Source organism: Staurois parvus, unplaced genomic scaffold (genome assembly GCF_062004578.1).
Source record: "Staurois parvus isolate SC_StPar_1 unplaced genomic scaffold, SC_StPar_1.0 ptg000009l, whole genome shotgun sequence".
In the NCBI taxonomy this organism is placed as follows: Eukaryota; Metazoa; Chordata; class Amphibia; order Anura; family Ranidae; genus Staurois; species Staurois parvus.
The window spans coordinates 1,639,760-1,711,848 of NW_028317805.1; the positions used below are offsets into that span (position 1 = coordinate 1,639,760).

Genomic DNA, 72,089 nt, shown 5'->3' on the forward strand with positions numbered 1-72,089 from the left:
ATTTCATATCTGAGATTAACATCCACTTTAACCACTTGCCTACAGGACACTTATACCCCCTTCATTCCCAGGCCAATTTTCAGTTTTCACTTTGAATGACAATTGCACGGTCATGCAACACTGTACCCATATGAAATTTTTATCATTTTTTTCACAGAAATAGAGCTTTCTTTTGGTGGTATTTAATCGCCACTGGGGTTTTTATTTTTTGCACTGTAAATGTAAAGAGCACAACATTTGTTTATAGCATTTTGCAAACAGGTAAATTTTCTCCTTCACTGATGTGCATTGATGAGGCTGCACTGATAGGCAGCACTGATAGGCAGCACTGATGGGCACTGATGAGGCGGCATGGAGAGGCAGCACTGATGGGCACTGATGAGGAGGCACTGGTGTGTGGCACAGGTGGGTGGCACTGACGGGCAAAGGTGAGTGGCAATGACGAGCACAGGTGGGTGGCACTGCTGGCGGCACTGATGATCAGGGCACTGACAGGTCCTTCTGACAGTTGTGTCTGCTCTCCTGAAAGTCTCTTTTCTTCATCCCCCTTTCCCACCCCACAGCTTATATACATCACCGTCCCTTCTGGCTTCTCCCTATTACTGCACCCACCAACTCCTACTAATTCTAAATCCACATGCTCCTAAAACCTCCAGGATGCTGTGTAGGATTGCCACCTCATCCCTTTAAAACCAATCATATATTGATTACACAGGTTCTGTGGCTAATTAAGGTGGTAATTAAACTCGGTGCCTTATATGCAATGACTTTGCCTCGAAACCTGTGTAATCAATGTATTTTAAAGGGATGAGGTGGCAACCCTAATGCTGAGGCATGTCCCTTCATATAAATCTCACTCCCATATTACCTCCCTCACCCTTCTGCTTCTCCTAACCTCTGGAGATATAGCCCCGAACCCTGGGCCTCCATCAACTAAGTGTGCCCAATGCTCCCATCACCCCGCACCCTCTGGCAGCAGCTGCAATCCACAGGACATAGTCTCCATTCCTGTCCAAAAGCCAGCCTTCCGTTTTTCTGTGCCCTCTGGAACACCCGCTCTGTCTGTAACAAACTCACCTCCCTCCACGACCTCTTTATCACAAATTCCTTTAACCTTCTTGCCATTACAGAAACCCGGCTTCATGATTCTGAAACTGCTTCCCTTTCCCATGGTGGCCTTCTCTGGACTCACTCTCCCAGACCCAGTGGATGGCAGGGAGGTGGAGTAGGAATCCTTGCCCCACAGAGCATCTATCAGGTACTTCACCCACCTCCCTCTCTTACACTCCCCTCTTTTGAGGCACATTGTATGCATCCATCTATTCTCTCCTGTTTCTCTAAGAATTGCTGTGATCTACCAGCCTCCTGGATCGGTATCTACCTTCCTTGATGACTTCTCTGCCTGACTACCTTACTTTCTCTCTTCTGAAATCCCCACAATCATTCTTGGCAACTTCAACATCCCTTTTAATGCTAACACTCCTGCTACTTCTAAACGTTTTCATCTAGCCACCTCTTGTGGCCTGAAGCAATGGATACAGGCTTCTACTCACTCCAATAGCAGCATTCTTGACCTTGTATTCTATCTATGCACCTCATGCAACCTCTCCAACAACCCTCTCCCTCTCTCTCATCACCACCTTATTATCTTCACTCTCTCCCTGTTTCCCACCTCCTCTCCCTTCAACCGCCTAACAGCTACCCGTAGAAACCTTCGCCACCTTAACCCTTCTCTTCTCTGCTACTGACCACCTCTATGACAAAATATCATCCCTGTCCTGCCCAGATCTAGCCACTCCTGTCTACAATAGTTCACTGTCATCCTCCCTAGACAAGCTCGCCCCCCTCACAACATACACAGTTAGGCCCCGATCCCTACAACCTTGGCAAACAGATGAAACCAGAGGTCTCAAAAAACATGGCCGTGCTCTTGAGGGTCTGTGGTGTAAGATTAAGTCTCAGAAAGACTTCAACCAATATAACTCTGCCCTCCAGAAATACTATTCCTGCCTCCACACTGCCAAGCAGACCTATTTCATTACACTCATTAACACCTTCTCATCCAGACCCCGTCAACTCTTCTCTACCTTTAACCCTCTTCTTCATCTTCAACCAACTAACTCACTCACTGCCCAGGAGATCGCCAATCACTTCAAAAACAAAGTCGATAGTATTTGTGAGGAGATCTCCGACGTGGAGATGCCTCTCCTACTTAACACTCCACATCCAGAGGGACAATCACTACTTCCTGCATTCAACCCCACTACTATAGACAAGGTTGCTAAACGTTTTTCTAACACCCACCTAACCACATGCTCCCTGGACCCTGTTCTGTCGCAAATGCTACGGTCACCCTCTGGCTCTATCCTACACTCTCTAATTCACATCTTCAATCTCTCCCTCTCTTCCAGCATCTTCCCCAATTCTCTAAAACATGCACTAGTCACCCCCATACTTAAAAAGCCCTCAGTAGACCCCACCAATCTTAACAACTTATGACCCATGTCCTTTTTCCCCTTTTCCTCCAAACTCCTTGAATGCCTGGTCTACAACCAGCTGAGCATCCACTTCACTGAGAATAACCTTCTTGATCCCTTTCAGTCTGGATTTCGCTCTCAGCACTCCACGGAAACTGCTCTCCTCAGACTTACAAATGACCTTCTAATTGCTAAAACCAATGGACACTATTCTGTACTCCTACTCCTGGACCTTTGACTTAGTGGACCACTCCTCAAAAAAACTCTACTCCTTTGGTCTCCGTGACTGTGCTCTTCATTGGTTCTCATTCTACATATCCCACCGCATCTTCAGTTTCACTTCCAATTCTACTTCCTCTTCTCCTCTTCCTTTCTCCATTGGGGTTCCCCAAGGTTCTGTTCTAGGACCTCTCCTATTCTCAATCTACACCTCCTCTCTGGATCAGCTGATTGCCTCCCATAGCTTTCTATGCTGATGACACCCATATTTATCTCTCTACCCCTCACTCCATCAGTCTCCAAACGTATCAGTAATCTACCAGCAGACATACCAGCCTGGATGTCACACCACTTCCTGAAAATTCATCTATCCAAAACTGAGCTCATATTTCCTTCCCGACGTGCCCCTTCGACTGACTTCTCTGTCAAAATCAATGGTTTAACCATCAACCTGTCCCTACGTGCCAGGGTGATAGGTGTAATCCTGGACTCTGAACTCTTCTTTTGGCCCCACATCCAATCGCTGTCCAAAGCTTGCCGCCTCAACCTCTGCAATATCTACAAGATACCCCCCTTCCTAACCAATGACACCACAAAGCTTCTAACTCACTCTGTGGTCATCTCCCTCCTTGACTACTGCAACGCCCTCCTCACTGGCTTACTTTCGCATTGGCTATCCCCCCTTCAGTCTATCATGAATGCTGCTGCCAGACTCATCCACCTTACCAACTGTTCAGTGTCTGCCACCCCTCTTTGCCAGTCCCTCCACTGGCTTCCACTCACCCAATGAATAAAAGTCAAGATACAACAACGTATAAAGCCATCCACAACTCAGCCCCTTGCTACATCACTAACCTGGTCTCAAAATACCAACCAAATCGTTCTCCTCATTCCTCCCAAGACCTCCTGCTCTCTAGCTCCCTTATCACCTCCTTCCATGCTCATCTCCAGGATTTCTCCAAAGCCGTTCCCATCCACTGGAACTCCCTTCCCCAATGTGTCTGACTTTCTCCATCTCTGCCCACTTTTAAATGATCCCTGAAAACTCCTATCCTGCCCCCACCTAAAGAACTGTACATGTATTTGTCCATCAGCCCATCCCCCACAGTTATCACCTTTTGTATCTCTCGACCCTCCCTCTTAGATTGTAAGCTCTAATGAGCAGGGCCCTCTGTATCCTCCAGTTTTAATTTGTATTGTAATTGCACTGTCTTCCCTTACGTTGTAAAGCGTTGCGTAAACTGTTGGCCTATATAAATCCTGTATAATAATAATATACAGGCAACCTTGCATATCTGTACCTATAGGGGACAGAGTTCTGTAGGCATGGCCTGAGTCTTGTGCTGTAAAACAAAAAAGGAAACCATGAGGCCTGTGTATTGTACATTGCAGAAAGCTGGTATTGGATTTGGAAAGAGCTGCTATTGGAAATGGAGACAGCCGGTATTGGAAATGGAGACAGCCGGTACTGGAAATGGAGACAGCCGGTACTGGAAATGGAGACAGCCGGTATTGGATTTGGAGAGAGCCGATAACACAAGTGGCAGAGATCTCTCCATCAGTGCACAGCTATCATCCCTGTAGTCCCTGATATTATCTAGATGACATCCACCCAAAACTGAAGCATCAGTTTCTACTAACACAATAATTTTTTCAAAGTATGCCTGAAAATGAAAGAATCTGACTTGTTACTATGGGTGAAAACCAACCTCTTCATAGCCCAGATCAGTCATATCCCTACCCTACCTATCCTTGAAAAGGGGCAGGTAAAGTAATCATTCTTTCAAATCATCAATAAAGTATGAATCTGACTGTGAGGTGTACTAATCTTTCCATCATCATGGTTCCATAACAGCATCCTTATTCCTACCTTTCCCAACGCTCCTTCAGCGTCACCTACAACACTGCCACCTCCCCCTCCCTCCCCCTCTCTGTCGGGGTCCCCCAAGGCTCTGTCCTCGGGCCCCTCCTCTTCTCCATCTATACCGCCTCCCTTGGCAAACGTATTCACTCCCACGGCTTCAATTACCACCTCTACGCCGACGACACCTAAATTTACCTCTCCACCCCCCACCTCACCTCCTCACTTTCTGCCCGCATCACCCACCTCCTAAATGACATATCAGACTGGATGTCGCTCCACTTCCTCAAACTTAACCTATCCAAAACCGAACTCCTGGTCTTCCCCCCACCCCGTGCCCCCCCCCCATCCTCTCCATCACCACTAACAACGCCACCATCTCTCCCACCCCACACGCCAAAGTCCTGGGTGTCACCCTGGACTCCGACCTCTCCTTCCTACCCCACATCCAACTGCTATCTAGATCTTGCAGGCTCCACCTCCGCAACATCTCCAAGATACGCACATTCCTCACCCCAGACACCACCAAACAACTCGTACACTCCATCATCATCTCACGCCTGGACTATTGCAATTCCCTTCTCACCGGCCTTCCCAAACGAACGCTATCCCCACTCCAGTCGATCCTAAACTCAGCGGCCAGACTCATCCACCTCACCAAGCGCTCCACATCTGCCTCCCCCCTCTGCCACTCCCTTCACTGGCTCCCGATTGCCCAACGCATCAAGTTCAAGCTGCTAACCCTGACCTACAAGGCCACTCACAATGCCACCCCGTACTACATAACTGACCTGATACCCAGATACTACCCTACCCGCGCCCTCCGCTCCCCACAGGACCTCCTGCTCTCTAGCTCCCTGGTCTCCTCCTCCCACGCCCGATTGCAGGACTTCTCTAGGACTTCCCCCATCCTCTGGAACTCCCTACCCTGATCCATCAGAATGTCACCTACCCTCCTCACCTTCAGGCGCACCCTGAAAACCCTCGTCTTCAGGGAAGCCTACCCCAACCTCTCCTAACACCCGACCTCATCTCACAACCAACCTCCTTCATTCCACCCACCATTCCATCCCCCACAGCAATCTCCTCCTGTGCCACCTTCCCCTCCCTCCTAGATTGTAAGCTGGAAAGAGCAGGGCCCTCGAACCCCTCGTGTAGTGTACTGTTACTGTCTTGTCTCATGTTATGTGCCCCCTGCTACTGTACAGCGCTGAGCAAACCCTTTGGCGCTATATAAATACTGTATAATAATAATAATATTCCTGATCCAGTAATATATGAAATTCTTCAAAGGCTTCCAAATGTCTTCATATTGCAAAATGATATTATTACTGCACCATGAAACTGAGAATTTCAGAATACGGTATAATTTATATTTCTTCAGTTATCATTTCTTCCTGAGTTGAACTGATTATATGACCGTGTGCTGTCATATATATTCTGTGCCCGTGCCATCTTTAAATTGCTTTGATCCTGGGTGTGTTTCACCCCGACCTGTCCTGATGGCTCCAGCAAGCTGAAATCGATATTCTCAGCGTGTGGCGAGCTCTGATAACAGCGCACGGCGCGGCTTGGCCTTCACAGAGGTGGTGGCCTGGATTTTGTATTAGACATCATGTACATCAGCTGGTCCTGGAGTGTGTATCTACGTGAAGAACACATCAACACCTTTCAGAATGATCAACCCCCTATCAGTCACGTTTATTTAGGAATCTTTATTTTCCCAGGACGATGAAGCTATTGCGACAAAAATGCAGTGTTAGGCGGCGCAGTTATACACTTTCCAAGGATGAACAGCTTTCCGTTGCATTCCTTTAACACATACATATGTATACAATCTCAGTCAGGGGCGGACTGACAACTCATGGGGCCCCCGGGCAATAAGAGATCATGGGGCCCCTGTGTCCTTACCCACACTCAAAGCACACTCCAAAAAAGCCTATAAAAGGTACCAGGGGCATTTCATGGGGCCCCCTATTGACCCCGGGCCCTCGGGCAGTGCCCGAGTGCTTGAATGGTCAGTCCGCCCTTGGTCTCAGTATTATAATTAGACCCTGCCACCAACCAGTTCAAGCTTTTTTTTCAAAGATGAACTCTGGGCACAGAACTTTCCAATTAAAGTGGTTCTAACGCCAGTATGTTTTTTACATTGATGCATTCCCTACAGTAAGCTAAAAAAAACGCACCACTACTTGTCCTACCTTGCTCCCCCCAATTCCCTTGTCCCTAAACACTTACCTGACTCCTCTCACCAATCCTGTGCTGTCCCGGCTGCAGTAACATTCCTCTCGCTTCCTGGTCTCACAGGAGACACTTTCATTCAAACCCCTGTGAGGAGGGTGTGGGGTGTGCCTTACTAGTGCTGTGTGTGTCTACGGACACACACAGCCTAGCTTGGGAACATGGGTGCCTCCTTATTACCTGGCTTGCTAACAGGATACCCAGAGGAAGGAGAGGTTAGCACTGGCAATATTGTTGCAAAGAGAGAAGGTGAGTATACCATCCTTTTTATTAAAAAGACAAAAAAATAACCATGAATTTCACTTTAAACATATTCCTTAAAGCGGAGTTCCACCAAAAAGAGAAAGTTCCGCTTTAAAGAATGGATCCCCGCTCCCCATTAAGGATTGGCACCTTTGGGGAGCGGGTACCCGAAATTGACAGGTACCAGCTCTCACTAGGCGATCGGAAGTTGTCCTCCTACCCTCCCTCCCCGTAGTCTTGTGGGACAAGATTAATCAGTCGATTTTCGCACTGTTACTGGGTTAATTCGTCGGCCGGTTTTGGCGTTTTTTCCACTTTTGGATTATCGGTCATGTTGGAAAATTTGTGGAAAACGACTGATTTTTGCGTCAATGATGGTCAAATCGTACATTCACATTTACAAAAAAAATATGCGCATCAGCCTTGACCAGGAAGGATGTTATATGGGGTGAACTTTATGACTTGGTCGGCCGATTTCGTAATAATTGGTGGTTACATCGGTTTAACGAACGACCAATGTTTCATTTATCAGGCGAAAAAACAGCTGGTTTTCGAGCCGTCTATGGCCTGCATTAGACTGGGAGGATTAATTACCCCCCTTGAGACAACACAGATAAGTGAATATAGGACACAGGACAGCTCTGAATTTCTGATGATTTTTGCACTTATTGAATAGATATAACAAAACTCTCCCAATGGTATCTTCACTGATGAAAAGGGAGCAATTAAGAGAAGTTTGTTGTTAGGGGTATATGTAATTTATAGGATAAGTTAATCTTTTGCTACAAAATAATAAATGCACATTTTTTTTGCAAGTAAAAAAAATGTGCATTTATTATTTTTTGTTGCAGGAGCCTGTAAACCATTGCACCAGCGATCATCAGATCGCTAGTGTAATGCAGGTCTCCTGCAGTCCTGTCAGTATATCTGCTTGCTCGTATGGGATGTACAGATATACTGACAGAAAGAATCACTGAACTACCACGGCGTGTCACAGCACCATGGTAGAAGTACCACAGAAAAACCCCTGCTAACTATCAAAGTGGGAGAATGGAGGGAAGCAGAGGGCGGTCTGTTCATAACATGTTACACCCTGAATATGGCTGGAACCTGTAATATGTTATGAAAGGTGAACTTATCCTTATTTTTCCAAAATAAAAAACATGTTATACTTAATCGCTCTGCACAATGATAATGCACAGGGAGACCCTGAACCTACTCTTTTGGAGTCCTCCACCGGTGCTGTACCCTGCTTCTTACTTTGGATGCCCCCATAGCAAATTGTGTGCTATGGGGCCACCGGTGCAGGTGCACACATAGCCCAGCTTGGGCTCGGGCACGGACACCCCCACTACCTGCACTGACAGCAGCAGGAGCCTCTGTGAGACCAGGAATTAAAGGGAGAAGAGCTGCAGCTGGGACAGCGCTGGATCATAAGAGGACTCAGGTAAGGCTAGGTTCACACCTATGCAGTTTGCATTTGATCTGTTTCTGCAGTGCTTTTTGTGGTGCGTTTTTGCATATGCGTTTTGATTTTTTTTTTTACTTGTTGCGGGGCAGAATAAAACGCAAAACGCATCAAAAACGCACTACATTATTATTATTATAATACAGGACTTATATAACGCCGACAGTTTGCTGAGCGCTTTACATTATGGAGGGAGACAATACAGTAACAATACAGTTCAATACAAGAGGAATTAGAGGGCCCTGATCCTTGGAGCTTACAATCTAGGAGGAATCCCTCTTGTATTGAACTGTATTGTTGCTGTACTGTCTCCCTCCATAATGTACAGCCCTGAGCAAACTGTCAGTGCTATATAAGTCCTGTATAATAATCTAGGACTACATTCTTTTCTGCAGTGTCTCCATGGAAATCTATAGAACCAAAAACGTCACGTTTTGCGTTTTAAAAAATCCCTGGCCCTTTCCAAAAAATGCACCAGGTGAAAACGCGGAGATGTGAATCTGTTTCATAGGAAATCATCTTAAATGGACTGCTGTGCGTTTCTGCAAAACGCAATGGAAAACGCATAGGTGTGAACCTAGATTAAGTGTTTAGGAATGGGGGGGGGGTGGAAAATGTATTGGAAGGATTTTTTTTTCCTTAATGCAGAGAATGCATTACCATAAAGAAAAAAAAACTTTTTGAGTTTAGAACCACTTAAAACTAACCCTTAGGGCTGGTTCACACTATAGAAACGCAGTTCAATGCATTCCAGATGCGTTTCCACATGTGCGTTTTTGACACATTCTGGTGTGTTTTTTCAGCATTCCAGTTCCTTTTTTCCCCTCTCTTTATCTTCAATTTAAATAGGGACATGTGCGCTCCAGTGCATTTTTTATATGTTTTGGAGCGTTCCAATGTGTTTTTGATGCATTTTATTGCATTCAGTTCTGTGCAGAAAAAATGCAGCCTGTTCTACTTTTTTTTCTGCAACAGGAACTGCACGCACTGATGTGAATTATGACATTGACCACCATATAACCTACTTTCTGTGCATTTTGGATGCAGAAAAAAAGCAACTGCAACCCATGTAGTATGAACTGGCCCTTTATACAGCCATGGCTTCTATGAACTATTTTATCTCTGCCTCCATAGCCTATAAAATGTACTCCCGACATATTCCTCTGCAAATGAGAATAAATGGCAACAAGAGCCGTGTTAATCACTGCATGGTAGCACCAAGGTGACTCATTAGTATCGACAATCAAACAGATTGAGCTTATTACCTACTAACTCAATTATATCGAGCAGTAAAAATAAATCCTAATGAGGAAATACCCTGCAAAAACATATAAACATAATGGGAGTTATTTACTAAAACTGCATGGTGCAAAACCTGGTGCAACTCTGCATAGAAACGAAAGACTTTGGGGGGGATTTAAGAAAAGTGGTGCTCACAGAATCTGCTGTAGCTGTGCATAATAACCAATCAGCTTCCAGATTTTATTGTCAAAGCTTAATTGAACGAGCTGAAGTTAGAAGCTGATTGGCTGTCATGCACAGCTGCATCAGATTCTGGGTGCTCCGGTTTTAGTAAATCTCCCCTAATACATCCAAATTTAATCAGAAAATAAATCAATATGTCTGTAAAGTTTTATTCGTGAGCAATAGTAGAAATCACATAAAAGCCACTGTGTCGCATTGAGGAAGGGCCCCTGCGCACCCCCAAAACGTTGGCTTTGTTTGACCCACATGTTACATGAATAAATATGTGTTGGTGTTCTTCTACAGTGCAGTGCTGGTGACCTTCTTCCTTGTACTGAGGGTTTGCACAGTGCTATCTGATATGGTCACCTGTGACTAAGCCCTGTGGTTGGGACGAAACGCGTTGAAGGTATGATCTGGGAGGAGTCGGGCTGAAGCTTCTTTTATTCTTCCTTACACCTGAGTTGTTGCTTTGGAGTGTGACGTTCCATCCTCCCTCCTGGGATACGTCACATAAATATCCTAGGGGGCTGCAGAAGAGGAAGACGTCATTCTAGCCTAGGCAAGAATCCTGGGAGAAAGAAGCGCATGGTTTCTGTGCTGAGAGTGCTCCCAGGAAAGGACAGCTCCCACTCTCTGATAATGACCAAAGGCTTGCAGGATTGGCTCATCATCTGACAGTGGTCATGTGACCAGGCATGCCTTCCATTCCTGCCCATAAAGACCCAGTTATAAGGCCTGGTTCACACCTATGTGCTTTTTAGTGCATTTTGCATAAACTCTCTATGGTACACTCTGTGGTTCCCTATGGGTCATGTTCACATCGATGCTTTTTTTCACTGCTGCATTTTGGAAAGGGTCGGCAACTTTTTAAAATGCAATTTATAGTGCATTTATGGTTTAATAGACTTCAGGGGACAGAAACGTGTGTAGTGTGTTTTTGATGCGTTTTGCATTTTTTTTTGCCCATAGGAAAGTATTGACTTTTATTCCACTTTCATGCAGCTTCGGATGGTTGCGACTTTGATGCAACTTCGGATGGGTGCGACTTGGTGCAACTTCGGATGGGTGCGACTTTGATGCAACTTCGGATGGGTGCGACTTTGATGCAACTTCGGATGGGTGCGACTTTGATGCAGCTTCGGATGGGTGCGACTTCGATGCAGCTTCAGATGGGTGCGACTTTGATGCAGCTTCGGATGGATGCGACTTTGATGCAACTTTGGATGGGTGGACTTTGATGCAGCTTTGGATGGGTGCGACTTTGATGCAACTTCGGATGGGTGCGACTTTGATGCAACTTTGGATGGGTGCGACTTTGATACAACTTCCGATGGTTGCGACTTTGATGCAACTTCGGATGGGTGCGACTTTGATGCAGCTTTGGAAGGGTACGACTTTGATGCAACTTCGGATGGGTGCCACTTTGATGCAGCTTTTGATGGGTGCGACTTTGATGCAACTTTGGATGGGTGCAACTTTGATGCAACTTCGGATGGGTGTGACTTTGATGCAACTTCGGATGGGTGCGACTTTGATGCAACTTTTTTTTTCTAATAGCAAAGTATGACAGTTCTGTTCATGTAGTGCCACTTTACACTCTCTGGCACTCAAAGTGACATCCAAGTCATACTCATCCAAAGTCACATCACAGTCAATAACATTCCTACTGGCAAAATCAAAAGTGTGTGTTCAAAAACGCAAAATGCGTCAGAAAAATGCATCAGCAAAAGCAACATGCAGAGCTGTAAACCTCTGGACGCCAGAGTTGGGTGGAAAGGGGTCATTTTTTTATCTGATGGATCAAATGATAACTAGGCAATGTTCTAGTTTTGGACACCTGTCAGGTTTTTATTGGTGCCTGAGCCCGTTGGGGAGATCCGCTTTCCCTATTTGTCCCTTTGACCAATATCAGAGAGGGAACCCTACATTTGAAGTGGTCATCAGAAAAGGAATAGAGAAGAACTCTTCCAATGGGGACACTAGTTCTTTGGAGGGATTTCCTCTCACTTCCTGTTTTGGCAATGGGACAGGAAGTGAGGATAAATCTCAATGGGATACGGGTGGCAAAACCCACTGGAGGTTATATCCCTCTCTTACTTATCCTAACAAAGGAAGTTCTGCTTTGAGTTTCGCTTTCGAAGAAATGTGTGTCGCGAGCTGTAGTTCTGTTATAACCTGGAAGAACAATCCACACTACTACCAAACATCTGCTTCTGCCCGCCCCCTGGGTGCCTCTCTAAGACTACATGTCCCATCATGCACCAGCGTCTTATGTCATCGGAGGCGTGGCCGCTCCCAGTCGCAGTGTATAGTAGAGCTGGCCGGTCATGGCGTCCTGGGCTGGAGGGGTTCGGGCGGTGCTGCTGGACGTGAGCGGTGTTCTGTATGACAGCGGGGGTCCGGAAGGGGGCGCCGCCATCCCCGGCTCTGTGCAGGCGGTCAACAGGTGAGGCGCACGAGACCAGAAAGGTGGGGCGTGGTTAGGACATAATGGGCGGGGTTTTGTATTAATTTATAGGCGTGGCGTACTGTGAGGTGAGTGGGATTGGCCGGCGTACGGGGGCGGGTCCGGACACGTGCTGTGTTGTGATTACAGATGGGATCACTGATTGGGGTGGAGCAATGTACGGAAAGGAAGAACCAATTATCATTCCTAGAGCATTTTACACGTCACATCACAGGGAAGTCTGATTGGTTGAGGTGATAGGCTCCAGTACATAATCTCTGCTGTGGGGATGTATGAACTTTACTAGGAAGCTTTTTATACCAGAGTATGGGGGAGGAGATTTACTAAAACTGGAGAGGGCAACATCTGGTGCAGCTGTGCATGGGAGCCAATCAGCTTCTAATTTCAGCTTCTTCATTTCTTTGACAATTAAAGCCAGAAGCTGATTGGTTCTTCTGCAGAGCTGCACCAGATGTTGCCGTCTCCAGTTTAAGTAAATCACCCCCTATATGTCACCAAACCCTACTGAAGGCAAATGGTCACACGGGTAGCATTGCTGAGCCTGCTTGTTCCTCAGGGGTTGGTGCCAGCTCTGGGGTGGAGCAGTATCAGTTGTCATGACATGTCTGTAGATGGCTTCTGACAATGGCAGCCTCCAGCGCTGGGGGAATCTCTAGCTGTGACAGGAGGCCGCCACCCTGACCGTTTCCCTTTAACCACTTGCCTACCAGGCACTTATACCCCCTTCCTTACCAGGCCAATTTTCAGCTTTCAGCGCTGCCGCACTTTGACAATTGCGCGGTCATGCAACATTGTACCCATATGAAATTTTGATCATTTTTTTCTCACAAATAGAGCTTTCTTTTGGTGGTATTTAATCGCCACTGGGCGTTTTACTTTTTGCGCTATAAATTAAAAAAAGTGCAAAAAATTTGAAAAAAAAAAAAGTTTATTTGTTTCTTTTATAAAATTTTTCAAACAGGTATTTTTTCTCCTTCACTGATTTGCGTTGATGAGGCGGCACTGATGGGCACTGATAGGCGGCACTGATGGGCACTGATAGGCAGCACTAAAGGGCACTGATAGGCAGTACTAATGAGGTGGCACGGATAGGCGGCACTGATATGCAGCACTGATAGGCGGCACTGATAGGTGACACTGATGATGGGTACTGATAGACGGCACTGACTGGCATCACTTCTGGGCACTGACTGGCGGCACTGACTGGCACAACCCCTGGGCACTGACTGGTGGCACTGACTGGCAGCACTGCTGGGCTGCACTGGTGGGTGGGCACAGGTGGGTGGCACTGGTGGGCACAGGTGGGTGGCACTGGTGGGCACAGGTGGGTGGCACTGCTGGGCACATGTAGGTGGCACTTCTGGGCACAGGTAGGTGGCACTGCAGAGTGGCACAGGTGGGTGCACTGCTGGGCACAGGTGGGTGCACTGCTGGGCACAGGTGGGGGCACTGCTGGGAACGGGTGGGCGGGGCTAGTGGGCGCACTGCTGGGCGGAACTTGCGGGTGTCACTGCTGGGCACCGATCATCAGGGCACTGATCATCAGTGCCCTGATGATCGGTGCCGATCCCCGCTCTGACAACTGCCGGTTCTCGTGAGGTACTTTCCTCACGATCTGACAGCGTGAGGAAAGTGCAGCCGAGAACCGGCACTTGCATTTCCCTGTGATCAGCGTGTCATTGGACACCGCTGATCACGTGGTAAAAGGCCGGTGGGATCGGCCTTTCACCACATCACGTGATCAGCTGTGTCCGTAGGACACAGCGATCACGGAGATCGCCGGGTGCGCGCCCCCTGGGGCGCACAGGAGAGCGCGTTCTGGGAGGACGTCATATGATGTCCACTCAGAACTGGCCGGCCGCGGTGAAGCCGTCATTCGGCTATGCGCAGTCGGCAAGAGGTTAAATACCCCTTGTCTGGAGTCATGTTCATTAGAATGGGAAACGGAGACATTGTGCATATCATTGGTACCTGGCCATGTGGATTCCTGCTGTGTAAGTCGTATTAAACCCAAAACTAATATTGCAGCTTACCAATCATTAAATGTGGTGACTGCATTAGTTTTCTATTTTAAGCTTTTTCCTCTGTTTTCACCTGGTGATCTGGACAGAAACACACCTTCTGTATTAGAGTGCCTGCACTCTGGATGAAGGAGCACAGGGGCACCTTTGGACAGCAACATTGTCAGCCTGGGGGGAAGGACTGTTAAATATACTAGCAGATTTAGTCCATCCTTGACATTTCCTTGCCACTAAATATTCCACAGTCAACTGTTAGTGGTATTATAACAAAGTGGGAACAACAGCAACTCAGCCATGAAGTGGTAGGCCACGGAAAATGACAGAGCGGGGTCAAATGACACAGTGCGTAGAAGTCGCCAACTGTCTGCAGAGTCAATAGCTAAAGATCTCCAAACTTCATGTGGCCTTCAGATTAGCACAACAACAGTGTGTATAGAGCTTCATGGAATGGTTTTACATGGCTGAGCAGCTGCATCCAAGCCTTACATCATCAAGTGCAATACAAAGCTTTGGATGCAGTGGTGTAAAGTATGCTGCCACTGGACTCTAGAGCAATGGAGACGTGTTCCCTGGAGTGACTAATCACGCTTCTCTGTCTGGCAATCCAATGGACATGTCTGGGATTGGCAGTTTCCAGGAGAATGGTACTTGCCTGACTGCATTGTGCCAAATGTAAAGTTTGGTGGAGGGGGGATTATGGTGTGGGGTTGGCTTGGCCCCTTAGTTGCAGTGAAGGGAACTCTTAAAGCTGAGCTCCTCCCAAAAGGGGAATTTCCTCTTTAAGCCTTTATCCCCCGCTCCCCATTAACGATTGGCACCTTTGGGAAGCAGGGTTGGGGGGAGCAGGTACCTTAATTTGACAGGTACCCGCTCCCACTTCTGCTGCGATCGCCTAGGCTTATTTTAATTCAGGTGGAACTCGACTTTAAGGTGTCAGCATACCAAGACATTTTGGACAATTTCATGCTCCCAACTTTGTGGAAACAGTTTGGGGATGGCCACTTCCTGTTCCAACATGACTGCACACCAGTGCACAAAGCAAGGTCCATAAAGACATGGATGAGCGAGTTTGGGGTGGAAGAACTTGACTGGCCTGGAGAGAGTCCCAACCTCAACCTGATAGAACAGCTTTGGGATGAATTAGAGCAGAGACTGCAAGCCAGGCCTTCTCATCCGACATCAGTGCCTGACCTCACAAATGCGCTTCTGGGAGAACAGTCAAACATTCCCATAGACACCCTTCTAAACCTTGTGGACAGCCTTCCCAGAAGAGTTGAAGCTGTTATAACTGCAAAGGATGGGCCAACTCAATATTGAACCCTACGGAGAAAGACTGGGATGCCATTAAAGTTCATGTGCGTGTAAAGGCAGACGGCCCAACATGTTTGGCAATATAGTGTACATAGGAAAGTATATCATATTTACTTGTTCTATACTTTTTTTTTTACATTTCTTTAGTTCCTTCTTAGTTTCCAGGCCTAGGCAAATTATGTCATACAGCCCAGGAGTCTTCAGGAGCTGAGGAGGGGTTTTCTCAGCGAAGCTTATATGCCTGAGCTAAGGAGGCATAGATTTCAGGGAGTAAATGCTACATGAATCATATGCATCTACTCAAGATGGCCATGGCCAGAAAAGCTAGGGGGTGTTTTTCAACGTGAAAAATAATATTATAGCATGGAGCAAAATAAAGCACAGAGACACGGATTGATGGGTGAGTGTGCTTTGAATTTAAAAATGAATTAAATAGTGTTTTTGGTATGTGGTGCTCAGATAATATAGTTCTGCTTTAACCTCTTTCCTTCCACCCTATAGCAGAAATACTGGGCAGGAGGGCTGTGCGAAGTCCCATATATATATATATATATATATATATATATATATATATATATATATATATACGTGATTTGAGTTTCCAGGTAGGGGGTGCGCCCACGCACATGCCGCCCTACCTCCACCACCATTGGCGGCTACGAAAGTCAATCACCAGATCCAGGCCAGAGATTCTCCGCCAACACCAGGCGAAGTAACATTGACAGGGGAGAGACCTATGCATACACAACACAGGACTCTCTCCTGCCAGCAATAACATGCTGCTGTGTATTTCTCTGCACAGCAGAGAAATACACAGCAGCATGTTTCCTTAGTAAAACTCACACAGCACATGATGTAAAACAGCACACAGTTAGCCCTTTGATCGCCCCACGTGTTAACCCCTTCCTGCCCAGTGTCATTAGTACAGTGTCAATGCTTTTTATTAGCACTGATCACTGTATTGGTGCCACTGGGGATGTCAGTGGCAGTTAGTCAGTTCCCCCAGTGTCAGAATGCCCGCTGCAGTCCCGCTATAAGTCGCTGATTGCCGCCATTACTAGTATGAAAACAATAATTCCAGTATATAAACCGCCATTTGTAGATGCTATAACTTTCACATAAACCAATTTACATGTATTAGGATTTTTTATTTTTAGCAAAGACATGTCGCAGAATACATTTTGGCCTAAATTTATGATGAAATTTTGATTTTTTAAAATGTTTTTTTACTGGACATGTTTATAACAAAAAGTCAAAAATATTTTTTTTTTTCAGAATTGGTGGTCTTTTTTTGTTTATAGCGCAAAAAATAAAAAACACACAGGCGATCAAATACCACAGAAATAAAGCTCTATTTGTGCGGAAAAAAGGACATAAATTTCATTTGGGTGCAGCATTGCATGACCGCACAATTGTCAGTTAAAGCGACGCAGCGCCGTATCGCAAAAAATGGCCTGGTCAGGAAGGGGGGTAAATCCTCTTGAGGGCAAGTCATTAATGTCAACAAAATCGCTCATCAAACACTAACCAAGACCATTCTGTTCTTTGTGTTACAGTAATTATTCCAGTAGCCAAATCCTTGTTGTGCCTGGAAACTGGAAGTACTGTAACTGGGCTGCGATGGCTTGGTGTCATCTGTCACTGGCCGACCTCTGGTTAAATATAAGTGGGATGACTCGGGCTAAATATAGTGGACATGAGACTCTAGTGCAGGGAAGGCTAACGTTACTACAGAGATGTCAATGTACAGAAGCAATGTAACACAACCATCTACTACCACACTACAGTCACAAGTTCAGCATATCAGTCCTGTTCATTACAACTAAAACGCAGAATACCTCCAACCCTAAAAATACCCGTTCAACACACCGTGCAATCTAATAATCTACAGTATATCCACTTCAGCTCCAGCAACGTACTCGCTGGAGTTTCAGCTGTTATACCGGGATGATGGTACTGTCGACGGGCTGCTAATTAGTCGTTCGATCGCTATTGCCAGCAACAGGAGGGGATCCCCCACTGCCTTCCACGGCCTTATGAGGATCTCCTGTCCCACCAGGAGTCCCGATCAACCAGTCAGCACTTCCGCCAGCTGATCACAAAGCCAAACAAAGACTGGAATGGCTTTGTTCGGCTTTATGATATAGTAACCTGGGAGCAATAACCTTACATCACTGCTGGTTTGCTTGGAAATAAAAGGCGCCATTTGAAAACAAAACAAAAAACAATCATGCCAATATTGGTGTGGTTAAATGCTTTTCGGGACAGAGGAGGGATGTGGGGTCTTATTGACTCCAGATCTCTCCATAAAGAGCACCTATCACATGCCTATTGCTGTCTCAAGGGATGTTTACAGTAATTGTGACAGCAATAAAAGTGAAAACAAAAAAAACGCATTGAAGCGACAGTGGAAAAATGAAATAAATGATTTTTAAAAAAAAAATGAAAGTGCCCCCGTCCTTCTGTGCACACAGAGGAGAACCCACGCGTTGGTCCCGCACGCACACAAACAGCAATCGGCCTGCGTGTGAGGTATCGCCGAGAACATCAGATCATGGGAAGTAATTCTAGCACCAGACTTGTAAATCTAAAGTGGTCACCTGTAAAGGCTTTTAAAGCATCACCTATGGATACTAAAATGTATGTTGTTTGTGGTCGTTGCACAGGAGTGCATAATTTTAAAGCGTGACATGTTTGGTATCTCTTTACTCGGCGTAACATCATCTTTTATATTTTACAGAAAAAAGGGTTATGTATTGTGTTTTTTAGCATTAACATTTTTTAAAAAGTGTATTTTTTTTACCAAACAAATTGCCTTTGAATAACTGCTGTGCAAATACTGTGTGACATAAAAAATTGAAAAATCCACCAATTTATTCTTGAGGGCCTCTGCTTTCAAAAATATATGTTTGGGGGTTCTAATAAATTTTCTAGCAAAAATACTGACTGTAACATGTAAACAAAAAGTGCCGAAAAGGCTGGGTCTTCAATTGGATGTTAGTTGCAGAGTTCCATCTGAATCTCTTTAGACAGCAAGTTCTGTTTTCTTGCATAATCTCTAGACTGAGGCATGTAGTGGCATTCTTAGATTGTAAGCTCTTATGGGCAGGACCCTCCTAACCTTCCTGTATTGAACTGAATTGTATTGTAACTGTGCTATCTCCCTTTATTTTGTAAAGAGCGGCACAGACTGTTGGCACAGTATAAATCCTGTATAATAATTTTAGGACTCTCAAATGTGACTGGAAGTCAAAATTTGCATATAGCGTTACCCCAATTCCAAAGACGCACAAAAGTATAATATTAATGCCATTTATATAGCACCAACTTTTTATGCAACTCTTTACATAATGTAAATTTACATCATTATCTGCCCTCAAGGAGCTTTCTATCTAAGGTCTTTAAAGCAGAGTTCCAGTTGATTTAAAAAAAAAAAAAATTCATCAGCTTCAAAAACTGTAGCTACTGACTTTTCAGATACAGACACTTACATGTCCTTCAGTCCATCGGTGTCCTCACCATGGCTGGTTTCTCTCCCTGGCACCGGCATCTTCAGTGTGGCACCCAGCTGTGACTGCTTCACAGCCGGGTGCTCACTGCACTACACTTTGTGAATGGCCCCGTAGTCTTCTGGGATCTGTCACGTGTCCCAGAAGACTACAGGGAGGGAGTGGGGGGGGGGACAACTTCCGCTTACAATCGCCTTAGCGGAACTGGGAGTAAGTACCTGTCAAATTCGGGTACCCACTCCCCCCTGCTCCCCAAAGGTGCCAATCCATAATGGGGAGCGGGGGACAATGCGTTAAAGCTGAACTTCCACTTTTGGAGGGAGCTCCGCTTTAACTCAACATTCATACATACACTAATTTAGACACGCCATTTAACCCTCCAGCATGTATTTGGAGTTTGGGAGGAAACCAGAATACCCTGGGGAAAATCATGCAATCATAGGGAGAACATGCAAACTCCATGCAGCTAGTGTCCTGGTTGGCATTTAAACCTAGGACCTTAGGCAAGGCGGAAGGGCTAACCATTAAGCCACTGTGCCACCTATGTGACTTTTGTATTGCTGTCCATGTTCTCATCAGAGAGATTCTCTGCAATACCTCTCCCAGCAACCACACAAGAAGGGAGGGTAAATCTTCTCAGTGTGGAGACCAGACCACAATAGAAGGCTGGCAGAGGTTCTTACCCTTCCATACAGTATCAGAAACCAGAAATAAAGCCTGTGAGATTTCGTTACACTTATCCTTTAAAATTGATATGGAACAACTGATACAGTATCAGTGCTTTCCGACTAAATAATTGTGTGTACTGCTACATAGGAAGTGATATACCCCAAAAATGTGTTGGGACAAGCCTGCCAAGTACAGTTACTACATAACAATGCCTCAGTTTGGAGCACAATGGGGGATAGAGGGGCAAAGAATAGCCTGGGGCATTGTGTGAAGATGGCCATAAACTAAAAGAAATGCATGTGAAAACTTTAGTTTCAGGAACATTTGTTCAACTTTCTAATGGTTGGTGGGGTCTAATCAATAATTGATTTAAATTTTAGTGACAAGGAAATTTGAAGGAGCAGCATATTAAACTTTTAAGTGAATGTGGTTTTCGTTCAGAAAATGACATTCATTCCAAGAACGAATGTTAAATGCAAACAAAATTTTGAAGTACTTTAGAACAATATTTGTCAAATCATTGAATTTCCATGTTTGTTCTAAAATCTACTGATGTATGGTCAATTGAAGTACTTTTACTATCTTTGTCTATTTGGGTATGGTATAATAGCTTATCATGCTTCCAAATACATCTCAAACAACTCCAAAGTGAGCCTTAAGGTTTTGTACCTTAATGTAGTCTATGCATTAAGGTTAAAAACCTTCTGTGTCACAGGATCCGCCTGAGCCCTCCCTTAAGCTGACCATGCAAGGATCGAAATCCGGCTGGATCAGCAGGAACCCCCCTGAGATTCAATGCATATATGAGCAAGCTGATTTTACCCAGTTAGCTTGTTGGATTTTATACATTTGATTGTTGCTGGCGGATATAGCCGCTAGCAATAATCATTGTGTTCTGCTGGCTGGGAATACTCCCTGTGCCAACATATCCCCCGGCAGCAGAACACCATAGCACTATGGGAGGCATTCCTCCATCAATACTGACTGTGTTGATGGGGGAATCAAGCAATTTTCTTTCCTTCCTCCTGTTGTGGAAGGAAGAAAAATCAAGTTATCTTTGGGCTGCTTTGTACTTACTGGAGCCCGATCTTGATCCAGTGCTGTGAACAAGAGCAGCAGCTCTCTTGGCTCTCTCCATCCTCACTGGGCAGATTGATAGCAACAGGAGCCATTGGCTCCCAATGCTGTCAATCAAATTCTGTGATGCTGAGGTCAGGGCCGAGCCACACTGTCTGTGTCTATTATTATTATTATTATTATTATTACACAGTATTTATATAGCGCCAACAGTTTGCTCAGCGCTGTACATTACAATGGGAGACAATACATGAGACAGTACAATAACAATACAATAAAATACACGAGGGGTTCGAGGGCCCTGCTCCTTGGAGTTTACAATCTAGGAGGGAGGGGATAGTGGTACAGGAGGAAATAGTTGTGGGGGATGGAGTGGTGGGGGGAGCGGAGGAGATCGACAATTAGGTGAGGGCAGGGTAGGCTTCTCTGAAGAGATGGGTTTTCAGGGTGCGCCTAAAGGTGAGGAGGGTAGGTGACAGTGTGATGGATTGGGGTAGTGAGTTCCAGAGGATGGGGGAAGCCCTGGAGAAGTCCTGGGGACAGGCATAGAGGAGGAGACCAGGGAACTGGAGAGTAGGAGGTCTTGTGAGGAGCGGAGAGTGCGTTTTGGGTGGTAGATGGATTTCAGATCGGTGATGTAGTTTGGGGCAGTGTTATGAACAGCTTTGTATGTCAATGTTAGTATTTTTAATTTAATGCGTTGGGCAATCGGAAGCCAGTGGAGGGATTGGCAGAGGGGGGTGGCGGATACGGAGCGGTTGGTAAGGTGGATGAGTCTGGCCGCAGAATTCAGGATAGACTGGGTTGGAGTGAGTGTCTAGTGGGAGTAAGTCCGCATGAGTGCCCCCATAGAAACGGCTTGCAATAGTTTTCAGTTGCTGAAGAGGGGGACCTCAGAAAAGGAGGATTGAGGCTGCTCTATATGATACCAGTGCACAGAGCAGGTAAGTATGGCATGTTTATTATTTTATTTAAAACAAAAAATGAAAGCTTTACTATCACTTTAATTTTTTGAAAGAGACTAATGGCTCTGGCAATCAACATTATAGTGATTGTGAAACCTCAACCCAATCAGTTTAAAATATAAATGAAAGGCAAAATATTTGCTTATAGATATAAAAAATATATATATAAATACCTCGTTTCCTTTTTTATAAGTGATCACATACCCTCTGGTCTTAGCTGCATTCGAGCTGGAGGAGAAACAGCAGCTCACTGAACTTCCCAGTGAATGTCTCTTCAGGGGGGGAGGTGTTAGGTCTGACAAGTATGATCATTAGAGGGGAGCTGGCTGAGTTCCCAGCATAGCCAGAGAACTGAGCACAGTTAGTTTTCCTGCCTAGTGTGGTCAGTTTTTAATGGGAAACAGAGGGACTGGCAGGAACACCAGAGATTTCACACAAAGGAAGCAATACAAAGAGAACAGGATATTTTTTCATACAAGTACACGGTACAGCAGGCACATATCAGTAAAATTAAATGTTGGATTTAAATATTATTTAATGTTAGGGACACGCTGAAACAAGGCTTTTTCTGTGAATGGCTGAGCAGCACTTCAGCCCAACACTGTTGTGTTCCAGGGACGGAATGGGAAGTCCCTGTGCCACTGCCCAAACGCAGTGCTGTATACTGATTGTAGCTGATGTTAAATCCAGTTTATACTAATTAAAGTGATGCAAAACCCCTGTAGTGGATGACAAAAAAAAAAGGATATGACAGAGGTTCTGATATGACCTAAGTATACCTGACCTGAGGGTCAACAAGCTAACATTTTTCTTGGACCTGTCAGTAGGTTACAGGTAGCTCTGAATCTTCAGTCTATTGTTCTGTAGAAGAAGGTTAAATAAAACATAATCTGCAAATGATTAAACAAATACCATGACATTGTAAATGATGTATGTTAGAAGTGAATACAAACATCCATTGTATGAGCAGAGACAGATAAGACAGGGGTGGAGTCGGCTGGGTCCTGTCAATGGAGTGACAAGTATAGGGCTTGTTTGTCATTTGCATTTGTAAGTGTGCCAGGGCAATAGGGAGCAGAAGGTGGTGACACACTTACAAGAGCTCTACAAGGCTCCTCTGAACATATGAATGAGCTAGTTGGATATTTACAGCGTATTGTTGGGAGCCTACAGTAAAGCCACGGCACAAGTGAGCATCTGCTGGCTGGTGTCCATCTTTGTGTCCCACCAGGCCAAACATGCCAGCAATTGTGAGGAAGGCCACCAGACAGCCCGTAAACCTCAGCCACCCTCGGAGCTCCTCTACTGGGATGTGCTGAACCCAGAATTTAAAAGCCATAACGAGGCCTTCAAAGTGTGATTGAGGCTGTACTGCTAAAACTCCATGGGGGTTCTTTTAAATGAAAATCTGAGGTTAAGTGGTAGTAAACTAGTTATATGCTTTTATTTTTTTTCCTTTTTGAATTTCTGTCAGTCTGGCATTGTCCTAGCAACTCCACATATAGTGGTTGCAGATTAAATAGATTTAATGTCTACTTCAGTGTACCCCAAAAATAGATTCCAGTAGGGCCAGCAGCATTACTATTAATTAAAGGTTGGGTTGGATAAGGGCAGGACATCATAGTCTAACCCCATTTGAAAAAGAGTGTTGCTTGCTTTTCAGGGTCAAACATATTATGTGAGTAGGGGACAGGTATTGAATATGCACCACATCCCTATTTACAAGTTACAATAGGAAGTGAAGAATATGGGATTTTGAGGGTGCAAGAAACAAAACTCAAAAGAAAAATGTCTATAAGAATGTTATAGCAATTTTAATCATTTTACTTTTAGGCTCCATTCACACTTGCGCGACTCCAAAGTCACACGATTTCCAGTGTGACTTTAGAGCGTAACTTTGATCATATTTTACATTCTCTGGATCAAAGTTGCATCAAAGTAGTAAAGGCACCTTTTCAAAGTCACACTGGTTTGAGTGCTACTGAAAAGAATAGGGTGCGATTTGTCATTCGACTTTGATATCCAAAGTCGCAGGACAAGTCACAGAAGTGTAAATGGACCCTAAAAAAACATTGTTAAAAACATATATTCACAAAAAACAGTCTCTGTGTCATAATTTTGTAGCTGCAACAGTTATATTATTTTCCCACATATTTCACCTATAAGTGGCTTCTTCAGGAGCCCACTGAAGAAGCCACTTATAGGCGAAACATGTCAGGAAATAACATTATTGTTGCCATGGGGTCGCCACTATGCTATTGAATCCAATGTCCCCCACTATTGAAGTGGGATGAGTACTGGTAGTTTGATGCTCCCTGGTGTTGATATATTTCTATAGCTTTTATCTTAGTTCTCTGTCCCACCTGCGGTCACAAAATGACCACCCACTAGGCCACCACCTTTGGCACCTCATCGTTCATATCCTTAAAGGGCTTAATATAATACAATATTGCCTTCTTGTTTGTACAAGTTAGGTTTTAAGGAAATGGCCGAAGCTTTTGAGCAGTATATTTCCCGAAGAAGCCACTTATAGGCAAAACACGTTGGGAAATAACTAATAATTGTTGACACTAAGAAATGATGATACAGAGACTTTTTGTTGTGAATATATGTTTTTAATGATGTTTTTAGAAGTAAAATGAATAAAATTGTAACAACATTTTTATGTAATTTTTTCTTTTTGAGTTTTGTTTCTTGCTTCTTCCAAATCCCATTATCTTCTTTTCCAATTGTAATTTGCTTTTCAGAGATGCTAAATGGGGGTCAAAATTTGGATTTGCCTGCCACGTAGCACAAGAAACAACAGCAGTTTTGGGCCCAGAGTTACAGTCTTGTGATCAACTCCTGATGACCACAGTAAACAAAAACGTACGCAGATAGACGGTAGATTTTCCAAGTGGATTATATGGGGATCGGATCATTTTTGGGGTTAATGAGATGACTCTGAATAGGCACCAGAGCTGGCAATGCTTTCTACATTAGTTTAGTTTTATAGCTGATCGTGTCTCTATTATAGTATTTATCTCTAAAATATTATTGTATCTATCACATTTACAGTATAAACTTCCCCTGAGGTTTAGGATTTGTGTTGTGGTTAGAATAAGAGGAAAGGCCTGCTGGCTGAACAAGAGAAAATCCATTGGTTCCCTTTATAGATACCAGACTCCACTGCCGTCTATTGTATTCAGGTATCAACGATACCTGCAACTGTATGAATACTCCAACAGTGACTGCATCTAATAGGCTGCAGTCACTTTTCAGGCAATAAGTTTCCACCCTACTAATTTTAATACCAACTTTTGTCAAGCCAGATGGTGGTTGTAGGACCAGCCATGGCGCAAATTGTGGCCAATTTAGCCGGGATCCGCTAAAATTCTAGCCATCTACGGGGATTTTAAAGTAATTCTAAAGGTTGTAATTTGAAAAAAAATTACAAACATGTTAAACGTACTTTCTGTGTGCTCTGGTTTTGCACAAAGCAGCCCTGATCCTCTTCTTTTTGGGTCCCCTGCCAGCGGTCCTGTCTCCTCCCTCCAGCCGAGTCCCCGAATAGCAAGCTTCTTGCTATGGGGTGCACTCGAGCAGGCTCGTTCGCAAGCCGCAGCCCTGTGATTGGACATTGTCTATTTACACACAGGACTTAGCTTGGCACTGCCCCCCACTCCCTCATTGGCTCACTGGCTTTTATTGACAGCAGCAGGAGCCAATTCCTCTCGCTGCTGTGTGAGCCAGTGAGGAGAGAGAGAGACCCAGGAGAGCTGCGGCTTTCATGCATATCTGTGGATCAAGATGGGACTCAGGTAAGTATGGGGGGGGCTAGGGGCGGAGCTGCACCCAGAAGGTTCTTTACCTAAATGCATAGAATAAATTAAGGTAAAAAATTCTTCTGCCTTTAGAACCAGTTTAAGGGATACGGGGCTTCCTCTCTTTGTTCCTAGTGGCTGGATATAGCGTCCAGGGAGTGAAGGGGAGTAAAAGCTACTAATGGCTCCACTATAAAGTGAACCTGCTGCTTTGCCCTGCATATGTAAAGCTCAGTCTTACTTTTGGAAAGGTTTAGCAGTTGTGTTAAGGTTATGGGCTAGTAAATGATCAATACCTTTTCATAGTTGAAACATGTATAACATGTACTGAAAGCCAATATTTAGATTCAGAAAACGTAAGTACCCACATGAGAGGGCTGTGCAGGAGGGTACATCTCACAGCTTTGCCCTGCAAGGAGGTAGTAGTGCCAGGAGTGAGAGTTGCAGGACATATATGTAAATCAGGGAACTGTGACATACCACATCAAGGCAATCTTTTTTACCAGCTGTGTTTGAAATTTTCAGCGGCTCGTTAAAATCACAATAGGCAAACTTTGGAATATAATTATAACTCCAGGTATGATCTTTATTGTATTCTTATCTAGCTTGGACCAATGTAAGTATGCATATCTCATACCTGAGGGACCACTGGGAAAGACAACAATCACTGTAGTAGGTGGCACTACTAAAGTGATAGCTGCAATATTTAATGTCCTTTGCCAAGCAGTTGCCCAACTGTTTGCTGGCAGCAAGGGGTCACTTGCTTGGAACTGCTGCTATTCACAGGACACTTTCTATTTTTTTTTTCAGTGAATACAAGGCATCTTTCTGATTGGACAAGACAGAGAAAGTCTTGTGTTCACTGGGAAAAATACAAGGTGTTCTATGACTGACAGCAGTGCCGAGCAAGCAAGCCACTGTGGTCAATGTGCAGAGGTGAAGCAGCTCACATAGAATCGGAGTGGGACCCAGAAGATCGTGGCTGTCCCTGTAGCAGTGTCAAGTAGTGTTTTAGAATCTGAGTGGGACAAAGAAGATCGTGGCTGTCCCTGTAGTAGTGTCAAGTAGTGTTTTAGAATCTGAGTGGGACCCAGAAGATCATGGCTGTGCCTATAGTAGTATCAACTACTACAGTGATTGTCAGCTTCCTTGAAAGCCTCACCAAGTATGAGATGTGCATACTTACTTGCCAAGCTGAACCAATCTAAGGCTCCATGCACACTAGGAAGTGAAAAAAAAATGCTGGATAAAAAAACACTCATATGAGCATTTTTATCCCGAATTTTTGTTTTTTGTTCCGATGTTAAGCAGTGTATAACTGGTTGTTAAGGAGTGGGAGGCAAGCCAGCCGGCCACTTGCATCCTTAACAACCAATGACCCATCAGCTGAAGCTGAATGTAAACAAAATAATTGCCAGCAATTAAAATTTTATTTAAAAAAATAGTGTGGGGGTCCCCCCCCCCAATTCACATCAGGCTTTTTGGGTCTGGTATGGTTTTTTTAGGGGAACCCCATGCCAAAATGAAAAAGAAATGGCATGGGGTCCCCCCAAAATCCATACCAGACCCTTATGCAAGCATGCAGCCTTGCAGCACCCTCCAGAACCATACCAGGCCACATGCCGTCAACATGGGGGGGTGGGGGGCTTCCCCCCAAAGCACACTGTCTCCATGTTGATGGGGACAAGGGCATCTTCCCCATAACCCTGCACGGTGATTGTGGGGGTCTGTGGGCAGGGGGCTTATCAGAATCTGGAAGCTTCTTTTAAGAAGGGGGCCCCCAGATCCCGGCCCCCTCCTATGTGAATGAGTATTTAGTACATTGTACACCTACTCATTCACCAAAAAAAACATAAACAAAAACACAGTTTTTGACAAGTCCTTTATTTAGAAAAACAAAACAAAAACAATGCCCCCCAAAGTAAATCCAGGGTCAATTACGATGACCACCACCGCTGAACATCTGTTGTTAAGGACCTGGTGGCCGGCTAGCTGGCCCACTCCTTGACAACCAGCTTGGTTGTTCAGGAAATAGGTGGCTGCCGCAATGAAGAAAAAAAACCCCGCTGGAAACCACCTCTTAGTAGCGGTTAATAGCATTTAGGAGTGTTTGGCATTTTGTTTTTCTGCCAGAAAATCGCTCCCAAAAACGCAAAAAAAGCATTTTTTTATTTGCTACTAGAAGCTGAAACTTCAAAAACACTTCTAGACTACGATAGTGTGCATGGACACATAGGAAAACACCTATTTGCTTCTAGGGACATAACAAAAATGCTCATAAGTAGCTGCTATGAGCTTTATTTTTAAAGTTCACCTTTCATAACATGTTACATCCATATTCAGGGTGTAACATGGTATGAATGCACCAGCCACTGCTCCCCCTGCTCACCAACTTTGACAGCTAGCGGGGGCCGTGCAGGGTTCTGTCCGTTTTGGCCTTGTCACTCATTCACAGTCCTCTGTGAATGAGAAACTACAAGTCCCGATGGCCTTAGCAGCTGTCGGCTTGTAGTTCTCAATACACCATAGTAGTTCAGTAACGTTTCCTGTCAGTATATCTTCTTGCTCATACATTCTGTATCGGTAAGCAGATATACTGACAGAGCTGCATGGCACTAGCAATCGACTGATCTCTAGTGCAATGGTTTCCAGGCTTCTGCAACCAAAAAGAATAGATTCAGGGGTTTTTTTTACCTACAAAAAAATGTGCATTTATTATTTTTGCTAAAAAGGTGAACACTGAGCCTAAGGCTGGCTGTACACTATAAAATTTTCTGTCCAATTTTTGCCCAATTTCTGCTCAATTTCCTTTAGATTTACCTTCAACTATGTAGTGCAAGAGCCTGCCTAATTGGATACAATTGAAAGTGTTGTTAGGTTTGACCTCATATTATATGGTTTTTGGTAAATCTAAACCAAAAATCTCAAGAAAATTGTATAATGTATGGCCAGTTTTAGTTTGCAATAAAGATCATACTGGGAGTTTAGCTTTAAGAACTTGTTAAAAAAAAAAAAAAGAAGAAAAATATTTCAGATCATGATCCAGCGGTCATCTAGGGGTTTATTTACTAAAGCTGGAGAGTCCAAAATCAGACTCCCTTCTGCATAGAAACCAATCAGCTTCTAACCTCAACTTGTTCAATGAAGCTTTGGCAATGAAACCTGGAAGCTGATTGGTTTCTATGCAGAAGGGAGTCTGATTTTGGACTCTCCAGCTTTAGTAAATAAACCCCCTACTGTCTATGGCCAGTCTAAGCTGAGATCACAGTTTAATGCAGGAGCTGACCCGAAGAATGTATACATTGGCATAGTGAATGATAAAAAAAAAGTTACCTTGATGACAATTGTAACTTGTAATATAGGAGGAAAATAAAATAATATAGCAGGAAATAATAGCACATTTTATTTTGTTTACTTTTGTTGAGTGGTCCTCAAACATCCCACTTTTTACTGCTCCAATAAAAGTAAATGTTGCTGATTAGGCTTTTGTGTCTCTTTAATGAGCTAGCAGATGCCTCCATCACAATTCAGATTCCTATCAGCAGCCAATTAATGATTAAACAGCACACGAGCATATCCACAGCTAATTGTTTTATCAACACAGATGTTTTGTGGAAGTCATAAAAGATCAGAAGAGCTGATTGTTTGCTGGAATTGGGATCACATTAACCTCCTGCCATTCAAACACTCCTCTCCAAGATGAGCGGGAAGGAGCATAGGAGACATTACTGGACTCACTGACTTACAGAAATGTGACCTTATAACTAACAGAGCTAAGCATGAGGGGCCCCAAAGAAACCCAGAAAAGCTGGTTCATGGCAAAGATATGGCCTACTATATACTGTAGAGTCAGTTAGCTGACGTGTATACAGCTGTTTCTGGCTTATTAAGTCTTATCAGTGTAGGTTACAGAATGGCTTCTATCTGGTTGGGCTTTTGCAAGAAGTCCGCATAACCTGTCAGGCTTATTGTGTTGGGCAAAAGGGACCAACATCACTCATTTTATATATAGTGTGGACTACTGTATTACCAACAGGTTTTTTTTTTTTTTTAAATAATGCATTCTGTTTTTGTATTGTCCATTTAAAGCCTAAGTGTAGGTAAAAAAAATGTTTTTTAAAAATCAATACAAGGGAAGGTACTTACATTTACTGAGAAGTATCCCTTGCGCTAGTGCTGGTTTTCCTAGTTGAAATCCAAAGTCTTCTGCCACCCCTTCCTAAAAAAGGCCCCTTGGCCATAATCTTCTAGTGTTGCAGGGGTTAAAGTAAAATTCTGGGCTAAACCTAGTCTTAAAAATGTTCTCTCCCCTCCTAACACCTATGCTGACTAACCTGTGTAAGATGTATATACTTACCTATTTTCAGCCCAGCCTGGTCACTTGATCCGGCTCCACTGTGTCAGTCAAAGCCAGTGTTTCTCAACCTTTTTTCAGTCAAGGCACCCTTTAAAATTGTGGACAGTCTTGAGGCACCCCAGTCTAAAATGGGGTACCTCAAGACTGTCGATCATTTTAAAAGGGCACCCCATTCTAAAATGTGAAAAACTATTCTAATAGTTGTATATAACGCAGCAACATCCACACATGTAGGGCACCCAACATTAGAGGTGATTTTTTCTTCCAAAGCAAATACACTTTTGCACACTGGTACTGACTAGTATTCCAGTGTTTCTCTTCTCCATCGGTTTTTCTCCATCACTGAACTGATGTGACCCCAGCACTGATGGAGAAGGGCAGGGGAAAGTCAAACTAGGATGCTGTGCAGGCAGCTGACATCCTCCTTATCAACTGATGATGTGATTGGTTCTCAGGACGCCAGTTGCTAGAACAGCAATGGGCAAACTACGGCCCGCGGGCTGTATACGGCCCGGCGGACCTTTTAATCCGGCCCGCGGAGCTAGGCTGCCGCTAGGCTCCTCTCACAGTCCGCCCTGAAGACCGGTGTAGCATGAAAATCTGTCTCCTATGAGGATCTGTCCCCCTCGACGTATCTGCGCATGTGCCGGAGATCGCCGATCGGCTGCTAATGCCTGAAACTGGCACATGCGCAGATACGTCGAGGGGGACAGATCCTCATAGGAGACAGATTTTCATGCTACACTGGAACGGCGCGGGAACACGGCGAGAGGAACGCGCGGAGCAAAGGTAAGTGAATTGACACAGGGGGGACTTGGGGACTTAATATGGGGGATGAATTAATATGGGGAATGAATTACTATATGGGGGATGAATTACTATATGGGGGATGAATTACTATATGGGGGATGAATTACTATAGGGGGATGAATTACTATATGGGGGATGAATTACTATATGGGGGATGAATTACTATATGGGGGATGAAATACTATGGGGGATGAATTACTATATGGGGGATTAATTACTATGCTTACTATGGGGGAATATTACTATACTTACTATGGATGACACATACACATCATTCATCTACTCTTGGTCCGGCCCCCGGGTCCAATATATGAACCCATTGCGGCCCTCAAGTCAAAAAGTTTGCCCACCCCTGGGCTAGAAGGTCGTAATGGTGCACAATGAAAACCTGTGGCTTTGTTTAACTAAAAGGTAGTCCTGTTCCACTCGCTGGCTTTTAGACAAGTTTTGGGCAAATTTTAGACATTTTGCCAGGGCACCCCTGAAGGAACCTCAAGGCACCCCAGGGTGCCTGGGCACCCTTGTTGAGAAAGGCTGGTCAAAGCAGCTGCAGGGGAGAGGAGGGTGCATCAACAACGGATGGGCCATAGGAGCCTATGAGTGATATCACTGCTCCCAAACGTTGCTAGCTGTTGTTGAGCGCTCTGTCCTCTCCATTGCAGCCGCCTTTGGCTGACACGGGATCACATGACCGGACCAGAGCTGGCTGAAAGTAGGTCCGAACTGTAAATACACCTTTCTTACACAGGTTAGTCAGCATATGTGTTAAGAAGAGGGAGAGAGCTTTTTAAGACTAGATTTAGCCTGGAATTCTACTTTAATACACGTGATGGGCCTGTCACAGGCACTATGCCCACCCTTTCTGCCCTCTCCTCCATTCATATGAGCTATGCTATAGTTTTCATTAAACAAAAGCACTCAATGGATAGAGGAGGAGGACTTTTCATTCATCTGTGCATCTATCATTCATAGATCACTTTTTATCAATCAAAGGTGTGGTACAGGTTCTATGAATGGAGGAAGTGGGTGGTTTGATGCAAGTCCTGATTTGTAGACAGACCAAACTTGTATGAGCCCTGGGTGGTAAAAGCGTATGTTTGAATAATTCTCCCATGTTTATTTCTGGTGTAAGACTACAGCGTGGATAAAATCGGCAATTAAAAGATAAGCCTACCCAAGAAAAACAGAATGTCCCAAACCTGGTCCCCCATAGAATGGCTACAGTAATAGAAGAAGCTTCTCCCAACTCCTTTTGGGGATGTACTACTGCGGGGACACTCCTGTATATTTGGTGAGACTGTCCAAAAATGTAGAGTTTTTGGATCAGGGTTTATCAACTTTTCTACATAGTTTTGAGCAGAAGTATTTAGAAAAATCCCTGAGAAGCCTTACTAAACCTTGATAGTTGTACTGCAGCTCAGCTTAAACATTTATATTTAGGGCATCCAAAAAAACTTTGGCTAAGGTTCAGAGATCAGCTATCCCAACTGTTCCACAAGTTAAATGGAGATGTCGTGGAACCTAATGAAAGAGCTGTTAGCAGCAATACTCATGACCCCCCTTCTCTTTCTGTATGTGGATAATGACACTGTAATTATTTTAATAAAAAAAAATCTAAGTACCTTTTTCCTAATGGCTATACAGCTGTCACATGACCCAGCTCTTTCCCAGCCTGTCTGCAGGGAAACAATGGCAGGAGGATGCTTCTAGTCCTCTGTTGCTGGTCAGAAAATAAAAAAAAACAGCCTTTGTGATACAGAGTAAAAATATATAATCCATGTCAATAAACTGTTTTAAATCATCATACAAATATATATTTGAAAACAAATCTTTATTATTTTTTTGGCAATACCATGGCGTGGGCAGATTTCTGCCACACATAGTTAAGTTTGACACCTTTTCTGAGAAAAATGACTGGCTCTTACTCTTGATCTCTTTCCTATTAATAACATTGATCACAATGTCCCATTTTTACTGGCCAGGTCAGTAAATTACTGGCCAGATGGCAACCCTTTGTGCATTCTGTCCTCTCTGCCTTTCATGTTTCCAAACCCTTAATTGCAGGGGAAAAAAGGGGGCCTTTTGGACCATGTGGTGGACTGCTCCACATCACTTTCTGACTTCAGGTCTTTTTTTGAAGGAACCTGTCAGAATAGAAACTTGGGAACTATCTATACTTACTTGTATTTAAAGAAGCAAGTTCTGGGATTGTCTTTTTAAATCCTTCTTTAGTTGCTGATCTAAAGTAGATACTTGACTAGCAAGAGAACCTGTCACTGTGCCCTGAATGATCAAAGCAACAGGTCCTCTTTAACGTACTTTGTAATTTGCCAAACAAAATAAATTGAATGCTGCTACATCTAGTTTTGTGAAATGTGTATATTATTCCTGAGACAATATGGTCTGTGAAGTTCTACAAGGCTGCAGTTATGGTCCAGACCATATTGTATTTATGCCCCATTTACGATGTACCTTTCCCTGTGTTCAGTCAGTGTGGGAGGACCCTTGTTGAGAATTTTACTGTTACATGGAAGAACAGATGTTGTTTCGGGTCTCATCCTCCTCGTCACACCCGCTGCTCACTGTTCTGAGAAGGTCGCATACTCATTTATTAGGTATAATTGGTCCCTCATCTACGTTGCTCACCTGCATCATTACCCTCCAAGTGCGCCACGCTTCGCTGGCATATTAGTGGCGTACTTTGGGACCTCGTTATCTCTTTATCCAAATGGCCTCATTTAAAAGAGAAAAGCTCATGTTATGAAGGGCAATTACACATTAAGTGCTATGTATAATTTTCATCTGTCTGATGTCTGGAGATACAAGTCACAGGGCTGTATTTAACCTCGGGATGTGGAGTCCAACCTGCTACAAGTGCTGAGCCACCGTGCAGTGATTTCCCACTCTGCCCAAAGTGTGGACTTTTCCCAATTCCTGGGAACTCTTTTGTATCCCGAAAACAAATATCTGATGGCCTGCTTCAAACCTAGCTCTAAGGGTTTTATCACACCAAACCCTTGTCAGGTTCAGCAAAAGGACACATAGAAGACAGTTCTCCTTTGTGCGCCCTGTCTACACCATAACGCTGCCTTGCGGTGTGCTGCGTAAAATGCAGCATGTCTTAAGAAGCACAGTGTATAGGGCACTGCATGTCGCCTCAGCACGGCTCATAACCTAGTGGTGCATAGAGTCAATACATTAAAAAAAAAAAAATACATAACACCGTGCCTTGTAACAAATCATTCCACAGCCTTTTACATTGAACACCAGAGCACAGGCCTAATATGGAGCATAACGCCTGTGGGTTGGTGTGATCGAACTCCTTTACATAAATAAACCTTTTAATATAATAAGGTAGAGCCTCTCAACGTGTGTAATAGCTAAAGGCTATTTTATCTAAATTACTTAAAAACACTGCTTCTGTCTTGTGTGTGTGTATATATATATATACACAGTGGGGATCGAAAGTTTGGGCACCCCAGCTAAAAATTTGTATTAATGTGCATAAAGAAGCCAAGGAAAGATGGAAAAATCTCCAAAAGGCATCAAATTACAGATTAGACATTCTTATAATATGTCAACAAAAGTTAGATTTTATTTCCATCATTTACACTTTCAACATAACAGAAAACAAAAAAATGGCGTCTGCAAAAGTTTGGGCACCCTGCAGAGTTAATAGCATGCACTGCCCCCTTTGCCAAGCTGAGACCTGCCAGTGTCATGGATTGTTCTCAATCATCATCTGGGAAGACCAGGTGATGTCAATCTCAAAGGTTTTAAATGCCCAGACTCATCTGACCTTGCACCAACAATCAGCACCATGGGTTCTTCTAAGACGTTGTCTAGAAAACTGAAACTGAAAATAGTTGACGCTCACAAAGCTGGAGAAGGCTATAAGAAGATAGCAAAGCGTTTTCAGATGTCAATATCCTCTGTTCGGAATGTAATTAAGAAATGGCAGTCATCAGGAACAGTGGAAGTTAAAGCAAGATCTGGAAGACCAAGAAAAATATCAGACAGAACAGCTCGCAGGATTGTGAGAAAAACAATTCAAAACCCACGTTTGACTGCACGATCCCTCCAGAAAGATCTGGCAGACACTGGAGTTGTAGTACACTATTCCACTATAAAGAGATACTTGTACAAATATGGTCTTCATGGAAGAGTCATCAGAAGAAAACCTCTTCTACGTCCTCACCACAAAAATCATCGTTTGAACTTTGCAAATGAACATATAGACGAGCCTGATGCATTTTGGAAACAAGTTCTGTGGACCGATGAGGTTAAAATTGAACTTTTTGGCCGGAATGAGCAAAGGTACGTTTGGAGAAGAAGGGGCACAGAATTTAATCAAAAGAACCTCTGTCCAACTGTTAAGCATGGGGTTGGATCAATCATGCTTTGGGGTTGTGTTGCAGCCAGTGGCACAGGGAACATCTCACGAGTAGAAGGAAAAATGGATTCAATAAAATTTCAGCAAATTTTGGATGGTAACTTGATGCCATCTGTGAAAAAGCTGAAGTTAAAGAGAGGATGGCTTCTACAAATGGATAATGACCCTAAACACACCTCGAAATCCACGGGGGATTACATCTAGAGGCGTAAACTGAAGGTTTTGCCATGGCCTTCACAATCTCCTGACCTCAACATCATTGAAAATCTATGGATAGACCTTAAAAGAGCAGTGCGTGACAGACAGCCCAGAAATCTCAAAGAACTGGAAGACTTTTGTAAGGAAGAATGGGCAAAGATACCTCAAACAAGAATTGAAAGACTCTTGGCTGGCTACAAAAAGCGTTTACAAGCTGTGATACTTGCCAAAGGGGGCAGTACAAGATATTAACTCTGCAGGGTGCCCAAACTTTTGCAGACGCCATTTTTTTGTTTTCTGTTATTTTGAAAGTGTAAATGATGGAAATAAAATCTAACTTTTGTTGACATATTATAAGAATGTCTAATCTGTAATTTGATGCCTTTTGGAGATTTTTCCATCTTTCCTTGGCTTCTTTATGCACATTAATACAAATTTTTAGCTGGGGTGCCCAAACTTTCGATCCCCACTGTGTGTATATATATATATATATATATATATATATATATATATATATATATATATATATATATACACACACACACACACTCACACATTAGATTGCCAAAAGTAGTGGGACCCCTGCCTTTATCTGCAAGGTTCAATATTGAGTTGGCCCTTCCTTTGCAGCTATAACAGCTTCAACTCTTCTGGGAAGGCTGTCCACAAGGTTTAGGAGGGTGTCTATGGGAAGGTTTGACCATTCTTCCAGAAGCACATTTGTGAGGTCAGGCACTGATGTCGGACGAGAAGGCCTGGCTCACAGTCTCCGCTCTAATTCATCCCAAAGGTATTCTATCGGGTTGAGGTCAGGACTCTGTGCAGGCCAGTCACGTTCCTCCACCCCAAACTGGCTCATCCATGTCCTTATGGGCATTGCTTTGTGCATTGGTGCGCAGTCATGGAACAGGAAGGGGCCATCCCCAAACTGTTCCCACAAAGTTGGAAATTGTTCAAAATGTCTTGGTATGCTGACGCCTTTAGAGTTCCCTTCACTGGAACTAAGGGGCCAAGCCCAAACCCTGAAAAACAACCCCACACCATAATCCCCCCTCCACCAAACTTTACACTTGGCACAATGCAGTCAGGAAAGTACCATTCTCAAGGCAACTGCCTAACCCAGACACATCCATCGGATTGCCAAACAGAGAAGCATGATTCGTCTCTCCAGAGAACACGTCTCCACTGCTCTAGAGTCCAGTGGCAGCATGCTTTACACCACTGCATCCGACACTTTGCATTGCACTAGGTGATGTAAGGCTTGGATGCAGTTGCTCGGACATGGAAACCCATTCCATGAAGCTCTCTATGCACTGTTGTTGTACTAATCTGAAGGCCACACAAAGTCTTTAGCTATTGACTCTGCAGACAGCTGGAGACTTCTGCGCACTGTGCTCTTCAGCATGCACTGACCCCGCTCTGTCATTTTATGTGACCTACCACTTTGTGGCTGAGTTGCTGTTGTTCCCAGTTGCTTCCACTTTGTTATAGTACCACTAACAGTTGACCGTGGAATATTTAGTAGCAAGGAAATTTCACGGATGGACTTATTGCACAGGTGGCAACCTATCACGGGACCACACTTGGAGCCACTGAGCTCCTGAGAGCGACCCATTCTTTCACAAGTGTTTGTAGAAGCAGTCTGCATGCCTAGGTGCTTGATTTTATACACCTGTGGCCATGGAGGTGATTGGAACACCTGAATCCAATGATTTGGAGGGGTGTCTTAATACTTTTGGCAATATAGTGTGTGTGTGTGGTTTTTTTTTTTTTTGTTACTGTTTTAAATCATCATACAAATATATATTTGAAAACAAATCTTTATTTTTTGGCAATAACATGGCGTGGGCGAATTTCTGCCACATGTAGTTAAGTTTGACACCTTTTCTGAGAAAAATGACTGGCTCTTACTCTTGATCTCTTTCCTATTAATAACATTGATCACAATGTCCCATTTTTACTGGCCAGGTCAGTACATTACTGGCCAGATGGCAACCCTTTGTGCATTCTGTCCTCTCTGCCTTTCATGTTTCCAATCCCTTAATTGCAGGGAAAAAAAGGGGGCCTTTTGGACCATGTGGTGGCTAAAGGGGGTTACCACAAGTCCTCCTGTATGGGGCTCAGGCCAGCAGAGGCCATACAGGGGATCGGTTCCAGTAATTGCACCACCCTCCCTTCCCCGCCACACTGATCACCATTCCTGCAGTGTTGCTGGTTTCCCTCCTCTCCTTTTCACCTTCAAGATAGAGAGTGGGGGAAGGGTCCAGGAAATATGTCACATTTATCGACCCCTTCCTTTCCTGAATGAACACAATAAGTAATCGGCACCGATCACTCACTGTGTTCATTCATAACTGCGGAATAATAAACTGTGTTTATTTGGGGGGGGGGCCCTGTTAGGCCAGCTGTATAGGGCCCCGTGGTTTCTAACAGCACCTCTGATGACAAGTCAGGGGACGCAACCATGAAAGAAAAGTGGCTTTGTTAGACCGGTTATCACTACGGAACTGGTGAGGAGGAACCTTGTGAGACCCTGGAGTAAGATAAGTAATTCTTTCTGTTGTATCCTCTCGAGATTTATAGGTCAATATTATAGTGGGCACACCAATATACAATTTTTTCTAAGCTGACTGGAGTTCAGCTTTTCATTTTGATTGGGTGTTTGAAGGGAACACCCGGTAGGTCAGCAAGCATAGGATCAGTTAAAAATCTTGTGCTTTTGGTGTTCTATGAGGGTATCCGCATTGGCAGTCCCCATTTCCTTCTCTGTTTGTTTCCAAAAGCCAATCTTGAGGCAAACCACTAAATGCACAGTTTAAACTGATGTATTATTGTTTTCCTTGGCATAGGTTTTGAAATCTGCTTTAGCCAGGTTTGAGCGCCAGCTTTTCTCTACTGTAGTTGAGCAGTATAGCATGGTCAACAACCTAACGCTCAGTCTGCTTATTGAAGAATGAAGGAACAACAGCACACTGGTCATCTTAGTGCTGTCCCTCCTGTAAGTATGTTCACAGCGTTAGATTGACAGCATTTAGAAAAGCAGTAAAGCCTCTTTGGCTGTCTATCCATTCCCCAAGCTGAATCCAGGGCATTACAAAATGCAGATAGTTATACAATATAAATAAGTTTATTAAAATGTTAATTTTTTTTTTTAATAAGCACATTTTTTTGACATTTCATCTTAAATTTTAGGATTCGGCAGGCTGGCCTGAAGTTGCGCTTTTGCACAAATGAGTCGCAGGCCACACGGAGTCAATTTGTTTGTAAACTGCAGAGATTTGGCTTCAGCATTTCTGAAGAAGAGGTTACTGCTCCTGGCCCTGCAGCGAAAAGGCTAGCGCAAGAACGGGGACTGAGGCCACATTTGCTGGTCCATAATGGTAATATACTTCTCTGTCCTCAAACAAGCTTTCTAAACACACATTTACTTACTGTATATTCACTCTATGAAATGTTAGATACTAAGGATCTGGCCTCCAAATGTATTTGTCTTACTTTGAACAGGAACATCAACATGTGTGCTCCTTTATTAAGCTGGCCATACACGTAAAGATTTCTCTCTTTCAGCCCAATTGGCTGCATAGATTCACAGAAATCTGCCAAAATTTGAGCCATGTATGGCCATCTTTATAAGTGTGCTTATCTCTGCACTGTGAGTGTAGAGCAATGGAGGATTAGCAGACAATTTTCTACCTCACCAATCCAAATTTAATCTGAGAACAGAGCTTCAGGAAAGTCTGTGATGGTCATTCTTGACAAGGTAGAGCTGAATTCCAGCTTTATTAAAGCATATTTCCTCTGGTACTTGGGAAAACCCCACTACATGTTTGTTATATGTTCCCATGCTCACAGCATGCCAGCTTATTGAGTTTTTTAATCAAAATTAAGTCACAGTGCTTATCACCCTCTGAAAAGCAATCCACTTTTAATGGGGCAGTAGCACAACGGCTCACAGCCATTTGGAAGGCACTGCTGCTTTCTCCTAACTCCTGTTCTTTTTTTTTTCTGAGACGATGCTGCAACTGTGAGCCAAGCATTTGGCTTGTGGTTGCAGTGTGGCTCCACTGATCTCAATGGGGGAGTTTGACAGTCAGTGCTGTCTGTCAAACTCTGCAGCCCGAGTTAAAAATGCCACAACCACAGCAGGTATACAGCCCTGTCAGGCTGTAATGTTAGAATTCGGGTGGGTGGCCAAAGGAAGGGGTGGAGGGTCGATAAAGCCTCAGCTCAGCTGCCTATTTTTACCACTCCCATGGCCATCTGTGTGAAAGAGCCCTTAGAGTGAGCCTGTCCCAAATCTGCCTGCATTAACATCAATTGCATGAAGACCAGCCTCCAAGCCTTTGACCCTTTGTTAGGACAGACGATGTTCAAACTGAGTTATAATTGATCATGAAGATCTGCCTGCACAGTACAGATAGGGTTAATTATGACTAACACAACTGCCCAGCCCCCTCATAAACAAGAAGAGTTACCTAGGATTTTCCTTGCTGGAGGGTTCAAAATAAAGCATTTACAAAAAGGTAAACTGCAATTTTTAAACTTTTTTTTTTTTTTTAAGCTATGCTATGTTAGTGGGAACACATAACAAATACAAAGTAGGTGTTCTCTGAATTGGTCTGAAGAAAAGCAGAAATGAACTTTAAACCACTTTATTTTATCAGCTGTGTTGTATATCACACATCTGTCCATCTTTGGGTGCTTTAGCAGTGACTTCCTCCCTTCTCACAGATCTGCTCCCGGAGTTTGACTCCATTGATATGTCTGAGCCTAACTGTGTTGTGATTGGAGATGCAGCTGAAAACTTTTCCTATCAGAATGTGAATGCAGCGTTTAATGTGCTGATCGGCCTAGAGAAGCCGGTTCTCATATCTCTGGGAAAGGGGTGAGTGCTTTGTATTTTGCTTTCTCACAGTTGTAGGACTTGCACAAATAAATATGCAGTGCTTAACTTGTACCAAGAACACTCTCTTGTAACAAAGAACTCTTGTATAAAATCAACTGTATATCAAGTGATGTTAAGGCCCTTTCATATGAGTGTTCAGTGTGGATCCATCCAAGACCAGATTTATACCTTGGGGGGCCCCTTATACACATTGTTGGTTTACATTATCCACTTTCGGATGGCAATGTACTGCGGGTGGGTGGGCGGCCTGTACAGATGCAGTGATGTACCTGCACATCGCTAGCCTCATCCAGGTAAAAGGCACGCATGCACATGCTCCCGCCCACTTACTCCCACTGTGATTGCACACAGCGGGTTTTTGTTAGCAGTTCCCTGCCAATGATTCATGGCTGGGACCTGCTGATCAGCTGTGTCCATTCACAGCCCAGAGCCCTGTGTTGACAATCACCACAGGGTTCTGTACAGAGGGAACAATATGTCTGTTTCTTCTCCCTGCAAAGCAGGGAGAAGAAACAAAGATTTTTAGTAACAATCAGCACACATTACACAAATTAACATTTGTTATGCACACACTTAATCTCTCCATTACCTCAGATGGTGACCCCTCCATAGTCAGTGTCATTAGTACAGTGACAATGTATAGTAGTATCACTGTATTAGTGTCACTGGTGATATCAGTAAGTCAGTTCCCACCCAGTGTCAGTTGGTGCTTGCCAGTTTGGTTGATTGCCAGCCACACTATCACAATCCCACTATAAGTCGCTGATCACCAGCATTAGTAGTATAAAAAATAAAAATTCCAGTACATATAACATAATTTGTAGACATTAACCTTCACGCAAAACAATCAATGTATACTTATTGGAATTTTTTTTGTTACCAAAGACATGTAGCAGAATACATTTTGGCCTAAATTTATGAAGAATTTTTTTTTTTTTTCTATTGGACATGTTTTATAGCAGAAAGTAAAAAAATACAGTTTTTCTTTAAATTTCCAGTCTTTTTTTGTTTATATAATAAAAAATAAAAGCCTAAAAGCAAGTTCTATTTGTGTGAAAAGATTATATAAATTTAGTTTGGGTACAGCATTGCATGACCGCGCAATTACCAGTTAAAGTTGTGCAGTGCTAAATAGCAAAAAATCGCCTAGTCATGAAAGGGGTAAAACCTGACACTTTGCTACAATGTAAAGTAGTGAGTGTACAGCTTGTATAACAGTGTAAATTTGCTGTCCCCTCAAAATAACTCAACACAGCCATTAATGTCTAAACCGCTGGTAACAAACGTGAGTACACCCCTAAGTGAAAATGTCTAAATTGGGCCCAAGTAGCCATTTTCCCTCCCCGGTGGCATGTGACTCATTAGTGTTACAAGGTCTCGGGTGTGAATGGGGAGCAGGTGTGTTAAATTTGATATCACTCTTACTGTCCCATACTGGTCACTGGAAGTTCAACATGGCACCACATGGCAAAGAACTCTCTGAGGATCTGAAAAAAAGAATTGTTGCTCTATATAATGATGGCCTAGGCTATAAGAAGATTGCCAAGACCCTGAAACTGAGCTGTAGCATGGTGGCCAAGACCATACAGTGGTTTAACAGGACAGGTTCTACTCAGAACAGGCCTCACCATGGTCGACCAAAGAAGTTGAGTGCACGTGCTCAGCGTCATATCCAGAGGTTGTCTTTGGGAAATAGACGTATGAGTGCTGCCAACATTGCTGCAGAAGTTGAAGGGGTGGGGGGCAACCTGTCAGTGCCCAGACCATACACCGCACACTGCATCAAATTGGCCTGCATGGCTGTTGTCCCAGAAGGAAGCCTCTTATAAAGATGATGCACAAGAAAGTTCGCAAACAGTTTGCTGAAGACAAGCAGACTAAGGACATGGATTACTGGAACCATGTCCTGTGGTCTGATGACACCAAGATAAACTTATTTGGTTCAGATGGTGTCAAGCGTGTGTGGTGGCAACCAGGTGAGGAGTACAAAGACAAGTGTGTCTTGCCCACAGTCAAGCATGGTGGTGGGAGTGTCATGGTCTGGGGCTGCATGAGTGCTGCCGGCACTGGGGAGCTACAGGTCATTGAGGGAACCATTAATGCCAACATGTACTGTGACATACTAAAGCAGAGCATAATCTCCTCTCTTCAGAGACTGGGCCGCAGGGCAGTATTCCAACATAACAACCCCAAACACACCTCCAAGACGACCACTGCCTTGCTAAAGAAGCTGAGGGTAAAGGTGATGGACTGGCCAAGCATGTCTCCAGACCTAAAACCCTATTGAGCATCTGTGGGGCATCCTCAACCGGAAGGTGGAAGAGTCTTTAACATCCACCAGCTCCGTGATGTCATCTTGGAGGAGTGGAAGAGGACTCCAGTGGCAACCTGAGAAGCTCTGGTGAACTCCATGCCCAAGAGGCTTAAGGCAGTGCTGGAAAATAATGGTGGCCACACAAAATATTGACACTTCGGGCCCAATTTGGATATTTTTACTTAGGGGTGTACTCACTTTTGTTGCCAGCGGTTTAGAGAGTAATGGCTGTGTGTTGAGTTATTTTGAGGGGACAGCAAATTTACACTGTTATACAAGCTGTACACTCACTACTTTACATTGTAGCAAAGTGTCATTTCTTCAGTGTTGTCACATGAAAAGATATAATAAAATATTTAAAAAAATGTGAGGGGTGTACTTACTTCTGGGAGATGCTGTATTTTTGAATTGCTTTATATTATTTTTGTATAGGGGGGCCCTTCTGTCAAGGGGGCTCAGGACAGTTGCTCTTTTTGCCCCTTTATAAATCTGTGACTGGATCTGTCTTTCAATTTCCCAGATGGATTCAGACTGAACCACTATGTACTGTATATCTATTGGTGGGCGCACGTCTGTTTACTTCCACTTACATCCAAGTTAGTTTATGTTTGTAGAAAAAACAGAAAAGGTCTGCTTGCTCCTTTGTTTTCCTTTTTTTTTATTTTTATTTTTAGATATAAACTGATGTAACTGGACATCTCTTCCATTTACTTTTTTATCACCGATGACTTGTTTTTCACCAACAATTAAAGCCTAAGTTTACCTAAAAACAACCAAAAAAATCAGCAAAGGGGACATTACTTATCTTCAGTGAGATATGTTCATTGTGCTGTTGTGTCTTCCTTAGGTCAAAATCTTCCCCTTCCAAAGCCCTCCACCCACCTCCACCACTTCAACCTTTTGGTGTTGCAGGGGTTAATAACACTAAGGGGCTATTACAGGCACTCATTAAGAGTTCAGAGGAGCCATACTACAGCTTCCAATGAATGAAACAGAATCATGGAATGGAGAGCGGAGGATGATTGATAGCTCTGCCCTCTCCATTCACCCACGATCCATCGATCACCGTTTCAATGCTTTGCAGACACCTATGCAAAAAAATTATAAATGCACATTTTCCCTCAAATATGGGTGTATTTATTTATTTATTTTGCAGATGGTGGACTTAGCCTTTAATCAGAGCACCCTGTATCCATTACAGATAAGGGTGCTCTGACAATGCACAAAGGTGCTCACGTTCTAAAACACAATACCACTCAGCACTATACCTACGACAGGAAAGCTTGCATCCAGCTATCATTCCCTTTGGAACCAACACATCTGTCTCTTCAATTCATTCCAATGCATGACTTTAGCAGGAGTGTACTTTTAAAGCCTAAGTTTAGTTGAAATGTAAAAAAAATCAGCATTAATGTGAATTGTCCCTTGTGCTGCTGGCTGGTCTCTTAGTTTAAATTCAAATTCCTCTGAACCCCCCCTCCCACCCTCTACCTCCTCATATGCCTACAGCCATGACCCTCTCGTGCTGTGGGGGGTACTGGGCAGTGGGCCTGTTACAGGCCCTTATTAGGAGTGCTGGCTATGCCCACCCTTTCCGCCCCTCATCCATTCATAGAACTATATAATAATAATAATAATTGAAATGCAATCTGTGAGTGGAGGATGGATGGATGAATGAAAAGTCTGCCTCCTCCATTCATAACTACTTTTCATTGATGAAAGTTATAGTACAGCTTCTATAAGTGAAGCTCAGAGGAAGGGGGTGGAAAGAGTGGGCATAAACAAAACTCTTGACAGGTGCCTATGACAGGTCCAGGCGATCAAATTCACCCTCACAGCATGTTGGGATGGCAATTGTGGGGATATGCAAGTAGGGCAAAGGACTTCCACCTTCAGCTTAGAGACTTGCCAGCAGTAGAGGGAACACTTCTCACTTAAAAAAAAAAACTTAGACTTAGTTTTTTTGTGGGTGTAGAGATGTTTGGATGACCTAATATTTACTTTGGTAACCCATCCTTTATGTTCAGTGCTTTTGTGATCCACCAGTCAGTTGTCGGGCATACTGGTGTCAGTAAAGAATCTTCCACCTAAAGACTTGTGAAAGTAGCATTTTGAAGTCACAACACTTTAGAGCAATGAACATAAGCAGCAGGGATGCTGGAAGGTACTGTATATAACTTCCTCTCATCACCCACTCCCAAAAAAAAGTGTTCATTAAGTGAACCCTCCTTTGGATAATGAAAATATGTGCATCTGTCATCAATTCCCGTGCAAAGACGTCCTCCATCATATATCTGCTCACCTCATGCAGTGTGACCTCACTTTATACAATGTTATGGTCTAACTGCACTTTGGGTCCCATATGGACTCAGAAGATCAGCTTGCTGAATGAAGACTCCAAAGTAAGCTCCCTCCTGATGAGCATCTTTGTATCAGCCGTATTCCTCATTAAAAAGAACTCAACATAGTGCTTTATCCTTATAAACTTTTATTCATCAATTTAAACATAAGAAATACACTCGCGTTCCGGAGGTGTATTTTGCACCAGGTATGATGAAGATCCAGTGATGTACTGATCAAACACAAGATGGCAGTATCATCTCAGCAGCAGAGTCCTGTACAAGCTCAAAACAGACACCATCCGTAATATAATGCAAGGCAAAGCACGGGCCACTTAATGAATGCTATTGCCTGCTGTAATGTCGTTCCAAGAGCCATTTGTAGAGTACTATAGGCCACTATCCTGATCAATGGCAACGTCGTGACGTCATCTGCACACTCCCTCTGACGCATTTCGTCACTAGTCACATGACTTTATCAAGGGGATACAATTAGACCGACAATCAATCAATCAATTTATATAGTAAACCGGCGCCATTTTGTTGTGGACCAGCCTAGAACATGGTGGAAAAGCCGATCGGCGCCATTTTAATGAGGAGCATACAAGGAAAAAAGAACAAACGCTGTTCATTAATAAATATCATGGGATATATATTGCATGAGCTATGGAGACGTCACCCATTAACCATCCGCAGCCCTCAGTACAATTCATATGGAATACTCCTCAAACAAGCTGCAAAGTCACCCACTAATAAAAATATAGAAATAATAAAACAAAAAAAGAAACATTAACATAAAATTATAATTATTTTAAAATACTGTAAAAATAAAAAAAATAAAAATTATACATATTTATATAATAATAATTAAAAATTACAAATATAAAATAATATATGTAAATATATAACACGGATATGTATAAATAAATAAATATATATATATATATATATATATATAAACCTTAATTGAAAATCACTAATGAAGCAGTTAAAATCAAATTCTCCATTTATCCCCTTGGGTCTGATCTGATATGACCTGCCTGTTACAAAACTACTAAAACTCTACCTTCTTTTTTCCGAACACTTCACCCTTGTGCAGCTATAACACTGTCCACAGGCATAAAAACCTTTTCCATTAAAAAATTTAAAACCCTGCTTCTTGGGAGGGTCCACCACATTATGAACTAACTTATCCCTTAATGTTGGGGCTTTTTTATAAATTAACCTAGGGGTGTTCATAAGAAGTGGACCAAGTTGTTTATCCATACTAATATTGGTCAAAACAATATTAGCCTATACTAAAATTGGATAAACAACTAACTTTTTTGTTACAGGCAGCTCATATCAGATCAAAGAATTTATATTGTGCAACACAGCTGGAGTTGTATATGGTTTATCCTGCCCTTGTAGGCTTCAATACGTTGGACGCACCAAAAGAATGCTTAAAGATAGAATGCAAGAACATGTCTGCAATATTACCAAAGGATTTCCTAAACATTATGTTTCCAGGCATTTTCTGGATGTGCACAACAAGGATTGCTCAGATTTGACCTTTTGGGGCATTGAAGTATATAAAAAGAATTGGAGGGTTAGTAATAAGATAAGAGAGCTTAGTAAAAGGGAGTCCTATTGGATCCATGAGCTTCAAACTTTGTTTCCCAAGGGGATAAATAGAGAATTTGATCTTAACTGCTTCATTAGTAAATTTTAATTAGGTTTATGCATATTTATTAATACATATCAGTGTTACACATTTACATCTATTATTTTATATTTGTAATTATTATAATATAAATATGTATCATTTTTATTATATATATATATATATATATTTTAAAATAACAATTTTATGTTAATGTTTCTTTTTTTGCTTTATTATTGCTATATTTTTTATTAGTGAGTGGCTTTGCAGCTTGTTTGACAAGCATCCCATATGAATTGTACTGAGGGCTGCAGATGGTTAACCACTTCAAGTCCGGACACTTTTACCCCCTTCCTGTCCAGGCTAGTTCTCAGCTTTCATCGCTGTCATACTTTGAATGACAATTGCGCGGTCATGCAACACTCTACCCATATTAATTTCTTCACATTTTTTTTTAGACAGATAAAACTTTATTTTGGTGGTATTTATTCACCACTGGGATTTTTATTTTTTTGCTATATAAATGAAAATGTCTAAAAATTTTGAAAAAAAAGTGTTTTTCTTATAACATTTTGCAAATAGATAATCTTTCGTCATAAATCTTAGCCAAAATGTATTCAGCTATCTTTTTAGTAAAAAAAATAACCCAAATTAATTTTTTTTTATATTATTATTTGGGTTTTTGTTTTTTTTTTTTAACATACTGTCATCCTAGTAGTACAGTGTCACCATATTTACACTGTACTACTTGTGGGGGGTGATGAAGATTTTATTTATTTTTTTACATTGATTGCTTTTACACCCATAAAGGCTGTAAAAGCAATAATTTCTCCTTCTCTCTGGCTGCATTCTTGCAGCCATTAAGAGATACTGTGAGCGCTGTCACAGCTTGTCACATGGTACAAGGCTGTTGTGCATAGCCTTGTACCATGTGATCTCTGTGATCATTCACAGATTTCACAAGTAGTAAGCAATGATGTCAGAAGTGACATCTTGCTTACTACTATTCATGTGATCACTGACTGGCCTGCCCTTGTGGCCAGTGGACACAGCGGGCACTGGATCCTGGTGCCACGCGCTCCCAGGGAGTGCGCACAGGCTGAAAATGCGAACGGCAACCCGCTCCTGCACTGCTCCCCTCCGGCCATTTATACACATGGGTCAATGGGTGACGTCTCCACAGCTCATGCAATATAGATCCCATGTTATTTATTAATGAATGGAGTTTGTTCTTTTTTCCTTGTTTGTTTTTCATTAAAATGGTGCCGATTGGCTTTTCCACCATGTCCAAGGCTGGTCCACAACAAAATGGCGCCAGTTTACTATATAAATTGATTGATTGTCAGACGGTCCAATCGTATCCCCTTGATAAAGTCACGTGACTAGTGATGAAACGCATCGGGGAGGAGTGTGCGGATGACGTCACAACATTGCCATTCATCGGGATAGCGGCTTGTAGTACTCTACAAACGGCTCTTGAAACGGTATTACAGCAGGCAATAGCATTCATTAAGTGGCCCGTGCTTTGCCTTGCAATTTATTAGGGATGGTGTCTGTTTTGAGCTTGTACAGGACTCTGCTGCTGAGATGATACTGCCATCTTGTGTTTAATCAGTACATCACTGGATCTTCATCATACCTGGTGCAAAATACACCTCCGGAACGTGAGTGTATATTATATGTTTTAATTGATGAATAAAAGTTTATAAGGATAAAGCACTATGTTGAGTTCTTTTTAATGAGGAATACGGCTGATACAAAGACACTTATCAGGAGGGAGCTTACTTTGGAGTTTCCATTCAGCAGGCTGATCTTCTGAGTCCATATGGGAGCAAAAGTGCAGTTAGACTGTAACATTGTATAATGTGAGGTCACACTGCGTGAGGTGAGCAGGTATATGGTGGAGGATGTCTTTACATGGGAATTGATGACAGATGCACATATTTTCATTATCCAAAGGAGGGTTCACTCAATGAACACTTTATTGATTGAACTTGATTTTTGATTGACTTTCATTTGATTCATACTTAAAATATCCTTATTTTTATTTAATTTTTGTGTGATTATTATATATATATAATATATTTCTATTTCAATATTCATATTTTTTTCTACTATTTTTTCTTCTAGTAATTATTTATTTATTTTTTCACTTTGTTTTTTGGTAATATAATGGTTTGTACCATTGGTTTATGTAGCGCAGCATTTTTTCATCCCACTTTTTGATTGGCAATTCTTTTACATACATCTGTCAGTGGAGAACCCCGCTGACAGCTGAGACATTAATACATGGTTGTCACTACTAAAATGCTGCATGACTTGATAAAATAACTCATGTGGTATTTTAGTAGCGTTTACTTTTTTCTGACCTCAGGAACGGATTAATTGGTTTTCAGTGCATTCCTATGGGAAACAGCGTTTCGGTTTACAAATTTTTTTCAATACGAAAAGTCAAGCAGAACTAATTAAATTCGTAAACCGAGGTATGCCTGTACTTTCTAAGATTAGGTTTGAACTTTCCTCCAGTTAGTCTAAGGTCATGTCCCCGTGTTCTTGATCTTGGTTTCATATTGAAAATACTGCCTTCTTGACCCTTGATTTATATAAAGGCTTCAGTCATTTCCTTTCTTTCCTCCAGACTGTACATATTAAGTTCCTGAAGTCTCTCCTGATATGTTTTATCCCCCAGACCTTTCATCATTTTTGTTACCATCTCTGGACTTGCTCTATCTTATCAATATCTTTTGTGAGAGTTACAAAACAAAATGTAGCGCTTAATCTCTCATAATTGGCATAAATGTTATTAAATCAAAAGAAAGTCTTAAAAAGAAAAAGTCCTTTAAAGTTGTGGTTAAATCTTCCATATATCACATTGGAAAAGGGGTGATGAGTTGTCCCAAAGAGAAAAGAAATCCTCCACCAGCACCATAAACAGCCTCTTACCAGAAGGTAAGACCACAGGTCATGCGGTCTTACACAGCATATACGGACGGTCAAATGGAAGGATAGAACCATATATCTTCTACACCTGAAGGCAGCTCCACAGCTTACACCAAAAAGGTTGTACTTCAAAATGATGGTTACAAAATAGGGATGGAAATATAGGACCATAGAGCTTCTCCACCAATAGCCAACTCCACAATTTATACCGTAAAGGTTATACTTCATTAAACCATCTCAGGATGTTAAGATACCTGTAAAAGAGAAACAGAAGCTCCTCATGGCATAGTATTAAGGAAATGCAATGTTTGACAGAAGATGCACTTACAAAATGGCCGCAGTACGTGGTGTGATGACGTCAGAGGGCGTAGCTCCATCCTACGCGTTTCATCATCAATGGCATAGTCAGGGGCCCCTTTTGTGGAGAAGCTCTATGGTCCTATATTTCCATTCCTATTTTGTAACTATCATTTTGAAGTACAACCTTTGTGGTGTGAGCTGTGAAGGTGCTTTCAGGTGGAGAAGATATATGGTCCTATCCTTCCATTTGACCGTCCGTATATGCTGTGTAAGGCCGCATGAGCTGTGGTCTTACAGTCAGGTCCATAAATATTGGGACATCAACACAATTCTAACATTGTTGGCTCTATACACCACCACAATCGATTTGAAATAAAACGAACAAGATGTGTTTTAACTGCAGACTGTCAGCTTTAATTTGAGGGTATTCACATCCAAATCAGGTGAACGGTGTAGGAATTACAACAGTTTGCATATGTGCCTCCCACTTGTTAAGGGACCAAAAGTAATAGGACAGAATAATAATCATAAATCAAACTTTCACTTTTTAATAGTTGGTTGCAAATTCTTTGCAGTCAATTACAGCCTGAAGTCTGGAACGCATAGACATCACCAGACGCTGGGTTTCATCCCTGCTGATGCTCTGCCAGGCCTCTACTGCCACTGTCTTCAGTTCCTGCTTGTTCTTGGGGCATTTTCCCTTCAGTTTTGTCTTCAGCAAGTAAAATGCATGCTCAATTGGATTCAGGTCAGGTGATTGACTTGGCCATTGCATAACATTCCACTTCTTTCCCTTAAAAAACTCTTTGGTTGCTTTTGCAGTATGCTTTGGGTCATTGTCCATCTGCACTGTGAAGCGGCGTCCAATGAGTTGTGAAGCATTTGGCTGAATATGAGCAGATAATATTGCCCGAAACACTTCAGAATTCATCCTGCTGCTTTTGTCAGCAGTCACATCATCAATACAAGAGAACCAGTTCCATTGGCAGCCATATATGCCCACGCCATGACACTACCACCACCATGCTTCACTGATGAGGTGGTATGCTTAGGATCATGAGCAGTTCCTTTCCTTCTCCATACTATTCTCTTCCCATCACTCTGGTACAAGTTGATCTCGGTCTCATCTGTCCATAGGATGTTGTTCCAGAACTGTGAAAGGCTTTTTTAGATGTCGTTTGGCAAACTCTAATCTGGCCTTCCTGTTTTTGAGGCTCACCAATGGTTTCCATCTTGTGGTAAACCCTCTGTATTCACTCTGTGAAGTCTTCTCTTGATTGTTGACTTTGACACACATACACCTACCTCCTGGAGAGTGTTCTTGATCTGGCCAACTGTTGTGAAGGGTGTTTTCTTCATCAGGGAAAGAATTCTTCGGTCATCCACCACAGTTGTTTTCCATGGTCTTCCGGGTCTTTTGGTGTTGCTGAGCTTACCGGTGCGTTCCTTCTTTTTAAGAATGTTCCAAACAGTTGTTTTGGCCACGACTAATGTTTTTGCTATCTCTCTGATGGGTTTGTTTTGTTTTTTTCAGCCTAATGATGGCTTGCTTCACTGATAGTGACAGCTCTTTGGATCTCATCTTGAGAGTTGACAGCAACAGATTCCAAATGCAAATAGCACACTTGAAATGAACTCTGGACCTTTTATCTGCTCATTGTAATCGGGATAATGAGGGAATAACACACACACCTGGCCATGGAACAGCTGAGAAGCCAATTGTCCCATTACTTTTGGTCCCTTAAAAGGTGGGAGACACATATGCAAACTGTTGTAATTCCTACACCGTTCACCTGATTTGGATGTAAATACCCTTAAATTAAAGCTGACAGTCTGCAGTTAAAGCACATCTTGTTTGTTTCATTTCAAATCCATTGTGGTGGTGTATAGAGCCAAAAATGTTAGAATTGTGTCGATGTCCCAATATTTATGGACCTGACTGTACCTTCTGGTAAGAGGCTGTTTATGGTGTTGGTGGAAGATTTCTTTTCTCCCTCTTTGGGACAACTCATCACCCCTTTTCCAATGTGATATATGGAAGATTTAACCACAACTTTAAGGACTTTTTCTTTTTAAGACTTTCTTTAGATTTTGTAACGTTTATGCCAATTATGAGAGATTAAGCGCTACATTCTAGTTTGTAATTCTTCCCAATGACCGCAAGTGTAAGGAGCATTCTTACTTCTGACTATCACACTAATGTATCACGAATTGTAGATAAATAATTTTAGCAGGGGTTCCCTGAGACCGGAAAGTTATGTCAAGGGTTCCCCTGCATTGAAAAGGTTGAGAAAGGCTGATCTAGCACAATATCCCAGTGCTCGTGCACATACAATGTACCTCTGTCAGTGTTCTCTTTTATTTCCTGCAGCTCCATCTGTCAGGCTCAGCCTTTGTTTGTCCTGTCCTGGACAGCACCGTGCAGACATGCCCTCTCTGCTCCCTTACACACACATTGACTCCCAGGAGGGTGGGACCCGGAACTCTAATCCTGACTCTCCTACGAACCTAGCACACGCTTGAACCATCAGTGAGTCCGTCCTCTACAAAACCTGGCACGGACTGCCTTTCACACTGTGACAGAGCCACTGCACTGTCACATCCTGTAAATATATTGACAGTGTTAGAAGGACAGCACTGTGCAGAGCAATACAGCCATCATCTGATTGGCTCAGAACTGCCCCTCCCTCTCCAATGTGAATGCTGCTGTGCAAGGAAAGAGGCTCATATGAAAACAGATTCAGGTATTTAGGCTTGTTGCATTTAAAAAAACATTGATATTCTATATAACTGAACTGAGGAGTGGTTTCTGCCTAGATTTCAGCTTGATGTCAACTTCGTACATCACTTATTGCCTTATTTAGTTACGTCTTATTTTATTTTTTTTACTGTTAAGCTTGTCTAAATGCTATAAGTGGAATTAATATTTGCCTCTTTTCCATTACAGACGTTATTATAAAGAAACCGATGGATTGAAGATAGACGTAGGTGCCTACATGAAAGCTCTGGAGGTAAATATTCTTTTTACTTCTCTGGTGAATATGGTTGACTCATTACATCTCAGTAACCTCTCCACTCTTTTTATCAGTATGCCTGTGATGTCACGGCGGAGGTTGTGGGAAAACCATCAAAGAATTTTTTCATGTCTGCGCTGGATGAGATGGGAGTGAAGCCAGATGAGGTAACATGTGGCTGTATATGGGCAGATATATTGCATCTTCAAGTATAATGGCAAGGAGACCTGCAACTGCTTAGTGGTGCACAGACATTACTTGAAACCCTCTAGTTGGAGGAATGAAAGACTGGGCTCACTTGTAGGGAAATTTTCTAAGGAGCTGTAAAATCTTCCTTGAGTCTGGATCACCTATGATCAGCGGTGTATTTACCACAAGGGAAACAAGGTGTTTGCCTAGGGCAGCAATTTGTAGAGGGGTAGCACTGCCCCCTGGAAAAAGGGACCTGGTGACCCATACAGGGCCACCATCAGAGGGGCACCACTGGTACTCCTATAGGTGGCCCGGACAGCAGGAGGATCGGTGTGGTGGGGGAGGGCAGTTGTAGAACAATGCACTGTGTATCTCTCAGTGTACCTCCAGCAGCTGAAATCCAGTTTCTCCCCCTCTCCCTCCTGCCGGCTTTCTGTTGCTGGAGGGAGAGACAGACCTGGCCGGATCGAGGGGTTGCCCTGGTGTTCCTAAGTGGCCGCTGAGCTCCTTTCCCCACCCGCACTCAGAGCCAGGACAAGGGGACACCCTGGAGCAGGGAGAGAAGTTGTGGAGAGGAAAGCCGGCAGGAGGTGCGCTGTGTTTTGTTCTCCGAGCTCTCCCTCCTGTCAGAACAGTGCTCATCCATGCAGCATATGAGACAGGATCGTTGATAGATCATATGGGACTACACACACACACCCCTCTCTGTCATTGGGGGGGGGGCACATGATTTTTGTGTTGCCTAGGCCAGCCAAAACCTAAATACACCATTACCTGTGATTGCTAAATGCAATCAATATTGTCCCCAGGAGGTCAGGATCCTTCAGGTTATCACAAGTGATGCTTGAAGTGGTGATCATGTTTGCTATAACTAGGCTGGTTATGACCACCATCATTTAATAGGATAAGTTGGAATAATATTTTTTAATTGTAACATTAGGGACCATTTAAAGCTTAATTGAAACTTCAGTTTAAATCATCTAAATACATTCAGCTTTACCTAAATAAAAGGTGTTCAAAATCTTATTCATTTTCTTTCTGAAGCAGTCACAGCAGTAGAAGAGCCTGTCCCATTCCACCATGTTGCAGAGTGTTGTTTTCTGTAGGAATACAGTAGTCTAAAGCTGGTCATAGAAGGATTGAATCTTGGTCAGTTCAGCAGGGACCGTCTCAGATTTGATCCATCTATGGGCAGGCTGATCGTACGCAAGCCTATCCATCGATCGACTTGGGTAAACCTAGCATGTTGTATTTTTACAATGTGATTATTGCCAGTGGCTATAGCTGCTAGCAGTAATTACTGTGTTCTCCTGGCAAGTACGACTCCTAGCTCCCCCCTCGCTGGAATAACACAATAGCTGTGAGAGAGGGAACTGTGGTTGGTGGAAAAAAAAACACATCATCTATGGCCTTCCTTATTAGAGGTCCAACATACCCTCACAGAATCAGACCTGCAGCATAGCCTTATTGTTAGCAAAGCTCATGGTGCCCACTGATTGGAGATCTCTGGCTCTGACCAGACCTTTTGTATGATACTTGTTGTAGTTGAGGGCTTACTTACTGGAAGGTCCTTAAATAAACTCTGTATAAATGTAGTTAAGGTTGCACCTTGGTAGTCTTGAACACAGTTTCTATTATCTTTCACATAACAGGCTATCATGATCGGGGACGATGTGGTTAATGACATTGGTGGTGCTCAGAACTGTGGAATACGCGCAGTACTTGTCAGAACTGGAAAGTACAGGTTGGATTTCTGTGGGTGTGTGTGGGACTGCTTCTCAGTGTATGTATATGTATGAGAACACAGCCTGATCTTCCTCTTTTCTAGGCCTAGTGATGAAACCCATCCTCAAGTGAAGGCTGATGGATATGTGGACAACTTGGCCCAGGCTGTGGACTTCCTGCTGGCTTCTGGAGGAGCTGGTCACTGACCCACTGGCACCTTATGTTCTAGTATTAGTGCCTCCATATGACTTCAGACATCACCTATGGAGGATGATAGGACTAATCATTTTATACTTGAATAAACAAAGGCATGTATGTCACAAAACTAATAGGATACTTGACTGGAAGTGTAGCACAATTAAAGGTAATGGCTAGTCACTTTGGCCATTTAGGAAGATAAGATGTTTTTGGAGAAGACTTCAGATGTTATAAATGTGAAACGTTCATTCATCCAGTCATGTGCAAGGAAAAAACTTGCTGATGATTGGGTATTTAAAGTGAACACCACTTCATCTTAACTTAACTTTGCAAAGCAAACATGATTTGTTTCCTTTAGTGAATGAGCCCCATTGTCTTGATTGACTAGGTGGGAGTAGAAAAAGGACATCAGAAGCTGCAAATCTGAACTAAGATATAGTGTTACCACCTGCCCAGCTGTGCAGTGTGACAGGTTATGTGAATCACAAGCATAGCTGAACAGATTTACAAATCATTTGGCAAGTTAAAGGATAAGTTCACCTTTGGGAATATGTTACATGTTCCACCTGTTTTTATGTAACATGATGTTCCCATAGCCGCAACGGCCGCCCGCCACCCCCCCCCCCCCCCCCCTTACAGATAGTACCGGGAGAAGTCTTGTCAAATTTGAAAACCGCATGGTCATCTGGGGCCCTGCCCGCACGGCCACATCATTCATTCACGGACTTCTATGAATGAATGAACTGCAAGTCCTGACATCCTTAGTGGCTGTTGGCTTGCAGTTTTCAATGAACTGCAACAGCGCTCTGGAGCGCCGTGGTAGTTCATTGAACCTTCCTGTCAGTATATCTGTTTGCTCGAACATCAAGTACAGCAAGCAGATATTCTGACAGGTCTGCAGGAGACCTGCATGGCATCAGCGATCTACTGATCACTGGTGCAATGCTTTCCAGACAAAAATATGTGCACTTTTTTTTACCTACAAAACAATGTGCATTTATTATTTTTGTCTAAAAGGCTGTCTCTTCACTTGCATTGATTTTTCTAAATAAAATTGGCACCTTATGCTCCCCGCTGACATCACCATGTACCTGCCCGCCCTTTGTTTGTGGGATCTAGTTTTTAATCTTGCAACCTATGGCAGAGATTTCTCCAATTATTATTTCCGTTGTCTCTCTTCTGTAAAATTGACCAGACAAGCACTTGTCTTACTGAGACTTTATCTACCTTTCCTTAAACCACTTGCCCTCCAGAGAATTTACCCCCCTTCCTGACCAGGCCATTTTTTGTGTTACGGCGCTGCGTTACTTTAACAAATAGAGATTTTTTTTGGTGGTATTTGATCGCCTGTGCGTTTTTTAACTTTTTTATGGCTATAAAAAAAAAATTTTTTTGCTATTAAACACGTCCAGTAAAAATTTTAAAAAATCACATTTTGTTATAAATTTATGCCAAAATGTATTCTGCTACATGTCTTTGCTAACAAAAAATCCCAATATGTGTAAATTAATTGGTCTACGTGAAAGTTAAAGCATTTACAAATGGTGGTAAATATACTGGGCTTTTTGTTTATTTATTTATTTTTTTACTAGTAATGGCGGTGATCAGCGACTTATAGAGGGACTGCGGTGGGCATTCTGACACTGGGGGGAACTGACTTGGTGTCACTGACACCCTAGTGACACCAATACAGTGATCAGTGCTAATAAAAAGCACTGACACTGTACTAATGGCACTGCGCAGAAGGGGTTAACATGTGGCATGATCAAAGGGTCAACTGTGTGCTGTTTTACATGATGTTCTGTGTTTGTGCTTCACTGCAAGAGCACTGCTTTGCATGGCTGTGCTGTGCACAGCCATGCAAAGCAGTGTGCAGGAGTTGACAGGGGGGAGAACTGTTTTGTTTACTTGTTCTCTCCCGTCGGAGATCCTCGGCAATCACTAGGCGCCGGTGAGTAATCACCAGCCGAGACCCAGTAATTGACAGCCGCAGTTGCGTATGGCGGCATGGGTAGGACTGTGCCCCCTACCCGGAAATGCAAAATCACATATATATGTGATTTTGCGCACTGCTGCCGTCCTGTAGCAGTATTTCTGCTATGGGGCTGCGCTAAAGCGGTTAATTACATCACTGCACCATTTAGACCTGCAGTGGTGTTCTTCTTAACTCGATCCACAGGATATTACAGGGTATACATTATGCAGTGTTTTTTTTATGGAAAAGGGATGGGAGAGTTAAAAAAAAAATAACAATGGTGTTATAACTTTTGCCAACATGAGCTCTATGGTGCCTTATACATAGAAATGATTGGGTGCTATCCTAGCCATGTGACAGGACAACAGTGATTAGCATTTATCTATAGCACTAAAGATGCTGGTCTAAAATGCTGCATGTAGTGTTTTTCCATTGTATGATCCACTGGCTCCATTAACATTGTGTTGGTAAACTACACTGCAGCAAACATAACATCCAATTTTATATTTAATTACTATTGCTATCTCTTCAGTTATATCAGATTAAATCATCTGCCATACATTAGACTTATTTGTGGTATATTAAATGCAATGGGTTTATCAAATTTCTGTAGCAAAAATGGCAATTTTTCCATCTTTTTTTGGGGGGGGATGAACATTGAATTAAATCTTATAACATGAATACTATTTTGAGTATTCTATTTGTTGCCGATTCTGAAATTAAAATGATGTATCCTTAAGGTAAATAAACTTTATTTTAACCATAATTAAATGCAGTTGCTGGCGTTTCTTCAGTAATGCTGTCACAGGTCGTTAAAAACCTCAGTTCACACCCAGTGATATTTCAGTGAGGAAACAAAAAAGTCAAGATCAACGGTCTCTGTGATTGGGCCTTTGAGCTTTAGAGAGTTACCAAATCCACAACAGTATAATCAATCTGTATGCAGTAAAGCATGCTTGTTATACTGTCTGTGGAACTTAAGGGGTTATTCCTCTGCATTGTGTAAAAAGGATGTTTAATCCTTTGTTCTCTGATTCTCCCCTACTTCCACTGTCCCCTCATCTTCTGATAGAACAGAGCCTTGGGGAAAAGCTGCACATGCTCAGTTTGGTGTGTATTGCTATAGTTTTTTTTTTTTCTTGGGAGAGTGCATGTGATCAGCACAGTACCAATCAGCACCATCCAGAAAAAGGGTCAGGGTCCTGCAGTCTCATAGGACAGTGAAAGGAGAATGAAAACTCCTCCTACAAGATTTAACCAGTGCTTTGCTGGACACAGATAAAAGTCACAAAACTGCTCTAACTGTTGATGAGAAAAGGTATTTAGCAGTTTTTATTTACTAAAATAGTTGCATTCCCATGTTGTATGTACTGTGGGAGACCAGATAGAGCGAATGCAGGGTCCTCAAAGGAGCACAGGTCACTCTATTCCCAATTATGGCAGATTTAATAAATTCAGCAGAACATTTTTTTTCATCCATCGGATCTTAAGTAAAGAACCTCACAGTGCAAATATGACTATTAAAGGTAGACTAAAAAATTGAACTTGAATGTAGATTTAGTTGGTTATGAAAAGGTGACATTTGGACTTTGGAGCCTGGGAAATAGGGGACAGCTGGCAGCTATGGCAGCCCTATTGATTTGTAATAGTGGCCGTATTCATAGCAATTTTCAGGCAATAAAGTTTTTATTAATGCCTTTGAAGTAGTTTTTGCTTACTTGAACTTGCTGTCACATTATCTGCCACAGTGCCTTTTCTGGGACTGTGATCTACCATTGCCCACCGCTGGCTGTCTTGTTGATGCACCTTTTCTTGATGTCATCACACCACTGCTGGAGTCTTCAGGGCCTTCAAGACCCTTGCTAATGGACAACTAATGGGAAGTGTTCACTTTTGTAGGCAGCTGAGTGTTCTCCCAATGCAGGATCCTCCCACTCAGCAATGCAGAACAAAGACTCATAAGCTGGTGCATCAGGTAGGTACAGTATATTAAATTAGTATCTTTACAAATAGAATTTAAAGTAGAAGCCTAACTGTAACAATTTTTAAAAATGTTTCCAACCCACCTACTCTTACCTATCTCATGCCTAACCTGTACAAAAAAAAGATTTGTGTCCTTCCCTCATTCACAAAAAAAACCAATTTGCTCTCAGTTTGATAACTTATACCCAGAGCTGCACCTATTTCACATTTGAATACAAAGCAAACAAAATATATACAGTATACACATAGAACAAGTGCACTACCAGAAAAATAGTTTTAAAAATAGTAAAAAAACAAATTAATGTGAGCAATCAAAATAGAATACATATAAAGTGCACTACCAACTAAGCAGTTTGATATGTGCTAATAATCGAATGTATGTGAACAGATTTAAAGTCCAATATAAGCTGCATATGGAAGCAATCCAAATATCAAAAAAAGTCCTGCACCAAATCTTAAAGTAGTGTGCCGGTTCTTAGGTTCACCCACAGCAACGTGAATAATGGTGTAAGAAACACTTCAAACAATCTCATGCCTTCCACCACAAATGAGGCCCTTACCAAATAGTCCATGGTGATTCTCATCCAATTAACAAACTAAGCAGCTCAAGAAAAACAAACCCAAGGAAGGCCATTTACATCAACCACATTGGGAAAAGAAAACGGAGGCTGTATATAGTGTGAAAACCGCTATCTATATATTTATTAAAAACAGACAGGTACTCATATAATAAAAGCAGATCGCATACACAAAAACACAGATGCCTCGCTGGCAAGCCTCCTCAGCAGGCGTGATGATGTCACAAGTTCAAGTCTCTCCCAACACATTTTGCATCAGAGCTGGGCTTTTGAACTGTTCACATACACATTTTATTATTAGCACTTATCAAATTGCTTAGCTGATAGTGCACTTTATACAGTATATAGCAAATAGTGCAGCGCTATACATGATGTAAAACCATAAACTAAAATATACAAAATGATGTATAAAAAGTCACAACAAATAAAAATAAAAGAAAATAAAGTGGTAAGTAAAGTTCAAGGTGTGTCAACACTGTGATGATAATCTAAGAGTCCAATTCCAAGGAATCACCATGATGGTCTTGGCTTAGCAACATATTGCAACAGCAATCTTTTTCCATTCTTCGAGAACAACCTTTTTCACCCTGTTCTTCTTCAGAAATGCAACAGTGGCCTTAGTTGTGTGTTTTGGATCATTTTCAAGTTGGAAAAGTGCACGACGACCAAGGGCACAGGGTGATGGTAGCATCTTCTCTTTAAATATAGAACAGTACATCTGTGAATTCATGATACCATCAATGAAATGCAGCTCCCCAACACCGGCAGCACTCATGCAGCCCCACAAAAGGACACTGCCACCACCATGTTTCACTGTAGGCACCATGCATTTTTCTTTGAACTCCTCGCCTTTGCAATGCCACATAGTTTTGAAGCCAACAGTTCCAAAAACATTTATCTTGATCTCATCACTACAGAGTCCCAGTAGTCTTCTCCTTTTTAAGCATGGGCCCTAGCAAATTCTAGGCAGGCTTTTTTTTTTTTTACAAGGGCTTTATGAGAGGCTTCCTTCGTGGATGACACCCATGCATGCCATTCCTCTGCAGTGTATGCCATACTGTGCCACGGGAAGCAATCAATCTAGTTTGGCTTTCTACTTCTTTAGCTAACTGCAGTGAACTTGCAAGGCGATTTTCTTCAACCCTTCTCATCAAAAGACGCTCCTGTTGAGGTGTTAACTTCCGTGAACGGCCTGGACATCTCTGTGAGATGGTTGCAATTCCATCTTTGTTAAGTTTTTGTATCACTTTTGCTACAGTATTCTGACTGATAAGTAAAGCTTTGCTGATCTTCTTGTAGCCTTCACCTTTCTCGTGTCAAGAAATTCTTTTCTTTCTCAGGCCTTGTGACATTTCTCTTCCATGTGGTGACATTGCTGCCAGAACGAAATGGGAAGGGGTTTTCTTTGTTAAGTAATGCCCTTTTACTGCTGGACACCTGTTTAATGAATAATCAGCCACACTCAGTGTGTCCCTTGGACACACAGAGCTGGCTCGGAAGCGGGCATTCAGCAAGGGGATCCAAGAAGAGGAGGATCGCGGGTGCTCTGTGCAAAACCATTGCACAGAGCAGGTAAGTATGACATGATTGTTATTTTAAAGGAAAAAAAAAAAACCTTTAGAACCACTTTAATGTCAATTCACTAAAGCAGGGGTCTCCAAGCCCCGGGCTGCTAGCCAGCAGAACCTTCACTGCCAGCCTCCAACCACCAGAAGGGTGCCTGCTCCCCTTCTTCTAACATTCTCTTCCCTCTCTGTGGTCACCTTACCTATGAAGAGGAAGGGGTAGAAGAAGGGGAATAAGGGGTGGGAGGAGAGCTGGGCCAGCCTGGAGGTGACAGGCAGCATACACAAGAAAGATGACAGGCCTCACACTTCCCCAACCTCCGGAGGTGACAGGTTGCACAACATGCGCCCCCCCCCCCCCAGGTGACAGGCGATGCACCCCGCCCTTACAGAGGTGACAGTCAGCACTAACACACCCCTGCTCCTCCTTCCAGGTCTGTGGAGGATTTGTCATTGAGTTCACTCCCTGATGCAGGGGAGGTGAGGGACCGCTGCACTAAAGATCACACATTTGGTATTTATCACCAGCCAGTAGGAAGCCATTGTTTTAGCAATGTACAAAGTAACAAAGAGGGGAACTCTGAACTGGCCAGTAAGTGAAAAGTATACAATGTATCCATGTGAAAATGTTCCTGAGCTCAGGAATGAAAATAAAATTGTAATGTTTTACCAGAGGGAGATCATTCTGTGAATGAACGCACGCTACAATGTTTTCATGGTTTCATAATATTTTTGTATGCATTAATTTACAGAACTATCTTCCGCTGGTGCTGTTAGCATGTGAGAAAACAATGCCAAAAATAATGCTAAATTTAAGAGATAAGGGGATCAATTCACTAAATGTTACCGCATGCAATAACACTGGTCACGTGACTCGTTTGCATAAATTATCGCATGAGATATTAAAAGTCAATTCATCAAAGTAAAATATCGAATGTGAGGTAAATAGCGCGCATTTGTTAAAATAGTGAGATAGATACTGCAAAAAAAAATTAGATAAATCATTAACCACTTATCATCCGCCCTATAGCAGAAATACTGCTACAGGGCGGCATGGGTGCACTAAATCACGTATATATTATAGATTTTGCATTTACGGGTAGGGGGCTCGCACAAGCCCTACCCGTGAAGCCATTCGCGGCCACGGCTTTCAATCACTGGGTCCGGCCGGTAATTACCCGCCAGACCAAGAGCATCTCCGACAAGGAGGAAGACTGTTTTATTTACAGTCTTCCTCAGCAGTGTCGGGTACACTGCTCGGACAGGCTGTGCATAGCACAGCCATACCCATCACTGTGCTTATAGTGAAGCACACCCCTGCCCCTTGTAAAACACTCCCTACATATAGTTAACCCTTTGAGTACATCTCATGTTAACCCCTTCCTGCCCAGTGCCATTAGTAGTATCAGTGCTTTTTTTTTTTTAATTTTTTTAGCACTGATCACTGTATTGATGTCACTGGCGATGTCAGTGACACCAAGTTATTCCTCCCCCCAGTTTCAGAATGGCCACTATAAGTCATTGATTGCCGCCATTACTAGTAAAGAAAAAAAATCCCAGTATCTATACCGCCATTTGTAAATGCTATAACTTTCACTTAAATCAATTAATTTACACATATTGGGATTTTTTTTTTTTTAGCAAAGATGTTGCAGAATACATTTTGGCATAAATTTATGACGAAATTTGATATTTTACTTTTTTTTAATGGACTTGTTTAATAGCAAAAAGTCCAAAATATTGTTTTTTTCTCAAAATTGTCGGCCTTTTTTTATAGCGCAAAAAATAAAAAACACACAGGCGATCAAATACCACCAAAAGAAAGCTCAATTCGTGGGGAAAAATTTTAATTTGGGTGCAGCGTTGCAAGACTGCGCAATTGTCAGTTAAAGTAATGCAGCGCCGTAACGCACAAAAATGGGCTGGTCAGGAAGAGGGTAAATACTCAGGAGGGCAAGTGGTTAAAGTCAATTCATTAAAAACCACACACGTTATTTATCACCTGGTGTTTGCTGGCGGTATTTTAGAAATACAGAAAACAACAATTAGAGGAACTCTGCACTGGTCAGAAAATGAAAAGTATACAATGTATCAGTGTAAAAATGTTCTCCTCTGAGCTCAGGAAGGAAAATAAATTGTAACCTTTCATCAGAGGGAGATCACTTTGTGAAGGAAAGCACACTACAATGTTTTCATAGTTTCACAGTATTGATGTAAGCATTCTGGTGCAATGGTAGCCTGCAAAAAAAAATTGTGAAACAACACAAAGAATAACGCAGGATTTATGTGCTAAATATTGCAAAACATAAATATTTAATGCATTTGGTAAATAACACATTTTTTAGTGAATTGACTACTTTTGAAAACAATACTGCATGAGTTATTTTAACTACAAAATGTATGTGGTATTTATCTCTTAGTGAATTGACCCCAATGGGCTCCATTCATGATGCCGTATCTATCGCTTTAAGATCCGCAGTAGAATACCTCTAAGCGGTTTTCAAAACTTTGCAGTATATGTCTCATGAAAACCATTCTTTTATTTATCACATATCATCATATCCAGTGGGACAGATACAGGGAAGAGGAATTCGAACACCCGTCAGTTTAGTATGGCGGTCTGTGCCCGTTAGGGAGATTCACTCTCTATTTCTACTGTTTCTCCTTATCATTGAAAGTGAAAGGAAGAGAAAATCCTATATTTTGGGTTGACATCGGAACACTAACCCCTGGTTCACATATATGCAGCTGTGCAGGCCGCATTTTACATGGGCATGAGAGCCCATTCATTTAAATGGACTCCTGTGCCCCATGACACGCAGGGAAGAAGTCCCTACACTTCTGAAAACACAGCCCGCATGGGAACCTCGGTTCCCAGTACGGTTGCGTTTTCCAGTGCGGGGGGCATGCCATTAGAACTAATGGCACCTCCCAACGGGTCCGCATTCCTCTGTGTGGATGGTGCGGCTGCATGGATTTTCGTGTGGATCCGCAGCCGCACAACCCACACATACAGTGGGGCAAAAAAGTATTTAGTCAGCCACCAATTGTGCAAGTTCTCCCACTTAAAAAGATGAGAGAGGCCTGTAATTGGCATCATAGGTAGACCTCAACTATGAGAGACAAAATGAGAAAAAAAATCCAGACAATCACATTGGCTGATTTGGAAAGAATTTATTTGCAAATTATGGTGGAAAATAAGTATTTGGTCACCTACAAACAAGCAAGATTTCTGGCTCTCACAGACCTGTACCTTCTTCTTTAAGAGGCTCCTCTGTCCTGCACTCATTACCTGTATCAACGGCACCTGTTTGAACTTGTTATCAGTATATCAGTAAGACACCTGTCCACAACCTCAAACAGTCACACTCCAAACTCCACTATGGTGAAGACCAAAGAGCTGTCGAAGGACACCAGAAACAAAATTGTAGACCTGCACCAGGCTGGGAAGACTGAATCTGCAATAGGCAAGCAGCTTGGTGTGAACAAATCAGCTGTGGGAGCAATAATTAGAAAATGGAAGACATACAAGACCACTGATAATCTCCCTCGATCTGGGGCTCCACGCAAGATCTCACCCCGTGGGGTCAAAATGATCACAAGAACGGTGAGCAAAAATCCCAGGACCACACGGGGGGACCTAGTGAATGACCTGCAGAGAGCTGGGACCAACGTAACCAAGGCTACCATCAGTAACACACTACGCCACCAGGGACTCAGATCCTGCATAAGCCAGTACATGTCCGGGTCGTCTGAAGTTTGCTAGAGAGCATTTGGATGATCCAGAAGAGGATTGGGAGAATGTCATATTGTCAGATGAAACCAAAATAGAACTGTTTGGTAGAAACACAACTCGTCATGTTTGGAGGAGAATGCTGAGTTGCATCCAAAGAACACCATACCTACTGTGAAGCATGGGGGTGGCAACATCATGCTTTGGGGCTGTTTCTCTGCAAAGGGACTAGGACGACTGATCCATGTACAGGACAGAATGAATGGGGCCATGTATTGTGAGATTTTGAGTGCAAACCTCCTTCCATCAGCAAGGGCATTGAATATGGAAGACCCAGCCACTTTTCAACATGACAATGATCCCAAACATACTGCCCGGGCAATGAAGGAGTGGCTTCGTAAGAAGTATTTCAAGGTCCTGGAGTGGCCTAGCCAGTCTCCAGATCTCAACCCCTTAGAAAACCTTTGGAGGGAGTTGAAAGTCCGTGTTGCCCAGCGACAGCCCCAAAACATCACTGCTCTAGAGGAGATCTGCATGGAGGAATGGGCCAACATACCAGCAACAGTGTGTGCCAACCTTGTGAAGACTTACAGGAAATATTTGACCTCTGTCATTGCCAACAAAGGATATATAACAAAGTATTGAGATGAACTTTTGATAATGACCAAATACTTATTTTCCACCATAATTTGCAAATACATTCTTTCCAAATCAGCCAATGTGATTGTCTGAATTTTTTTCTCATTTTGTCTCTCATAGTTGAGGTCTACCTATGATGCCAATTACAGGCCTCTCTCATCTTTTTAAGTGGGAGAACTTGCACAATTGGTGGCTGACTAAATACTTCTTTGCCCCACTGAATGTGAACCTAGCCTAACAGAGGGGAAATCTGTCCAATAGGAAACAGATTGCACAAAAACATGGTGGGGGTTCTAATCTTCCATTACACTATCCAAAATAGAAAAAAAGAAAGTTTTGCCTTTAGTTAAGCTTTCAAGTCATTTTTGCTGTGATATCTGGCAAATTAAGTGCTATATCTTTGGACTGGTCTGTTTTGTCCTGTTAGAGAATAGCCATTGGGGAAGATTTACGAAAACCGGAGCCCAGAGAATCTGGTGCCACTGTTCATAGTAACCAATCAGCTTCTATAAAGCTTTGCCAATAACACCTGATTGGTTACTGTAATGGAGTGTTAGAACCCCCTGAGGTTCTTGAAAGTGTCACTCTGGTATCCATCTGCCAAACTTGCCATAGTAACCAATCAGCTACTAGGTGTTATTGTCAAAGCTTTATAGAAGCTGAAAGGTTACTATGAACAGTGCCACCAGATTTTCTGTGCTCCAATTTTAGTGAATCTCCCCCAATGGCTATTCTCCACCAGGACAAAACAGACCTGTCCAAAGATATAGCAATGGTTTTGCCAAATATCACAACAAAAATGACTTGAAAGCTTAACTAAAAGGCAACATTTTTTTTACATTTTGGATACAGTAATGGAGGGTTAGAACTGCCTGAGGTTCTTGAAAGTGTCACTCTGGTATCCAGCTGCCAAACCTTCAAATGCATGGAAGCTCAAGTTCCACACCTTTGTAAGAATACTTGTCTATTCCTAATCCCATTCTGTCTTGCACAAAGTTTCACCAAAGATATCTCCTAAGATATTTGTAAAAACGTAAAGTATTCCCACTATTTAACACGTGTTCTAACAAGGAATCAGACCATTGCATGTACATTGTATTATGTATGGAGTGATTGGGAGGTTTATGTAGCAAATGATGTATACGCTCATTGGCCTCTGTAAAGGAAAATTGTAAATTCTGTATAAAATTGTATTCCATTTTGTATGCTTTGCCTATGTATTGTACACTGCACTCCTTGTACACACGGCACTAATGTTTTCATTACGTTTGCATTCCTTCAAGTCCTGATTAGAAATTAGCCTGCCTATGTAACGCCCCTTGTTACCATAAAAGTCCAATTGTAATAGTAATGTGATTCCTACGTAATCATATGTATAAAAAACTTCAAACGCGCCAAATAAACAGAACAGTGATTTGGAAAGATGCTGAGTGTATCTTTTTGTGTCTGTTCCCCACTGCACTAGTTATTATTAATTTGGAACCACTGATCAGTATGAGAGGAGTTGCCTATCTACAACATTTTCAGTATTAATGTCCAGAACAGCCACTTTATTATGTACACTTTGCTAGTACCAGGTTTGACCCCCTTTTACCTTCAGAAATGCCTTAATTCTTCATGGCATAGATTCAGCAAGGTGTTGGAAACATTCCTCAGAGATTTTGGTCCATATTGACATGATGGCATCACGCAGTTGCTGCAAGTTTGTCGGCTGTACATCCATGATGTGAATCTCCCATTCCACCACATCCCAAAGGGGCTCTATTGGATAGAGATCTGGTGACTGTGGAGGCCATTGGAGTACAGAGAACTCATCGTCATGTTCAAGGGACCAGTTTGAGATGATTTGAGCTTTGTGACATGGTACATTATCCTGCTGGAAGTAGCCATCAGAAGATGGGGACACTAGTCATGGACATGGTCAGCAACAATACTCAGGTAGACCGTGGCATTTAAACGATGCTCAATTGGTAATAAGGGGCCCAAAACATGCCACGAAAACATCCCCCACACCATTACACCACTACCACCAGCCTGAACCGTTGATACAAGGCAGGATGGATCCATGATTTCATGTTTACGCCAAATTCTGACCCTACCATCTGAATGTCACATCTGAAATCGACTCAACAGAGCAGACAAAATTTTTACAATCTTCTATTGTCCAATTTTGGCGAGCCTGTGCGAATTGTAGCCTCCGTTTCCTGTTCTTAGCTATCAGGAGTGGCACCCAGTGTGGCCTTCTGCTGCTGTAGCCCATCTGCTTCAAGGTTCGACGTGTTGTGCATTCAAAGATGTTATTCTGCATACCTTGGTTGTAACGAATGGTTATTTGAGTTACTGTTACCTTGCTATCATTTAGAATCAGTCTGCCCATTCTCCTCTGACCTCTGACATCAACAAGGCATCTTCATCCACACAACTGGATAATTTCTCTTTTTTGGACCATTCTCTGTAAACCCTAGAGATAGTTATGTGTGATAATCCCAGCAGATCAGCAGTTCTTGAAATACTCAGACCAGCCCATCTGGCACCAACAACCACGCCACGTTCCCTTTCTTCCCCATTTTGATGCTTGGTTTGAACTTCAGCAAGTCGTCTTCACCACGTCTAGATACCTAAATGCAGTGAGCTGCTGCCATGTGATTGGCTGATTAGCAATTTGTGTTGCAAAGCAATTGAACAGGTGTACCTAATAAAGTGGCCGGTGAATGCTTGTATATACATAAAAAACTCTCAGAAAATCTGAGGAAATAACAGGAGAAAATAAATATATTTCACTAAATGTAACATTTCTGTGTTCCTATCCATCTTTTGGCTTCTATGCAATACTGTTGAGAGACTACTGATCCAAAAAGGTAGATACTTCTCCCAATTGGCTATTATATTTTTACATTCCTTCAATATTGCATGCCTGGACCACTACTGGACTTTAATGCATGCTTTTATTTTCCTTAGTGAATGGAATTTATTGCCATTTTATGCAGTAATGCACTTTTTTATTGTATCATGGTTGGCAAATCTATTACAGTTTTCCACAAGGTTGACTGTATTTGTGATGTTGGATACCATAGGGGACATTATCACAGGTGGCAAAAACTGTTGTCTGACTTTATTTTACAGTCTGTCATCGCTAGAATTCTCTATTCATCTTATTATCATCCTCCTACAAGCAGTCCTGTCTTCCTGTCTCTTCTTATATTCCTGTATCCATATGGCACCTACTCAGCACCCCTGTGCCTAACACCGCACCCTGTGCCACCCAGCATCCTCATGGCATCCCTGTGCCCGACACTGCACCCTGAGTCACCCAACACCCTAATGGCATCCCTGTGCCTGACACCGCACCCTGTGCCACCCAGACCCTCATGGCATCCCTGTGCCTGACACCGCACCCTGTGCCACACAGCACCCTCATGGCATCCCTGTGCCTGACACCGCACCCTGAGTCACCCAACACCCTCATGGCATCCCTGTGCCTGACACCGCACCCTGAGTCACCCAACACCCTCATGGCATCCCTGTGCCTGACACCGCACCCTGTGCCACACAGCACCCTCATGGCATCCCTGTGCCTGACACCGCACCCTGTGCCACCCAGACCCTCATGGCATCCCTGTGCCTGACACCGCACCCTGTGCCACACAGCACCCTCATGGCATCCCTGTGCCTGACACCGCACCCTGAGTCACCCAACACCCTCATGGCATCCCTGTGCCTGACACCGCACCCTGTGCCACCCAGCACCCTCATGGTATCCCTGTGCCTGACACCGCACCCTGTGCCACCCAGCACCCTCATGGCATCCCTGTGCCTGACACCGCACCCTGTGTCACCCAGACCCTCATGGCATCCCTGTGCCTGACACTGCACCCTGTGTCACCCAAGACCCCCCATGGCATCCCTGTGTCTGACACCGCACCCTGTGCCACCCAGCACCCTCATGGCATTCCTGTGCCTGACACTGCACCCTGTGTCACCCAAGACCCTCATGGCATCCCTATGTCACCCAGCACCCCCATGGCATCCCTGTGCCTGACACCGCACCCTGTGTCACCCAGCACCCCCATGGCATCCCTGTGCCTGACACCACACCCTGTGTCACCCAGCACCCCCATGGCATCCCTGTGCCTGACACAGCACCCTGTGCCACCCAGACCCTCATGCCTGACACCACACCCTGTGTCACCCAGCACACCCATGGCATCCCTGTGCCTGACACAGCACCCTGTGCCACCCAGACCCTCATGCCTGACACCACACCCTGTGTCACCCAGCATCCCCATGCCTGACACCACACCCTGTGTCACCCAGCATCCCCATGCCTGACACCACACCCTGTGTCACCCAGCATCCCCATGCCTGACACCACACCCTGTGTCACCCAGCATCCCCATGCCTGACACCACACCCTGTCACCCAGCACCCCCATGGCATCCCTGCAAGACCAGCTTAAGCACATCATAGGCCTGGTGCTGAGGATTTTGGAAGGTCTTTTTATGGAAATAAATTTTATATCCTATCAGTTTGTTGTTAAAACAAATTAATGGAGAATTCCAGGAGAAAAAATTCCCATGGGGGGGGGGGCTGTCCACACTGCATGGGTTAATTGCTAGTTTTTGTCTAGGGGTGAGAGCGGAGATATACTTACCTAACCCACAGATCCTCTCAGAGCAAGACGCGTCCCTGCTGCTCCTGCCCCACCCCCGCGGTCTATTGGTCTCCTGCAGAGAACAGTTCCTGACGTCATCACGCCAATAGACTGACTTCGGACGTGAGGACAACATGCACAGTCCACCACTGCACTGAGACAGAGGGGGGGGGGGGCAGAGGGGGGCGACAGTGAAAGGGGGGAAGAGAAAAAGAGAGGAGGGATAGTGGGGGGTGGGGCGTTCAGTATGTCTTGTCTTGTGAGCTTCTACTGACCAATGATCAGTCCGCCCCGCACCACCATCAGCCATCGCCTCACTACTCAGCACACCCCGCCCACACAGTGCAGCTTGTGGTGGAGAGGGCGGAGCCCTACACTCCAGTCATCAGCCTCGCTACCCAGATAGCCTATCAGAAAACTGCAAAGTAGAATCCCCGCCCATATTCTCTCCCACGTGTAACGCTCGGTTTCTAAGACTGGTGGGCGTGGTTTGCCGCTACAATGACAGAGGGGGTGCATAGCTGGGTGTTTATGGGACACGCATGGTCTAACTGGGCAAATAGTGCGCATACGTGGCGCCCCATGATCGCCTGAACTGTACTTGCACTGCGTCCCGGTAGCGCCAAACTTCCGCCCGCCCTGTGCCTTATTAGCGTTTAATTTTCCCTCCAGCGTCTCAAGCCGTAGCTGACCAACCCCGCCCACCACCTCTAGAGCACCGCCCCAAAGGACTTTTTGCGAATAAGGAAGCGGCAAGGACTCTCCGCCCATTAGCAATTTTAGGGGCAGTGCTCCGTTGTGAAAGTGGTGCAGCTACAGGGGGACTGGGCGCTGGAGGCGTCAAAGCGACGCCAGCTGAGCCCTGCTAGCCTGGTGCAGACATGATTATGCCTCTAGCAGCACCTCCGCTGTAGGAGCAGAGCACTGCCCCGGAACATAATGGGAATGTCAATGGGACAGCTCCAATAGCAGCCCCCACGTTAATCCAGCCCTGTGTCACCCAGCACCCCCATGGAAGTCCGTCTGACGCGACTATCCCCCCCCCCCCATACTCGTTCTTCCAGCACGTGACAGTACACTTTCCCCAGGCCTCAGTTGACTCCCTGTACGCCCCGCCCACATTATACTGCTACACCGGACGTCATATCCGAGACTTCCGAGGGGGAAGAGCCGCTAGTACCGTAGCCCAGACTGCACTCCTCTCATAGATTTGGCGCGGCATGAGTGACGCAGAGTTCTGTCCTTCAGCGTTGGGGACCAAGGAGCAGTGAGTAGGCTGTAATACAGCACGGCCGCCATATTGGTACACCCTCCGACTCTGTTGCCCTGTGAAGACACTCATTCAGAGGTGTTCCATACGCCATATTGGTACACCCACTGATTCCTCCAGCTGCCATGTGAGGCCACAGATGTGTTACACTAAATTGTTCACAAAATAAAAGAGGAATAAAAACTAAGTGTGTGAATAGCCATAATGTGTCAGTTTTGGGGAGTGTGAGAAGGGTTAGTTGATTTTTTTTTTCTCTATATATCCTGATGGGGTAATTTCCCTGTACTTCCTGTCCCCCAGCTGTAACAGGAAATGAGAGAAAATCTGTACACCTTGAGGGGAATTCACGGGTTAGATTTTTAGACATTGCATGTCTCTTCTGCAATAAACAGCCTGCCTGCTTACAATAACAAAAAAAAAAAAAAAACAACCCCCCCCCCCTCCACATACTTGCTGCACATGAGAACATAATCACACATATGGGTGGTGCCTATGTGTGGCTGCAGGGTGGGGAACACCACCGCTGCCTTTATCTGGCTTGTATCCAAAATCACCTGAGCTTATCCCTA

General features: G+C 43.3%; 2 protein-coding genes across 2 annotated transcripts in view; both read left to right on the forward strand.

Annotated features, from left to right (window-relative positions):
- The first annotated feature begins 12,261 nt into the window (after positions 1–12,261).
- On the forward strand, positions 12,262–57,872 carry LHPP (phospholysine phosphohistidine inorganic pyrophosphate phosphatase). The gene is made up of 7 exons (XM_089669042.1): positions 12,262–12,422; positions 38,749–38,936; positions 40,288–40,441; positions 52,945–53,008; positions 53,086–53,178; positions 54,856–54,947; positions 55,032–57,872. The coding sequence occupies exons 1-7, from the start codon at positions 12,304–12,306 to the stop codon at positions 55,132–55,134; spliced, it is 813 nt and encodes a 270-aa protein (XP_089525168.1). The 5' UTR covers positions 12,262–12,303; the 3' UTR covers positions 55,135–57,872.
- A 13,170-nt stretch (positions 57,873–71,042) lies between these two features.
- Positions 71,043–72,089, forward strand: part of EEF1AKMT2 (EEF1A lysine methyltransferase 2) — a 10,885-nt gene continuing 9,838 nt past the window's right edge. Inside the window, exon 1 of the mRNA XM_089669056.1 lies at positions 71,043–71,517. Within this exon, the coding sequence (XP_089525182.1) occupies positions 71,471–71,517 (47 nt within the window). The 5' untranslated portion in view covers positions 71,043–71,470. The remainder of the gene's footprint in view (positions 71,518–72,089) is intronic.

Excerpts from the sequence above, each read along its gene's own strand:
- LHPP (XM_089669042.1), top strand. The coding sequence starts at position 12,304 with ATGGCGTCCTGGGCTGGAGGGGTTCGGGCGGTGCTGCTGGACGTGAGC. Across the intron at positions 38,937-40,287 it reads ACATTTGCTGGTCCATAATG|ATCTGCTCCCGGAGTTTGAC; the intron begins GTAATATACTTC and ends CCCTTCTCACAG. Across the intron at positions 54,948-55,031 it reads GTCAGAACTGGAAAGTACAG|GCCTAGTGATGAAACCCATC; the intron begins GTTGGATTTCTG and ends CCTCTTTTCTAG.